Source organism: Protopterus annectens, chromosome 2.part0, assembly GCF_019279795.1.
Source record: "Protopterus annectens isolate FY-2018-M chromosome 2.part0, PAN1.0, whole genome shotgun sequence".
Lineage (NCBI taxonomy): Eukaryota > Metazoa > Chordata > Ceratodontiformes > Protopteridae > Protopterus > Protopterus annectens.
In genome coordinates, this window is record NC_056728.1 from 1616758880 (window position 1) to 1616830968 (window position 72089).

A 72089-nucleotide genomic window follows, 5' to 3' on the forward strand; every position below is an offset into this window, starting at 1 on the left:
TGTGGAGTGACTTGAGTGCATGCATTATGTGGTGGATCCTCGCACCTGACAGGCAGCTGACTGTAATTTTCTTCTTGTTCAGCCTGGTGAGTGGGACATCAGTGTGCCTGACTATAGAGTCATCTATGACTAAAGTGTTGGGCATGTTGTCTTGCCTTAGGGGTTGTTGGGTGGCACACTGGTGTTGTGAGCTATGTGACACTTTGGCTGTGATTGGTGTTTGTTTGCATTTCAGCTTCTGAGGTCCTTGTTGCTTGGGCAGGTTACTGTTAAGGGCCTCTGCATATGAGGGTTTAGTGTTGCTATGTGAGGGTGTTGGTGGTGTGGGTTTAGAAGGGCTATGTGTTGCTTGAGGTGTAGTGTGGATGTTAACCTTCTCCTCTTGACTGTCTAGCACAATCTTGGCTGGAGAGAGCTTTGCTTCCAGTTTGGTTATGCAAGTGCATCTCTCGCAGGTTGTAGTGTTGGGTGGTAGGAGGAGAGGGGTGTCTGTGTACATGAGGCAATTTCTGCATTGCCCCAGTATGCCCAGATTCACCAGCTGGACAGAAGAAATCACCGGAAGCTGACCCTTGAACATGCCTGGTTTGGTGCTTTTTATTTTTTTTTGTAAAGTACAAGAGCTGTTTTCCCTTACCTTAGCAAGGTATTTTGCAATTATAGGCTGTTTAGTGCCTATTATTAATTTCTCCTTATTAACAAGAAGAGTTGAGTGCTTGTATCAGTTTAAGGCTTCCTTGTGCTTTCAAGCAGGTTTTAGAGCAAGTGCTAGTCACAGGAATGCTTAAGGTAAGATGAAAAAAAAATTGTTTATCCTAAACACTGCAGTGTGCACTAGAGGAGTTAGATGTGAAAGTAAGTAACTTAAGTTTTATCTGTCTAAAAAGTTAAGTTTTAGTGGAGAGTCACTATTTTTAAAACAGCAAGATAGATTGAAAGGGGGTGGTCACTTTTGTATTCTGGTACTATGGAATACAGTAGGATGGCCAGTACATTTAAATAGTTGAAGGGGAGTGATTTCACAAAATGATAATTTTGTGCTTACTCACACAAGCCAGTAAAAGCAGAGAGAAAATGAGATATATGGTCAAATTAACATAAGGGGTAGGCATCTAGAAAGACAGTTGTGTTTAAAAACACAACAGTAACCGGGTTGGAGGGTGGGGAAAAATTCTGCCTGACTCACAAGAGACAGAGCTGTGGTCTCTTTTCAAGTTTTAATATGCAGTTAAGAGCAAAATACAAGTAAAACACAAGGTAAAGAAAACAAATCATAGTATTCAAAATAGAAAAAGGCAATAACGTAATACAAAATACAACAAATAAAAAGCAAACTAACCTTTCCCTCACACAAAGTGTAGCAGAGTCTGGGTGAGCCTTTCTAGTAAAGCTCTGAAATGTTTTATTTTGCCCCTTAAATAGAAGGTTTAGTTCCTAGCTCCACCCCCTCAGTTCACAGGATGATTAACCTTAACTGACCTGTTCTATCTTATGTGTGAGTCCTTAATTGATCTGTTCTGATTTTTGCCTGACTCACAAGAGACAGAGCTGTGGTATCTTTATAAGTTTTAATATGCAGTTGAAAGCAGAATACAAGTAAAACACAAGGTAAAGAAAACAAATCACAGTATTCAAAATAGAAAAAGACAATAAAGTAATACAAAATACAACAAATAAAAAGCAAACTAACCTTTCCCTGCTACAGAATTCCCAAAACAACAGCTTATAAGGGCTCTCACTTGCCCCTTATGTCGACTTTTTGAGACGGTTCCGTAGTCACAACTAAACGTCACGTAAATCTTAAGTTCGAGTTCTGGTTTTGTTTTCTAAAGTATGCATTGAAATTTTGGTGAGATTTGTAGTTTGTTCTCACCCCATTGTGCCTGTAATATAACTTTTGAAAGATCACCGTTTATTTAATTTTGTTAAATTGAGGGAGTTCAGAGTCCCATAGTTAACTGACAGCTGCTCTTAGCATCATGGATCTCGGCAATGTTGCTGAGGGCATGTTGGAAACTAATGCTTGACACAAGCAGTATGCATTTTTTCTATCTTTGTGTTTTTGTTGACTTTCTGTTGTAGTTTTTCAATATGCATGATAGTGGGTGCACACTAATATTGTATAAACTGTGAACTAGCAATTAGCAAATGCCATGGTACATTATAGTGCATGTAGTGGTTTTACTAGTCTGTTGAGGTGTGGGCTGCCCTTTGGAGAATTGGGGTTCTTTTTGATTTATTCAAGCCTAGTAGCCCACTTGATATGTACTTTTATCTTTTATTGGTTACCCTTTCCATAATGCTATATTGATTTTTTTATGTGGGTGAATTTGTGTAAAAAATTGATTTTATAATGTACCATAAGGGATCTCTTAATACTCATTGTAATGTTTACTGTTTGAGAGTAGTATTGACAAGCAGCATGTTGTAGCTGATTTAAGTTTATTAGAGTACTGTGATTATTGCAAAATGCTTGATACATAATTAGACTTCAGATATTTGTGATGTGCAGAGTATCTGAGAATTGTGAGCATGTGCTTTAGATATTTTACTTGGTTTTGCAGACCATCGTTTGGGAAGGAACTATATCCAAATCTGGGATTGTGAAACTTTGAATTGAACAAAGTTGTGGGAGGATGGCTTAATGGTTAAGGTGTTTACCTTGCAGTTAGGGTTAGGTTTATAGATTAATAATAGCCTATCTATAAACTTCACTTTTAGACAAAGTAAGTCAAAAAGTTCCGGTTGCAAGTGCAACTGCTTTTGAATAAGTGTACTACTGCAGCTGCTCTCTTCTGGTCTCACACTCACTTAAGGGCTCAACCGTGCTTTCCCATTTCAATCCTTGACACTCAGTCTCGCTGAAGTCAAGTGCTACTGTGACAGTTATTTGGTTATTTGCTTTTTGCTAGCTCTTTGGTTATTGCTCTGCACAAGTAGCATTTTACACTCAAATCTGGTTCAAGTCAATCATTTTAGAAAATGTACCCTCTTTTGAATGTGTACTGCTCTCACTTAAGGTAATGAACTTTGCATTTGACAGTTTGACACTCAATCTTGCTAGTTCTTTGGTTATTTTTGCTTTCCTTTCTTGCCCTGCAAGTAATCTTGCTCCTTGTAACTGACTACTGGTTGCATCCAGCTCCTCTCCTCATTCACCAAATCTACTGGACCTGCCTTAGCCACCCACCAAGCCTCTACCTGACTCTCTTCCAAGGCTGGTCTGGTATAGAAATTATGGACTCTGGTGCACAGTCATCCTGCTCTCAAGGAATATTTTATTGTTAAGCCCTAACTTTGTCCCCATCCCATGACGTACACTCACTGAAAGTTTGAGGACAGACATGCAATGGGAACTTATTGGCATACTGTCCTATCCAACGTGTCACCTAGCCAGTGTTCCTCACCCATTTTCCCACAACCACAATGCCACCTCCCAGTGTTCCAGCCTCCAACAGGGGTTAACTGTGAGGCATGCTCAAGTGCAGACCCCCCCACCCTCAGGATGGGCATGTCCATTTTTCTGTGCAGTTGCCTCATATGTCCAAGCTACTAATCAAGCTCAAGCCACCTGGGTCTTAAGCAGGATTTCAGCCATCTATGCCACAACACTGGCTGAGGGAGAGGATGGTTCATTGGTTAATGCTGCCACTCTTGTTCAGTATAGACTGGGGGTGGTATAGCATTCACCATAACAGACATGAGATATACCAGCCAGCAATGGACATCCATAGGAATGCATGTTTGTGTCATTGCATATGTTCTGTATGGGAGTGGGATTACAGGCATGACACAAAACAAAAAATAACTCTTTTGGCAGTATGTCACTCTCCTCTCCTGCCCAAATTGTGGATTAGGTCTTTGGAAAAAGATGGGTTTTGATAACCAAATATTAATAAGAGCACCAGGAGCAGCTACTGGTTAGCTGGAGGAAGAGGAAAATGGGGTGAAATAACCAAGTAATAGGACATTGGAATGGCTGCAGGGGGGACAGCTGTGGATGGGGACCCCATTCGACCATGATTTTGTGAGGGGGAAAGGGCGGCAAACTCAAAGACAGCCCCGGGCAGCACAAACCCTAGCTACGCCACTGATCAGTAGGCCATGGAGAATGACTTTTGGAAGTCTTAGCAAACTAATATTCTTTTGCTAAGATTAGAATAGTACCTACCATTAAAGGCCCTACTTCTACCACAAAACCCACATACTGCAAGTCACCAAAAACAAAATCCTAAGGGTCATCATTTTCTCTCTTCCCAGTTAACATCATTGCTACACATTTAAAAAAATGGTTACTATATACCATTTACTGCAGGGACTGGGCCTGGATCCATATGTCTTTTCTTCAGTTTGTGTTTGAAAGGTGGTATCCCACAATTCAATAGGAGTGGGTAGGGTTACATAATTATGTATGCAAATGCTATGTTAATTAGCGCACAGATTTGTACTAATTTTCATGGGCCTTTGTCCAGATTTTTGATGTTTCTAGGTTGAGAGGTATGGTCCGGTTCCTTCCATGCCTGGGAGGGGATAAGGTCTACCAATGGAGCCACGGGATGGGACACCCAAGAAATAGATGGGCCCATGCCAAAGGCCTCCAGAAACACTGACTCATCTGAGGTAGGCTTGGGGGCAGACCACCCCCCCATTGGTGCAGGATTTCCATGATGTCTCCAAAGGAGACATTGTCGAGGGGTGATTTGGGGGAGCCTTCCCACTCCTCCAAGTCGGTGTCCTTGGTGAGAAACTCTGAGGAGGAGTCCAGGTGCCTGCTTTTGCACATCTGTTTGCGAGGACCCTCTTTGGTGGGAGTGTCTGAAGCAGACTCACAAACCATCTGTTGTTCTGCAAGGGGAACCACCTGGGGTACATCAGGCATGGGCTGTCCCTGAGTAAACAAAATGGCCAAGGTTGCATCCAGAGCCAAAGGAGCCGAGGTGGAATCCGAGGAAATAGTCAGAGGTCTCAACCCACTTGAGAGCACCCTTTCCACCACATCAAATGCCAAAGGAGAACAAGCCTCCTGGGCCACCAGTAAGGAAGCTATCCTCCCCGGACCCGATAGGGGAATCGGAGCTGGGCCCTCAGGTGCCGAGATGCCGAAGGGGGGCCATGACCCAACACGGCCAGAGCCGATGAAAACCCTGCTTCAGATCAGACTATGCTCCGAGAGCTGCTCAGGTCCAAACATGTTGGATCCGACTTGCTCAGGGCAATGGCTGGTGTTGAGGTACAATGTACCATCGGCACCAACCCCCCAACTCTGAGACTCCTTGGATCCGAAAACTCTGATATAAGGGGTCGGATTGGAGAAGGAGTTATTGGAGTGAAAAAAAGGGAGCAAGTTCCCCCCTCCAGAGGAATAGGGGGCTGGCAACACTCTCATCTGGATCTGGGTGCGAATAAATTTTCTCATCATTTTGTCCATCTCTGCTTCACTCAAACTTCTGGTGGAGCGCAACAAAGAAGCCACTGACCTAGAAGGTCTAGCCTCCTCCAGCTCCAGTGAGAAAATTGGCAACTGTAGCTGAGGAGTACTAGGCCTGGAAGCAGCCTGGAGTTTCTGGGGAGAACCCAACAGACCTGACTGGTCTGGGGATCTCTTCCTAGCCTTGTCTTTCTCCTTTCTCAGCAAATCCCTTCAACAAGCCTCTGAACAGGAAGATGACTCCCAGCCTGGGAGGACAAAAAAGTGGAAGAAGCAGAAGCAGTCACCACCGTGACTGCAGCAGTAGTAGTGGGGACAGCCACCTCCGAAGAAGACAACAGTCCTTTCATTACCAGCTTGGTCTTGCAATCTTTTAAGGCCTGTGGGTTAAAACCCATGCAAATAGAACAGTCGGTCGACAGATGTGCGACCCCTAAACATACCATGCACAGAGTGTGGCCATCCGCTGGGGATAACGTATGGCTACACTCTGCGCACTTTCTAAAGACAGGCTTATTCTGTTCAGCCATGCCTGAAAATAAAGCAGAAGAAATCAACAGTTTTCAGACCAAGTACACACACACATGCACTACTATAGGAAAACTGTAACAAACTTTTTTTTTTTCATGATGCAACACAAGGAAGGGAAGGGAAAGGAAAGGGAAACCCTGACGTAATACAACAAGAAAGTTCACTCATCACAAAAATTCTGAGAAAAACTATTAAAGCAAACACCACACCTGGAGCTCTGAGATCATGTTGCTAGGCAAAGCCACAAGAAACAAGATCTGAGGGAAGGAAGGAGATGGAGGGGTATTATGGGTAAGGGGAGGAGCTTGGAGCTTGGATCATATGCTGGTGAAACTGCCGTCTCGGATCCAATACGAATCCATAACCCACAGGTTGAAGAACAAATGAAGTAAACTACTTCAGATCAATAAATTCACAAACTCCTGGCTTTTGAAATACATTTTATATGAAGTGATTAATTTAAATTGGGAGGAATATCTGCAGATAATTTAAGCTGCAATTTAACTTCATGAACTTTTAAGATATTGTTCACATCATCCATAATAAAATCAGTTTGATTTGTTCTAAAACAAAAAATATATATTTTTTAAATGTTTATAAGACAATTATGCTTAGCTAAGGCATTTGGTATTGTCACCCCTCAGCAATGCTAGTCTAAACTCATTAATTTTCTGCTAGATCATTCTAGAGGTTTTACCCACATTGAAGCCTTTGCACCAAGTACAGGTTGGAAGGTGTACAGTTTGAGTGGATTTGCAATTGTATTTTCCATTGTTATAAATTTCTTCCCCACTACTAAATGATAGAGCAAAATCCCAAAAAGGGAAGGCATTTCTGATCAGTATTAGCAAAAAACTACGGGCACTCATAAAATCGTCTAAGGCCAGCTTAGAGAGAAAAATTGCACAGGACACTAAGGATAATCACAAGGCTTTCTTTAGTTATGTTAGGAACCCGGGTGGGAATTCCCAGATATGCTCAGAATTAGTCCAAAACGACAAAAAATACACTGAACCCACAGACATTGCCAACATCCTAGCTGACAGGTTCAGTGCAACCCCCCCCCCACCAATAGGGCAAATATCTATCCCAGCAGAGTGCTGCCCCCCTGACATCTCAGATGCTCAGGTAAGAGCCGCCCACTCCAAAGCAAAAAACACAGCATCAATGGGACCAGATGGTATCCCAGGCTGCATCCTACATGAACTCCAAGAAGAGCTAAACCCAAACATAAAACTACTGTTCAATCTCAGCCTTACTACAGGATATGTACCCAAAGAGTGGCGTACAGCAACAGTGGTCCCTCTCCACAAAGGTGGTGCCTCAACGGATCCTGGAAACTATCGCCCCATAAGCCTGACTAGCTTGGTCTGCAAAGCTATGGAAAGGATCATCATGGACCTCATAAATAAAGATATTGGGGACCTACAGACACTGGATCCTACCCAGTTCGGCTTTGTTAAGGGCAGATCCTGCCTCTTAAACCTGGTTGATTTCTTTGAAACAGTCACCAAGGCCATTGATGAGGGGAAGGTGGTCCACACAGCCTACCTGGACCTCGCAAAAGCCTTCGATACAATACCCCACTCGGGCATTATAGATAAGCTCACCAGCTTAAATATAAACCCCTATGTCACTAGATGGGTTGCAAACTGGCTCAAGGACAGAACCCACATGGTTAGAATTGCTGGAGCCATGTCAGACTCCAAACCAGTTACAAGTGGCGTCCCACAAGGCTCAGTCCTGGGACCTCTCTTGTTCGGTATATATTTCTCTGAGGTACAGGCCAACACAGAAGGACTGTGGCTGACCAAGTTCGCAGATGACTGCAAACTGGGTGCCATAATCGACTCTCCAGCCGACACAAGCATCCTCCAAAAGGGCCTCATAGAAACAGACAACTGGTGCCAGAGCCATGGCCTCAAGCTAAACACCAAAAAGTGTATAGTCATCCCCTTTGGCAAAAACAAAGTGCCCACAAATTACCACATAGGTGGTAATCCATTAAGTACAGAAGAAGTAATTAGGGACCTGGGGACCCAAGTTGATATCAGTTTCTCATTTGACAACCGTGTGGCCAAAGTGGTTAGAAAAACATTTTATATAGCCCACCTAATCATGAAGGGATTCACATCTAGATCAGGAGAGGTCATCGTGCCTCTTTACTCATCCCTCATCAGGCCCATAATTGAGTACAATGCTCCTTTTGGGATGTACCTTACCAGACACCTACAGCAACTGGAAAGACCCCAAAAGTACCTCACCAAGAGGATCAAAGGGCTCAAACAGATGCCATATGCTGCCTGGTTAAAGAAACTCCAGCTCTACTCAGTGGCATACCGCCTGTTCAGGGGCGATCTGTGCCTGACGTATAAAGCCATGTCCAACCCGGAATTAATGGACATGCTGCACCTCAGAAAATCCAAATCCCATCGAGTTACGTGCTCAAGAGACTTGAACCTCAGCACTGAAATAAATAGGACATGCTGGAGGGACAGATTCATAACCCAGAGACTCCCTTCACTCTGGAATAAAATCCCAGTCCAGGTTAGGCAGAGTCCCTCATTGACTCTCTTCAAGAGGAATCTTGATGAGTGGATGGGAGATTGTAGGTTTAACCCGGGTATCACTTCTGTGTCACTGTTAGACAGGCACAGTATACTAACCTCGAAAAAGGGCATAGAAAAATTAATTTAAAATGGGTGGCGAAAGCCAAACACATTCTGGCTAGGCTTATAAATGCCCTAGGGCAGTTAGCCTAGTATGAACCTATGAACCTATGAACTGTGGCTCAGAAAAACACTATGCCCATTGTTCATGAAACTACAAAGTGTACAATCTTTGCAAATGTAAGTGTCTCTGGTAAGAGAGTGTTACTAAAAGCAAGGATAGAAATACACATTTTCCCTTAAGAGACAGGTTCCAAACCTGGGACTGGACTATATGCTTCACCCAAGGTCCCTAAATGAGTCTCCACTCTAACCACTGCAGAACAGTGTGTCCCAGTTCTAAGTATCTGACACACTCACTCTTAAATGTCTGATATTCACACTTACACACACTCTTGGGAAAGACTGACATAGATTTACCTGCTGTGTTTCTTTGCCAAAATTACAAGGTAATGTCTGCCACCAGTCAAATACCACAATACCCTTTAAAAGCTGTGCTCAATTATATTGGATAAAATATATATTTAAACAAATGGTAGCATGTATCCCAAGCAGTAAGGGTTTTTGGAGTGACCCTGGTGTTATCACAATAAGCATAAATATTCTCAAGTTATTAATAACTGATTCCAATAAATATGAGAATTTCACACAAAGGAAATATGAAAATAATACTGTAGGATCTATCTCACATTGATTTTAGAAAACCTCTAACTATCTAGCTGTAGTTCCCTGACTATCTGAAGATTAACTGTCCCTATCTAATCTAAATACTTTAGCAAGACAACATTATATTCTTACGTCTGCAAGGTAAGATGAGAAATTATGTCCACACTCCACGCTGTTATCTGTCCTCAGTAAATGGAACAACTGCTGTCCTGGAAACAACTGGACTTCTACTGCTGAACAGATCTGGAAAACAACTGAATGAAACACTGACTCAGAACCTGCTTTTTATAGCAGATCTTTTACAAAAGTATCAAGAAGCTGCCATGAGAATTCTACTCTCATACCAGACTTTGAAAAGTAAACAAACAGTTGCAGTGAAGAATCTATTCTCCCAGCTCTATTCTCCCGGCTCTGGCACACAATGACATCACATTTAGGTCAGCTGACTCTAGCACAAGATACCTTCAGAACTGTCCTCACAAAGAACATGTACATTTGGTCAGCCAGAAGAACACTGCCTAACATTCATACATCCCACACAAATCAGACTGACAATCAAAAAACACAAATCCATTTACAAAATTATAGCTAGTCATGCTGGTATGTGTAACACAGAGTAACCCACAATTACCTACAACTATCTACAAAACCTCAGACAGTCATGCTAGCACAGACAACAATATCCAACATCCTTACAGTTGCCTGTAATAATGTTCCAGTTATCAAAAATAATTTTTCTAATATTCTCACTGTCAGCACTAACAGGTATAGGAAAAGCATTAATTAAATCATGTTTACTGTCTTCAAATCCTACATCCTTGGGGTTGAAACCAAATCTTAGAACTGTGCTTAACATGACAGTATTTAACATGACATTACTATGAACTATGTCTCATAAATATGTGTGGAATATTTTATATAAAGATAGATGTCTAACCGTGGACAACAGTACTGATTCATAAACTACTCATTTTGATCTTGTTTCATTGCTTTTCTTTCATGTATTTTCTCAAAATAAGTTCAGAGAACCTTCTTAATAATGATCAGCATCTCTAAGATAACCACGATTATCTACAGGCTGTGTTAGTACATTCATTACTATGCTGATTTTAAAGTAGTTCTAAAAACAGGCTTGGACTTTTCTGGTAATAAATGATTTTTTTATATCACAGGGTACATTGCATTTTCCATAAACTCCATATTTTGTATCATATCTACGATGCTTCCATTTGGTAGTAGTTTCTAAAGATGAATACTGAACAGCATTTTATTTACTAAAAATATGTGTTAGTTGGAGTACACTGCATTTCTAGAGCATACTACTAAAAATAGAAATAGATTTTAATCTATAGATTTTTGAAACTTACATAATGCAAAACACAACATAACAACAAATTAAATTAAATAAGATCACAGACTGAACATAAAATCCACGGCAGCAGATACAGGAACAGCCACAAGTAAATTAAATCAAATTAAATAAAAATGCACTTTATTTACTGAAAATAATAATGGAACAACAATAAATCAAGTGCTTTCGTCTCTGCTAATTCAGAGACTTTTTCAAGATTAAACTTTCAAGCTATGTCCTGTCATTGAAAGTAATTCGTAGTTCATGCTGGTTTTACGTCCAGCTTTCACTCAACAGAGGTAACACAGACTGCACACCAGCAGCCAAGTAGCTTTTGACCCAGGGCTGCTGGCTTTATGGTGGGCACACATTGATCAATAGTAGCACATACATCCCTCCCACTGTTATCATGGGTCCCTGGTGTAGGTCAGATTAGGCCAGATCCTCAACCCACTTATCACCGACAAATACCCATGCCCATTTGATTAGTCAACATGAACAAATCACCTAGAGCCATATTTTACATCATTGAGTGACAAGATTTCATGTTAATTCCTAACAGCTATCTTTTTTTCCTACTGAGGTCATGGATATCCTTGTAACAGCAAAAAAACAAACCCTGGGATTCAGTAAATGCCATGTCGGCTTTGCACAAAGCATAAATGGAATTTACATGTGTGCACTGTGAGCAGCAGTGCTAACTGCATATTCATGCTGCACACTGCATTTAAACATAAATAAGTGCAGTTTCATGGTTGAAAACAGTGTTGTCAGCCAAGAAACCATGTAAAGCAAAACTGATAGCAAACTTGTTTACCTCAGAGCACACTAGGTTAGTGGGATTGCATGGAATGCCACAATGATTACTAGGGCTTAACATATAGTTATGCATATGGTCCAAACACAGTACAGGACAGTGTATGCAGTGCAGAGTATTGGGAAATCTAATTACAGGTATTCTTTACCGAAGTTGTATAAATGATCTGTAAGGGTACATGGACTGCCATGTAAAATAAACACTCAGGGGTAGTGTGTGTATTGAATAGGGACACGGATGAATTGTAGGAATGAACACAGGGAAAAGAGTACAGGTGAAACAAACTAATGTACAACAGATGAGGGCATGTCAATGGAAGACAGTTGTAGCAGCTACACCAATCACATATAAATATGGTACACTACAGACTGCACAGTAAAAATGCACATTATCTGACAGTCACACAAGGTGACATATCAATGGGGAAAATGTCTGTGTGAGATAAACAGCCTTACATGAACAATGCAGAGAACATCTATCAGGGATGTTATATATAATTGGGATAGGTTGCATATTATGAAGTTGTGCAAACTGAATATGAGTGCAATCTCAGCAGAGGTCTCCAGCAAGTGGAACACAGGGTAAGGCTCATGGACAACAGTAAAAGAAGCATGCAAAATCATGGACAATATCAGAATAATACCACCAAGATGGTTCTGCACAAATGCACTTGTACAACTATTATGTCATGTCTGCACTCTATGTGGGTAATTATGCACACTGTCCTGACACTATAACATCTGCTAGAGGTGTTAGGAGGGACACTGCTATACCTGTATGTGACATTACGATCAATATAGGCTAGTTCACTAATGTCCATGGCACATATATATATATATATATATATATATATATATATATATATATATATATATATACACACACACACACACACACACACACACACACACACACACGCACACACACACACACACACGCACGCACACATATAGATAGCACAATCCACACTGTTACAATGTTACCCATGCCATCAGTGCTGTCAAACAGCTATGTATGTACTGTGTGAGTCACTGGAAGAAGTATCACGCATGCATCTGATGTAACAACTTGATGGGGATTCTGTACCATAAGACAGTAATGTTTGTACCACAAAAATAATTCCTAGGTATGCCTAATAGGATATGTGACAGGTCACTGTGGCAAAGGTGCTACACTTCATTTACACATCACTGTAAGATGTGTAGGGAAGTACATGAAGATGGGTGCATTATATTCAGTTGTTGGTGTGATGAAGGCTGTGAACTATGGAGGTATTATGGCCTGTGATGTGGATCCCCTCCACATACTCAGTAGTTGTGTTACATACAAGGGAGTAGGCAGCACTGTGGCCACATGCTGGAGGATGTTCCACATACCATTTACCCAGGGGCACAGATTACATACCTATTGGTCTGATTATAGGGTGTGATCTCTACATTATCCTTGGGTTGTGTGTTCATTTTCCTGATGTAACAAATCCTCCCATGCTTTTTTTTCATTACATGTTTTGTCATGGCTGTGGCAGCAATCTTTGGTGTGTGTTTATACTGTCTGTATTATACTAATAACACAGATGGAGTCAATGATTACCCACAATCTGTAGTCCATCAGACAGTTGTTTGGACACAGGATGTATATGTCATTTGTGACATCTGTGACTTGAATAATGGACAAGAAAGGGCCTAGCAGACAGCCCTGATGTACAGACCTGATCACTGGACATGAAATATAGGTCACTTCATACATTTCAACATATTTAGATGCCACATATGTGATATAGTGGTCTCTCCACTTGGTGATATAGGTGTTTATGGCCACATTTGACAGTGCTGAGTGAAAACCTCAGTGAGAATTTTTGTCAAATGCCTTGGGCTTGTCCAGTTTAAAAGGAGAATAGTGTCAACATCATACATGCCCTCAGTGACCTCTTTGAGGACATCTAACAGATTTAACAGACATGATGTAGCATTAACAACTCACACAAGTCTGTTGCACACAGCCGGGATATTACTAGTATCCATTTAGAAAAGGTCCATGATGACATGTTGGTCTACCTCACAGATGAGGAGAGTCAGGATGTGTCTATACATGCATGCACTGGGTGTTGTCCTCCCCACAACTCAGATGGGTGCATGTTGATGTACACCTACACCCTTTTACAGGAACATAGTCTGTGTGGAGGGTGTGTTGAAGTGTGTATTCAACTGTGTCAGGACGGTGTATGCACTGAGTCACACTATAGGTGATCTGCAACATTGTCACAGCCCACTGATTCTGTGTGATAGCCCTAGATGAGGTTAAGACAGTGCATACTGCCTATCCTGATGTGACCTAGGGTTTGGACACAATCGCCATGCAAGTATCATTGAGAAAATGTCCCAGCTGGGGATTAACTTTTATGTCACTAGATGGGTAACCAATTGTCTCACTGACAAAAAACATACTGAGAAAGTTGGTGACTCAACCTGTACCAGTAATGCTGTCATCATTGGCATACCCCAGGGGCTTATCCCTATACTGTTTGGAATCTATTTCTTGACAATTCAGGCTAAAGTATATGGCCTTTGGCTTATCATGTTTGCTGATTCTAGCATATTGGGTGCAATCACTGAGTCCACCAATGATGACAACATATTATAGGAGGGGCTAACACAGAAAAATGATTGGCAACAAAGCCACATGGTGTACAAATAAATGCAAAAATGCGTCTTTTATTTTGTCTTTCTGCAAAGTGGAATTCCCTGCTAATTACAGCATTCACAACAGTCCCACTATGCTGAAACCCAGTGATGCAAGACCTGGGAACACACATAGATAGCAAACTTAAACCACCAAGTGTCCACACTGGTATTAAAAGCCTATGTTGTAGACATCATAAATCATGCCATCATATTCAAATATGAGGATTATATAACAGCACTGTACACAAACATCATCAGAACACATAGAGTACAATGCTCTCTTTTGCATGTACCTCACCATCACATGCAGCAGCTCGAGAGACCACAGAGGTTTCTCACCAAGAAAACACAGGGCCTACAAACATGCCATGATGTATGTGTAAAGACTGAAAGCCATGTCACTGTAATCTGTTTCGTATAGGATGATGTAACTTCTGCCTGACCCCCAGTCCAGTTTCTGACCATGGCCTGGAGGGAATAGTGCACATCCAGAAATCAGATATTGCTAATGACATCTGCAGTGTGTCTGGTGAGGAGAATATGGTAATAGAATTGTCCCACACGCTGCTGCAAAAGCCTCTCTGCAATGTCAAGCAAGTGTAAAAACACACACACACCTCCCCAGTCAACTACAATGAGAACAGAACCCCTGCCTATCTAAGTATACAGATTACAAAACTCTGTATTTAAGGCAAGTACCATAGCTCGTCTGATTTGGAGTGTCTCAGACAACACTTTATAGCTGATAACATCAGCAGTGTCTGGTAAAGAGAATATGGTAATAGCAGTGTCCTACATGTTTGTGCAAAAGTCTCTCTGCAATGTCAACCAAGTGCACAAACGTATACATGCGCACGCGTGCACACACACACACACACACACACACACACACACACACACACACACACACACACACACACACATTGACTGTGGTGAGAACAGAACCCCTACCTAAGTATGCAAACTACATAACTCTGTATTCAAAGCAAGCACAACAGTTCAAGTCTGACTGGGAGGGTCTCAGACAACATTTTATAGCATATGGCATCAGCAGTGTCTGGTGAGGAGAGTGTGGTAATAGTAGTGTCACACATACTGGTGCAAAAGGCTCACTGCAATATCAAACAAATGCACAAAGACACACACACACACACACACACACACACACACACACACACACACACACACACACACTCACACACACACACACACCAGAGGACTGCAGTGAGAACAGAAACCCTTCCTATCTAAGTACACAGACTGCACAACTCAGTACCTTACACATGTGCCACAGCATAAGTCTAACTTTTGTAATGCTGCAGGGCAACTCATACTTTATAGCAGATGACATCAGCAGTGTCTTCTGAGGAGAGTATGGTAATAGCAGTGTCACACATGCTGGTGCAAAAGGCTCACTGCAATATCAAACAAGTGCACAAACACTCGTGCACATGTGCGCATGCACACACACACACACACACACACACACACACACACACACACACACACACACACACACACACACACACACACACACACACACAAACACACACCCCAGTGGACTGCAGTGAGAACAGAAACCCTTCCTATCTAAGTACACAGACTACACAACTCAATACCTTACATGTACCACAGCATACATCTAATTTTTGTAATGCTGCAGGACAACTTATACTTTCTAGCAGATGACATCAGCAGTGTCTGGTGAGGAGAGTATGGTAATAGCAGTGTCACACATGCTGGTGCAAAAGGCTCACTGCAATATCAAACAAGTGCACAAACACTTGCGCGTGTACACACACACAAACACACACACACACACACACACACACACACACACACACACACACACACACACACACACACTTGACTGCAGTGAGAACAGAACCCCCCTACCTATCTAAGTATACAGGTTACATAGCTCAGTACTTTACACAAGCACCTCGGCACATGTATGATTTTTATAATGCTGCAGGACAACTTATAGTGGATGACATCAGCAGTGGATGCTGGGAGGCCTGCATGAAATGGTTGTATAGGCATGTGCAAGTGTCAAAATCCTGTCAGTCCATGGGATTGGGATGGTAACTGTAGGATACACTGTCATGCTCTTCTGGCTAGATAGACATGCACACATACCCACAGTTGACTGCAGTGAGAACAGAACCCCCTACCTGTCTAATTATACAGACTACAGAGCTCAGTACTTTACATAAGTGCCATGGCACATATCTGACTTTTACAAGACTGCAGGACAAATTATAGTGGATGACATCAGCAATGGATGCTAGAGAGAAGATGTTGGGAGTCCTGCATAGGTTCAAGGGTTCCTAGGTTCGAGGAGGTTATTAGGCTTATGGCCCTAGGACCTTTACAAGCCTAGCTGTGTAAACACCTGAGTATCCTTATTGACCATAGCTATATGGTTGTTGTTAGCACAGGGATTTTGTGATCAGCACCGACTGCCCTGTTCATGAGGGACATGAGTGCCACCTCTGGTGTGAATTTATGGTCACCCATCCAGTTGTCAAGGTTGCGCTTGAATAGAATCATTGAGCAGCTGTGCTTCACATGCAGTGGGAGCCTATTCCAGAGGAGTGGCAATTGCTGGGAGATAATTTGTCTCTCCAGCATGTTCTGTTCATGTCACAGGCTAGGTTGAGATCCCTGGAGCAAGTTGTTCTTGTCCCATTTGATTTGCGGATGTCCAACATTTCCATTAGGGCAGGGTCCGAGACTGCTCTGTCTGCTAGGCACCTCTCAGTAGCCTGTATGATACTGAGTACAGTGACAGGGCTTTCAGTCTTTCCATGCATGTCATGTTTTGGAGACCCTGAATTCTCTTGCTGTGGTCTCTCCAGTTGCTGCAGGTGACTGGTGAGGTACATACAGAAGAGAGCATTGTACTCAATTAGTGGTCTGATAAGGATAGATCACTGCAGAGATATGACCTCCCTGGTCTTGAATGCAATGCCCTTATTAATGAGGTGCACAGTGTAGAATGCTTTTCTTACCACTATGAACACATGGTGATCGAATTGTAGATTGCTGTCAACCTGTGTTCCCAAGTCTCACACCACTGAGTTTGAGCTTAGAGGTGTGCTATGTATATCATAATTAGCAGGGGCTACTTCTTTGCCAGAGGGGACAAACAGGCATTTTTTGTGTTTAGTTTCAGTCCATGAGTTTGGCAACATTCATTTGTCTGTGTCAGCCCTTTCTGTAATATGCCAACATCACTGGGGGACTCTATATGATTGTGCCCAGTTTACAGTCATTTGCAAACTTTGTAAGCCACAGGCCATCTACCTTTGCCTGAACTTCAGAGAAATGTTTCCAAACAGTAGATGGCCCAGCACAGATCCTTGTGGTACTCCACTGGTAACTATTCTACTGATGGAGGTGGAATCCCCAACTTTGACAGTGCGTGTTTTGTTGGTGAGCCAGTTTGCTAACCATCTAGTACATTGCAGTAGTCTTTAGTTTCTATGTCATGTCTTAATTTTACATTGCAGTAGCCTTGAGTTTCTACATGCTATGTAACTTAGCTAACTTCAGAAGACTTTAGGTAAATGTGTGTTACACATGTTTGCAAAACAATAAATAAGCTTACAAGAAGGTTTGTTCATCTGTGTTTCTTACTTTATAAATGACTGCATCTCTTTAGATATTCTCAGGTCTACTACAGGTGCTTCCATGTTAGTAGCTTCTGGTACACCTGCTTGTTGCCAAAAGAGCAAGTTATGTAACTCCCACTAGCCTGATCTTCTGTTTCTACTTAGCCTTTCCAACAACTGATCCTATAAACTACATAACCTTACCAGAACATAAACCCTAAACCTGGAACTCCCTCCCAGTTACCAACCCAGCTCCTTGGTCCCTTATTCTAAACATCTTTTCCCCCCAACTTTAAAGTTCTCAGTCAATTCCTAAACCTAAAACTCCAACCCCCCTCCTTAAACCTAAATTCCCAAATTGCTCCCTAACCCTAAAATTCCATTTCCACTCCCTTAAAGCTAAAACTCCAGCCCCTCCCTAAACCTAAATTCCCTGATCAATCCCAAACCCTAAAACTCCCCTCCTGCTCCTTCAACACAGTTGACTGCCTGAACTCATATTCAAATTCGAGCACAAGCAGCAGTCTGCATGAGCTACAAGATACTCAGGTCCTTGACTTTGAGACAGTGGTTTTCTCTAGTGTCTGTATTGAACCCACTATTCTCAGTATTATATTGTCTAGCAAACTGACAGAAAAAAAAATGGCTATATTTATGCTTCCCAAGTTCATTTAGTCATTCATTTTTATGAAACCTGTTTTATCCCACTGAAGTCACATGGGAGTTGTTCTCTATCTTGGCACTCAACAAACATAAACAGGAAACTAATTCTAGCTGAGATGCAAGTTCATTGTAGGACTGCTTGCACAAGTTTTAATTTTGTGTTTGTCATGTGTAATGCACATACAGGGCAAGTACATTCAATAAGTAAAGAAGCAAGCACATAGCATATAGAGGCACTAGGATGTAAGGACTAAAACTAATACTGTAAATAAATCTCCACAATTTTCCCCTAAAGTATTAGCATTTGGTAACTGACTATACTTTAATATATGCTTAGCTATTTTATTTTTTAAAGAGTTTTAGTACTTTACTATGCATCACTCTTTTTGAAGTCAGTACAAACTGTAGCTCAACTTATAGCTTTCTCTGAATCCTTACTGCTTCAGTTAAATATGTTTCCCAGAAATGCATGTTTACATCCTCTGTCATTTATTGCTGTACATCGGTATAACAGATCCTTTTCACAACAGCATATATTTTATTCATGCCTGGAATGCATGACTGAAACAGTAGGACATTTGTGCTACTTATCTACTATTTCAATGGCTCTACAAAAATAAAATTATTTGCACTCTAAGGCATATAAATAAATTGAGCAGTAACTGTATTGTACATACATTCCATTGAGATGGCATAATAAATTATCAAGGGGTATATCTTTAAATATAGTTCTGTATAATTTGAGTTCTAATCATATGTTTATTATACTGATACCCTCTTTGAGCTCTCATGTATGTTATTTTGCCTTTTTAAACATACTTAGTTTCTCCTGTGACAGAACCACATGGTAGCTTCACAAAGCTTCACTGTCCATAAATTTGGATTCTCACTGTCAGATGACAACTTTCTTTGGATGCTTCCAAATTAAGAAATGTTATTTTTAGCCCCTGGCTGAAAGCTTTTATTGCTCCATCATGAGAAATGTACTTCATTAGTTAACCCTCACTTTCTTAGACCTCGCAGCTTCAAAGCTGGTTTCAAACAAACCTTATCATTCAATCTTATCCCTTTGTCAGCTTGCAATCTAATTATCCAATGTAACTCCCTCTCTTCCATTTTACTCAGTCACCCATTCTAGCTCCAAAATATAACTTCTCGATCACCATGAAAGTAAATGTGGGTGAAGCTCCCATTCGAGCTACATGCCTAGCCAGAGCATTATTCTGATCCCTCTGTCTGATATTTCTAACATGTTCTCTTATCCTTTCTTTAAATGTTCTATTCATCTTTCCAAAAAAGAGAGCTGCACATTGTTTACATTGAGCTAAATAAACTATATTTTTCACATTGCAATTTGCGGTCAAATTAAAAACAAAACGGGTACCAAACGATGGCTGTGTAAACTGTCCTTCAGGATGTAATTTTGTAGTGTATGGACCCTTGTCATAACATAATAATCTCTTCAAATTCTTATTATTTTTATATCTGTATTGAGGTCTATTACCCACTAGTGACCATAATTTATCGTCACTGGTTAATATATGTCAGTTCCTTTCTATGACACTATGAATCATAGCGGCATCACTAGAATAGAAAAGAGAGACGGGTAACAAAGAATTCCTACTTCTATTGCTGTTTTTACCAATATTACTGTCAGCCTGATCAGAAAAGTAAGGGCGAGCTAAGTTATATCGAAACAAGGGAATTTCAGTGAGGATACTTGCTACTTCTTCTTCACCATATCTTCTACATATACATTCACTTTACAATTTACCAATATCTCTAGCAAAACTAATCTGTTCACTATTCAATCTCGATATTCTAATCCCTTGATTTTTAACTATATTCTATATATGAACTGTGGATGCATTCTATGTCTATATAAAACACTATTTTTATGGCATTCCTTCCTATATAAACTAGTAATAAAACTATTGTTGTCATTCTTAGAAACTAGAACATCTAAAAAACCTATAGTTTCAAGACAACTCTTTAGTGTAAATTTTAAAAAAGTCATGGTCATGTGTAAATAACATACAAAATTATGCAAACGTTCTACACACCCCTCCCCAACATAAATACATCATTACTAATTGTTTATAAAAACAGATAAGAGGAGTGAATTCATTCATATGTAAAATATACTGGTGTTCCCAGTGTGCTACCATGATATTGACATAGCTATTGGTGCAAGATGTCCCCATAGCTACGCCCAGTTGTTGCCAATAGTATTTTCCTGCATAAAAATATATTGCTCTCTAAAATCAGCTCAACAAATAATCTGATGACATCACTTTCTCTACTATCTGTGTGACCATCATGGTATAGAATCTCTCTCATGCACTCAATACCTGTAGAGTTCGGAGTGACTGTAAACAAAGACATATAAATAATTTAAAAACTGTTTAGTATCCTTCAGGGCAGTTGATGTCCTATTTAAAACAAACCTCAATTTAGATTCAACATATATCGAAATAGGTTCTGTCACCCATCTACAGCCAGATACTATCGGTCTGAGAGGGGGTGTGGTGTGTACTTTATGGATTTTAGGTAAACCATTAAAAGCTGGAACTAATGGATGGTCCACTATTAAATATCTATATAAGTCATATGTAATAGCCTGCTCAAGTAAACAATCATATAATGTAGACTGCACTGATTGGATAAGCTGTTCAACCTTCTCATAATGAATTATTTGTTGATACGTGTTAACATCACTTAAATGTGCAATAACGCTAGTATCATAAAACTCTATTTATTATAACTATAGCACCACCTTTTTCTGCAGGGTGGATGGAAATGGTAGTGTCATTCTGTAGAGTCCTTAATGCTTCATATTCAGACCTGGACAGATTGCAAAATTTATTAATACTATGTATATTCATAAATCTAATCAATACATCATGTTCACAAGCATTGCAGAACACATCAAGAGCTGGAGATAAACTAGGATTAAAAACACTTGGTCTCTTGAACAACTCTTGGACGCTACTAGAAGAAAATAAATTTCTCAACATGACATTACGAGCAAATAATTTACTGTCCAACACCGTTTGACTAAAATCTGCAGTAGTAGCAGGGATAAATGTCAAACTTCTTTCAAGGATGCTTCTTTCACTGTCAGCCAAAACTTGATCAGAAATGTTGCAAATCAAGCTTGTGGGATTTGTTCCCACCTGTGTTTAATGTTGTAATTGCTGTGATGTCCCAGGGAATACTTTCTCTGCTTCTTCCCCTGGCTCAACAAACGTTTCCTCTCGTTGGATTCCTTCACACGTATAGATAAAGGGAGAGATGGATAAACCTGTGTTGAAACTGATAGATTCGGAACTTTCCTATGAATATCCGGTTGATGGTTACTCTTAGTAGTCTTGGTAAAGCTAGTAGCCATAGCTGAACTCACACTTGACAAAAGGGATTAGCATCTGTAATCTCAGTGGTGTTAACAGTCACCTCAGAATTAGGTGCAGTAACCTTTCTGTTCACCTTGTCACCAGCCTTAGGCCAAGAAAAAACATGGCCATTCTTGAAATAACACAGATCCCTTTCAAGTTTTTCTCTGTTTCTGATTCTGAAGCCACAGATCATAAGCTAAGACATGCCCATTAACCTCAAAGAAAGCTGATTCAATCAAATGTGGTGGATAACTATCAAGTAACTGTTGACAATGCTGATTAACTTGATCTATTAAGTCTAAAAAACTCAATCAAAAGTTTAATATAGTCAAAACTGGCTTCCAGGTTAATTATTTGCCATTTCTTTAACAGGTCAGGCAAGATGTCTTCATAAGTGAGCATGTTATTAATTCTCAGACCTCTCGGTATAACTCTAAGGTAAAGGCATACCTCCAAATGGAGACGCTGCTACTGCATGTGGTTACACTTAAATAACTCATTCTCTAAGTCTCTGATATAATTATTAAAAGTCTCGAGGTCAATACCTGTTGTGTCTGAAGACTGTCTTCTGCCACTTCGTATTTCAAAAGCGGGTTAGCATCTATAAAGGTTAACTTTGGGAGTACTCTTGTTTCATTGATTGTAGCAGGGTTGAAATCCAATTCAATATCAACCACTTCGGCCATGCTCCACCACCAAATCCAAGAACAACAACTATATGAAAAAGGTGACAGGTGGACTGATAAAACAGTGTATAAAATCCCAAACAGATGGATAAAATGTGCTGCTACTTTATTTATTTAACTTATTTATTTATTTTAATGTTTCACCTCCACACCACCCTACTCATTTGTACTAAATGTAAAACTGTCTCTACCCATGCTTCTGCTCCTAACACTGCACATTATGTTACTAAAAACCCTTTCTCTAACAATATCAGTACAAAAAACAAAACGACATAGAACACACTCAACACAAAACATGCGCAACACTGAATATATCACATCACCTAACCATTACTCTGAACCTAATCCAAGAACACGAGCATAAGCAGCAGCTGCTATAACAGTCTTGCACATCTCCACGGCCACCACTTTTTCATTTAAACATTAATTTTCCTGCACACTCCTGCTTACCTACACCATATAAACTAAATTCAATCATAAGTGAGTCACACACATTAGCATTCACTCATTTCTGCATTTTCTCCTTTTTTACATCCACAACTTTTCAAGAAAATAAGTATTCAGCCTTTTGAGTTACAACACACACATCCTGATCCAGTTCTGATCTACTGCTTTACTATCCAAAAATCTATTCAGTGTGTTCTAATTATGACTGACATCTTTGAATAATTTGGGAATCTAAACCTGCCAGTGTGACCTGTCTTATTACCATGTGACTCTTCCTGGACTTCGCTTCATTGCGCGCCTTGTAAGCATTTATGTATTCTGTTATTTCCTAGTTGTAGGTGGTTACTGTTTCGTACTCATTAGAAAAAAAATCTTAATTCACCTTATTTAACCTCCATTTGAAATGTAGAGGTCAATCTTGTAGTTGAACAATAGTAAGTACATGTTTTCAGTGGAAAGATAAGTATGAAAGTATGCATGTGGCTTGCTTTTTGTTATGCTGTCCATCAGTATAAGAAAAGCACTTGACCTAAATGGTTTGCTGTGTACTAAGCAAGCAATAATGCCATACAGGGTATATGTTATTGGGGAAATAATGTCCACTGAGCAGCACCAGGCCTTAACACTCCTGAAAGGGCAATAGTTTTGCATTTTTTTATTTCTATATACTTTTTTTCTATTTTAGATGTAATGTTTCAAACTTGCTGTAGCATGTAATTGTAGTTTTACATCCAAAATATTAGTTATGTAAGTATTTAATCTGCACACACACACACACACACACACACACACACACACACACACACACACACACACACACACACACACACACACACACACACACACACATTCAGATTCACAGACTCACAAAAATATACATAGAAACACACATTTAGAAGCACAGACAGAGACAGGCTCATATACACATACACACACACACACACACACACACACACACACACACACACACACACACACACACACACACACACACATATAGACAAACACACATATACACACATGCATGCACACACACATATACATACACACTCTTCGTTTTCTTTCTTTACTGTTTTAAATGTTATAGTCATTAAACAGCAAAGCTCTGTTTTGTTTGTGCAAAATGGTGGCCATTTCCTTTTTTTTTTTTTTACTGTCTAAGCTTAATATGCTGCCATGAATTAGCAGACTTGTTTTTCAGCGAGCATTACCTGTACATTAACACCCTGCTGGACTACATTCATTCTTCAGTAAGGGTACAATGTACAGTTTGCCCATTCTCAATCTTATGTTATACTGGACATCAACATAAGAAATGCACTCTGTCTTTCAGGTTTGCTAAGTACTAAGCATTAATTCACAAATCTCTGTATCTGTTTATCTGTTCTTCATTTTGTATTATATACTTCACCATCATGACTTCTTACCACCTGTTAAGCTTTTACTTTGCTGTTCATTCTGGCTTACTGCACCTTCTTTACATTACTATTTTATTGTTATTTGTTGAGCAATGTACTTGTAGTTACAATGGCATGTATGTATATACTCCTGTGTCTTGTAATGCCTGATTTCTTTGTCTGTTGATCCAGACCATGGCTGAAATAGTATTCAGGTCATTCCACTTCCCCAGTTAGCAAATGTAAAACTTCGTCTGTGTACTGTACTTACTTCCCTTTTTTTATTTATTTTTTTGCTAACAAGAAGTATTTCTCTGCTGGTGTGATTTAAATGCAAGTTAATGAAGTTCTAAACTAGGGTCTTTGACCATTTTCTGCATGTAGTCTGCCATGTCCGTAACCTCAGGGTACATACATAACAATGCACGGAACTTATTGTAAATGGCATCACCCTCACTGAATTGGAGGCCATTGTCAACCTTTTGGCTAACAGGTTCAGCTCACATTTCTCCCCCACCCCTCTGATAATCCAAAGGAAATACCATATACAACAATCCACCCCCCAACTATCACTAGAGAACAGGTCATCAAAGCAATTTCCAAGGCCAGAAAAACTACATCAATGGGCCCTGATAACATCCCAGGATGTTTAATAAATAGCAGGAAACATGACCACTCTGGTCCATTTGAATCACTTTTGAACTAGACACTTCACTCAGGTTTTGTGCCCAAGAAATGGAAGATGTGTATAGTCATTCCCCCACATAAAGGAGGTCCAACCACTGATTCGGGTAACTGAAGAGGCCATGGAAAGAATCATCATGAACATGATAAATGAGGACATATGTAAGCTGCAAACACTGGATCCATCAGAGTTCATCTTTGTTAAAGGAAGGTCATGCCTATTAAATCTGGTGGACTTTTTTGAAGGGGTTAGCAAAGCATTGGATGAAAGTAAGACCATACACACAGCTTGCTTCAACCTGGCCAAGGCTTTTGATACAATACCTCACACAGGCATTATTGACGAGCTCACTAATTTAGGTGTAAGAGGCCAGTGACTAGTACAGTCCCCCAGGCTTGGTATTGGGCCTGTTCCTTTTTGGCATCTACTTCTCTAAAATGGAAGCAAATGCTGAAGGTTTATGGCTGATTAAGTTTGCAGATGATTGCAAGCTGGGGTTTATCATCGACTCAATTGCAAACACTAGCATTCTTCAAGAAGATCTATCTCTGACAAATGGTGCCAAAGCCGTGATTTTAAACTCAGTTCTAACAAATGCATAATTGTACCCTTTGGGAAGGGATACAACTAACAAACAAATATATCTAGTGCTACAAAATAAATTTAAAAAAACATATCAGACAGGGCAAAATAAATTACTATAGCAGTATCCAATCAAAAAAATCAAAGAAGCCCACAAATATTCTGGGCTGCCATCCAAAAAATCCGACAGCCAGGACAAACTAGTGCTCCCTCCCCAACACTCACTGATATTAAAGACAGCATAGCCTCACAATTTAACAAATAGTTCATTGAATCCATACTAGCTCTTCCCCTACCCAGACTCACATAGTACCCACACTTGATCCCAATAACTTCTCTTTCCAACCTGTCCCAATAAGCACCATAGTTAAATATCTCAAAAGGCTGAAACCTACTACACTTACTGCCGAGTATCTACCTGCCAATTATCTAAAAATTACTACAGAAGGAATATCCTCTCTGGTATCCATATTAATAAATTGATCCATTTCAGAACAAGTCCCTAAAATTTGGAAATCATCATATATCTTCCCTTTACATAAAGGTGAAAACTCAACAAAATTATCAAATTACTGGCCAATAGCGATACTATCACCATTATATAAAATACTTGAGAGGTGCATCCATTCACAAATCTTAAACTATTTGATAGCCAACAATCTTCTATGTAACATTCAGCATGGTTTCCATCCTAATCATTGTATCACCACTGCCCTTGTTAACTCAACTAACATTATTAACCACCATTGCAATTAAGGCAATTTAATTTCCTCCGTCTTTCTTGATCTTTCCAAAGCTTTTGATACTGTTTCTCATTCTAAACTCTTAACTATATTTTCTGAACTTAAGCTTGGCCATTCTGCACTTACTAGGTTCCAGCAATAGCTAACTGGTAGCCAGCAAGCTGTAAAATGGCACACAATCTCTCTTCACTACTGCCTGTAGCCTTGGGAGTACCACAGGGATCTATTCTTGGTCCTCTCTGTTTTCATATCTTTACTAACAATCTTCACACTGCCACCCCATTTACCTCTGTAGTTCAATATGCGGATGATTCCACCCTGATTTGTGCCACCACAACACTACAAAAACTCAAAAAAAAAATCATCCAGCAGCCATTCAGCACAGAGGAATCTTGGCTAAACAATGCACAACTTATACTTAACCCTAACAAAACAAAACTCATGCCTTTTTGTCCAAGTAGAGCTGTAGACCCCCACCCACCGTTCAATATATCATCATCGATCCATACAATTACTTCTCTGGTTTCCCAAACAAAATTACTTAGAGTGGTCATTGACCATAATATGAAATTGAACATACACATATCATAGATAATAAAAAAGGTCACAAAAAAACTAGGAATCCTGTACAGAAATTGGCACTTTCTAAACATATCTTCAAAGGCCACTATAGCAAGAACCCGTCTTATCTCTACATTACTATACACCTCAAATTCTCACAAATATTAAGAAATCAGGCCTAGCAAAACTCAAAAATTGCTATAATAGAATTGCAAAGTTTGCTACAAAATCAAATTTCAGATCCCATCATTGTTTGGCTTAAAACAACTATCTTAGCTTGCATTACCATATCTACTTACTTATAATCAACTCACCTTCACCCATCAAATACTAAATCAGCCAGAAAAAAACACCAGCACTTCAAAATCTACTAATACACTATTCCAGTATTGCATTCCACTAATAAATCCTTCTTAAATATATCCAAACCTAACAATTCAGCTGGAGTTTCACTTTATTCAAAGTGTATAGCCAAAACCTGGAATTCCCTGCCATTAAATATCAGAACAACTACTAACACTTTCAACTTTAAAAAACTTCTCAAATCACACCTATCTGAATCCTGGACCTGCTCTTGCACAAACCCTGATTAGGATATAGATGTCTTAAGGCAGCTAAAGGAACAAAACCAGTTATTTTTGTATTTGAATAGTATACCCTACTAAGCATATGTGTACTTAGCTTGCTTGTTTTTTTACCTTCAGTCTCAGTACTGCTGTTCTTTTTATTCCTACCTAGACTATACGATTGTATTAGTGAAATGTATAACATGTATTTTTCATTTTGTGCTTGTATCTGAGATTGAATCAACATTTGTATCTGTACGTTGTATATGTGTCTTACGGTTATCTATAAATGTGGAGCTTTTCTCCCTGGACCTCCACCGAAAAAGCACATTTTGTCCAGTTGGACTTTCCCGGTAAACATGCAAAATAAATACTAAAAAATAAAGTTTTAACAGTCTCATTTGGATGTCTGCAGCCTACGCCTCTTAGATAATTTATTTGAAATGCAGTGTCTTCCTTATCAACAGCAGCAGCAGTCGCACACTTAGCAATTTACAGCTGGTTCCCCAAAGCTGTTCCCTCAGTTTGTCGAATGACATTTGACTTTGTTGATCACAGAGAACATAAAGAGTGGATCTTGAACTGAGAATATTGGGGGGAGGGGCTTCTGACTCTGGCATCATGCACTGAAAGATGATGTCTGTTTAGCTGTTATGAAGGAAAAATCTGAACAGCTGTTAAAATTACCTGGTTAACATAGATGCCAAATTATCTGTTGTACTGTCTGTATCAAATCTTGTGGCACTGAGTGCCATTAGGCAGGGTAAAAACCTGCCTAACATTCACAGGCAATTAAGTAATATTTGGTACTCACAATACAGTTTGTGAGAGGTGCATGTATCTTATCAATTTGGAAGAAAGCCTCTCATTTAAAGCAAAGGTCTGTGAGTACCCCACACCACCATACAGCTGTGAGGACCACACAGTGCCATCCACATATGTTCATGAACTCACAAAACCAACATATGCTGAACTTATCAGAAATACTTCCATACTCTCCTAAACCTAGAAGGACCAAGCCTCAGCATAAATGCACTAGCATAACATCACCATCCTCTCATCTATCAAAGAGTCACCAACCTGTGGAACATAAGCCTTCTACTACCACAACATCTCCATTCTCTCAAATAGTGGCATCATTAGTCAGATGGTTATAAACCTTTAACTATCACATGCTCAGAGAATACAAGCAAAAATGTTCTAATAATTAGTGGCTCCATTGTCAAGCACGCATACACCATGCTCTTTAGGTTTGAGAAATACAGGGTCGCAGCTGCTTGTCTCTCTCTGACTCCATGATCTGCGATGTCACACAGGTTCTTCAGTTTCTCACACTGGACAAATGTGAATATAACTTAACAGTTGTACATGTGCGAGTGAATGACATGCAGTGCTCAACCCTGAAGAAATGCAGAGATGTGTTGGCTCTCATCATGTTTGTTAGATACATATTAGACCTTGAGAGTAATCCTTCCTTTGCCCAGAATGATGCCTAAACACAAACACAAGATAATTGACTTTAGTGCTGGGCAAAATAATTGTGTCACTCTATACAGGTCGAGTATATGTCAGCCTAGAAGGAGAAGGATGATAGGGCAACCTGCTTCTGTATAGCTGGCCTATACCTCTCGCTCCATGGTTTTTAATTACTAGCAAAACCTTTGTTGTCCTGTAGCATATTTTAATAGACAAAGTGCAACTACTGAACATTCCAGTATAGTAAATAGTGCGGTTGCAAATCCTAATGCTGACCACATCGAAGTTGGTCTTCTCATTGCCAGAACTCTTCATAGGTTCATAGGTTCATAGATGTGTACTAGACTAATGGCCTTGGAGCCTTTACAAGCCTAGCACCCAAAAAATTGCCTAATCTTGAGGCTCTCCTGTATCTAGAAACCCTTCACGTCTGTGTTGCAACCGATATTTTGTTTCAATGCACTGATAGCTCTCCATCCTTATGATACTTACCATGCTTTCTGTCCTGAGAGACACTGCAGAAGTATCTTAAAAGCTGCCAGAGATAATATTACCTCTAAACAAATTCTCTATGGCTCTAATATTGAAGTCCAAATTACCTTTAAGGCACCGTCCATCTCCACAGTAAACACAATACATTCCTAAAAGTATTTACTAAAACACTTTTATCAAAAATGCCTTTAAATTGGATGATTTCAAAGTGAATCTACACCTCCAAAGATGGTTACACCCAAAGATTCCTAGACTTAATAAACAAGAACCCCTAAGAACATACAGTTAACCAGCCCACTTGGAGCTGAAACATTCTGGACTTGTTCCTCATCAACATTGCTGACAAGTGTGCCATGCCCTTAGAGTGTCCATCTCTTGTTAAGATAGATCAGATATTATTAACCTTCATCTTGGAAACCACTATCCCTACAATGGTAAATTATTCTGAAATTAAGGAGTTTAAACATAAAAATCTTGTTTAAATTCTATGATGAGTTGTCCAAGTTTACTTGCAATGTCATCACTTCCCATGAAACTTCAGCTTCTACTTTTCCATATGAACTCTTATCCCAAATAAACAAGTAGACAGATACAGCACTCCCCTCTATTAGCTGCAAGTGCTGTGATGCTACTGGTGATGTGTGACTGCACTGCATTTCTTTATTCAAGGTTTGGGCAGTCTATTACTTTTTTAATTTTTGCTCTTATTATATTACAGTTTGTTTAATTTTTAAATTTTATTTTACCTTAAATTTTTTTTTTCTTGGAGGTTTAACATTTCTTTGCTTAGGTCAATTAAAAAAGTCCTTTTTCAATTACTGATTGAAATTTAATTAAATCTAGTTAGTGGGAGGAGGTGAGAAGCAAGATTCTTTAATTTAGGGTATTTAGCTACATTCCTATTTAGCTGCAAGTATTGTGAGACCACTGCTGGTGTGTGACTGCATTGGACTGGAGTTTTCTCACCCACCCACACAGTCTATGTTGTGCTTTTAAACATGGTGGCTTTTGCGCTGCCCACACCTGCTGTATATTTGACTTTGAAGCTCCTCCCAGTCTCATCACATCTGCTCATTCTACTGAGCACTGAAAGATCATAATGGGAAAGCCCTCACCCGACTCATAAAGCTTGAGTTAAACTCTGTCTTATATCATCCCATTCACTTAATGCATAATGCAATGTCTGAAGTATCAATCCTTTTTTCCATCTTCCTTTTAAAATCTGTAACACCGCCGATAAGACTACCAATTACTGAAAAGCCAATGAATAGCATTTAAAGAAACAGCTGGGGAATAGTGCTTCTGTTCTGCTCTTGGTGAGAGAAAGAGCAGAGAAACATTATTTTGTAGCCTTCCTAGAGATTACCAATCACTGTTGTTGTTTTCTTTCGGCTTTTCCCATTTAGGAGTTCACCACAGCGGAACTCCGGACTGCTAATGATTGGCAGTCGATTTTTATGGTGCCGAGGTGCCAGCCCGATGCCTAACCTTCAACGAAGGCACGCCCATTCACGCATGTCTTTCGAACGCCACTCGACTGTGGGGAGGACATGCAGACTCCACACAGAAGGCGCTCCAGCTGAGAACTGAAGGGGAGAACCTCTTGCTGTGAGGTGACAACGTTATCACTGCACCACCGCGGCTTGCACCAATCACTGCAAACCCAGAAAATTGCTTCTTAGAAGCCATCTTGGAATTAATGCTACTGCTTTACTGCTGGCGAGAGCAGGAACAGGGGACATTGATTTCTGCTGGTCTCTGACTGGGTAGTGTCTATGCGACTTCAGTGAGTGATCTGGTTGCAGTTTTGGTGAGAACCTTTTTAGTGCCTTTGTGCAGCTTTGCTTTCTTATTGTTGTGGGTTCTATTTGGGATATCTACCAAGAGAAGGATATAGTAAGTGTACTGAACCCAGCAACATCTTGGTTAATACTACTTCTCAGGAATCATATCAAAACTAACCATAGGACACCATGTATGTTCCCCTCAGCTTATCCCTCATACTCTTTTACCTCTGGTGAGAGAAGGAGCAAAGCATCATTGACTTCTAACTGCTTGCAGTTATGTTGAGCCCAGCACTATCTCCACTGCCAGATAGATAGCACTTCAAGTAATTAACTCCAGATCTCATAGACTCTACTCTTCCTTCAGCTCACAAAAGTAAGCACCTGGAACTATGGATTTTCACTTTGCAGTCATCTCTGTAGTATGGTTGATTAAAATGGGCATTCCAGGACAATTTAGTAGTTGTCTGATATTTACTGACAACCACTTATTACTTAAACAAACTGACACAGGGCATATGAAATGTTATTAGATAATGTTTTTAGTTGTAAAAGCTCTTACACGAAGCCACAACAAATAACATGCAGGTTGTCAATACCACACAGCACCACACTAAGCCAGTCTTTTACAGCTCAAAGCAAACACATAGACCTGCATATACTGAGGCTTCTGAAAGCAAACTCTGTAAACCACAAAGACCTCCTAAATGTAACCTAAGAAACAAATATCCTCAGCAGCCTTACAAACACAAACCAGAAACTTACATTTAATAGTTATATTTACTCAGATCCAAAGCCCATGAGACAAACCTCCACACATTCCAATATCCTAGTCATAGGTGACTCCATAATGATACCTACTGATGCACCACTCACTAAGCTGTGCAAGGAAAAGGTCACAGTCAGTTGCCTATTAGGGCCAGGATTTGACAATTTATGCATTTACTCTAGTTCTAATAACAGCATCATAGTATATGTAGGTGTAAAATGACTTGAGATGTGCCATCCTGCACTCAATGAAGAGACACGTAATGGAGCTCTTGAAATATGTGCCTAAGGCAGGTATGAACCTAGCAAAAGATTACTGACTCAGCAATTGGCTTAGGTTCTGGTATCATTCTAAGGGGGTACAATATATATCATCCTGGAAGGAGATGGTAGACAGTCCTGACTGCTTTGCCAGGAATGGCCTGCACCTAACCACCATGGATTTTGTAATCCTTCTCCCCCCCCCCCCCCATAGTGGCTTTGTTAGGTAAAGTCAGCCTTCTAAAACTTCCAACATAACAAAACAGAACAAGCACTCCTTAGCCAAAAAAAAATAATATATGCATTGAGGACCAATGACAGCACTCTATCAGTGCAGGGTTTCAGTGCCTACCACACATTCAAACCCATTGCATTAGATAAAGACACTAAGGGTGATGGTGTCTCCATATTCTTAAAAAAAAAACATTTCACCCCAGACTTGTTAAACAAGATAATGACCTGGAATTCCTCCACTTACAAAATTACTATTAATAAAACTTTTTAGCATATCAAAGCTAACAACAGGACACCTTCTATGTTTCCCTCAGCTAATCATTCTTACCTAACTAGTATGGAGTTCCTATGCATTAAGCCAAACACCATTTTCTTAGGAGACTTCAACTATCCCACCATTAACTGTGAAACTTATATATCCTATAAAATACAAGTCCAGAAATTTCTGGACTTCATCAATGCAAACTCTCTAGACCAGTCAGTTTGCACCACACCAATTGTAACTTCTTCCTTGGTCAAACTGGATAACAAATCAGTCACAGTCCCTTTAAGACTGAAGTCAGAAGCATCTTCCAAAACCACAAAAAATGTATTGCACTCAAAGATTATACCAAGGCTAATCTACTAAAAGTTAGCGATGACCTGGTTAAATTCAAAAGCCTCTTTTATCTTGATGACGCCACTGCTTATGTGGAATTCTTTATTGCCAAAATTTTATGTATATGCAAATAGCTGCAGAAAAGCATCTGGCCCACTCAGAAGTAAAAATAATGCCAAATTCAAAAATAAACTATTCTGGTGGAGCCCTAATATAACAGGCTGCGTAATAAAAGAAAAAATGTATTGCACTCAAAAACAAGTTTAACTCTCAAGCTGCCAGTAATGCTATTGCTAAATTTAACAAGAAACTCTGGACCCTGTTCAAATTAAACAAAGAAAGATATGAGGTAATATAGCCACCCAGGCAAAGGATAACCACAAAGCCTTCATTAGCTGTGCTAGAGATCTCAGAAACAATGACAAGCACTGAGCAGAGCTAATAGTAACGGACATTACATACTCAGACCCAGACCACATAGCCAATCTATTAGCAGACACATTTAGTTCAAATTTCACCCCCCCTCCCTCCAACATTCCCAGATCACATACCTGCATCTACACCCCCCTCAATCTCCCAAGATCAAGTTCTCAAGGAGCTATCCAAGTCCAAGAACACTACTTCTTTGGAGAAGGATAACATACTGGGCTGCCTACTTGTCAGACCCCCTATGGGGGTAATTCAGTATCAGCCTCTGAACAGGCTTTGTGCCAGATGAATGGAGTACAGCAACAGTCATCCCACTGCAAAAGATGGGAGGTCAGTGGACCTGAGTAATTACAGATCCATAAGCCTGACCAGCCTCATCTGTAAGGCTATGGAAAGAATCACGATAGAATGAATAAATAAGGACATAGGAAACCTACATACTCCTGACCCAAACCATTTTGGATTTGTCAATAGCAGAACCTACCTACTTAATCTGGTTGACTTCTTCGAGAAGGTTCAAAAGCAATGTCGAGGGCAAATCAGTATACACCACATATCTAGACCTCGCAAAGACATGCTACAATATCCTACTCTCAGATATCATAGATAAACTCTCCCAACTAAATGTCATGCCCCTTGTAACTTGAATAACACATTAGCTTACAAATAGAACACAGGAAATTATGGTGGGTGGCTGCATTTGCTCCAAAAGACCTATCACTAGCATTGTACTATAAGGTTCAGTCCTTGGGCTACTCCTCTTTGGTATTTATTTCTCAGATGTCAAAGCAAATGTTAAAGGTTTATAGTTGAACAAGTTTGCAAATGACTGTAAACTTGGCACCATCATAAATTCACCAAAGGACACCTAAATCCTCGAAGATGGCCTTTCCCAGACAGATTGCTGGTGTCAAGATCATGGACTAAAACTATATGTCAAGAAATGTATAATTGGGTCCCTTGGCAAGTATGAATTTCCTTGTAACTACCACATTAATAACACACTACTAAAAATTGATCCCATACTCAGGGATCTGGGAACCAGTGTTGACAACATGCTGCCCTTTATTCACCATGTTTCCACTATTGTAAGGAATTCCTTTTTCATCACACTGCTTATACATAAAGGTATGGCATCCAGGTCTAGGGATGTAATTATTCCACTGTATTTGGCTCTCATAAGGCTGATCCTTGAATATAATGACCCATTTGGTATGCACTTGTCCAAACACTTATCAAAATTGGAGTGACCACAATTCTTTCTCACTAAAATAATCAAAGGCCTTAATCACAAAAACCATGCAGGCCATCTCAGAACGGGTCTTTATGAAAAGACTGAAAGGTGTTTCAGTGAACACCTCTTGATCGACACGTAATGAGCGAATGCACTAAACTGCGAACACTCAAAACAGCGATTTCTTTCCCTGGGAAAGAAATCGTTTGGCCATCCCCATGTGTTTGCCCCTTTCCTTACTGTAGTGCGATCTCGGAGTTGGTATATTTAGTTAGGGGGGTGTGGGGGGCACAGCCCCCCATGTTGGGTGGTGTGGGGGGGCGAAGCCCCCCACGTTGTTATGTTTTAAAATGTGTGTGTGTGTGTGTGTGTGTGTGTGTGTGTGTGTGCGTGTGTGTGCATGTGTGTGTATGTGTGTGTGTGTTTGTGCTAGCAGTTTCTTTCCCATGGTAAGAAACCGCTGTTTTGAGCGTTTGCACTTTAGTGCATTCGCTCAGTACGTGTCGACTAAGAGGTGTTCGCTGAAACACCCCTTCGGTCTTTTAATATAGACCCTCTCAGAACTGTGGACCCCCCCCCCCCCCTGCTAAGTTGCCACCTCTGCCTCAGTTATAAAGCCTTAACAGACCTTATCCTGTCAGACCTACTACACATTGACTATCCAACGGTAGCACAAACACCTGCTCATGGGATCTCAGTCTCTTTTTGCAACATAAATAGAACATGTTGGAGTTATAGGCATGTTTCACAGAGAACACCTCTTCTATGGAACTGTCTACCAGTCCACATTAACAGAAGCACTTCTGTTACTCTATTCAAATGTAATTTGAAAGACTGGATGAGTAATCACAAATTCACCCCGGTTAAACATCCATGTCCCTCATGGTTAAGGGGAAAAAGTAAATGTCCCAAAATATCCTTGTTTTGCCTACCTCTGGGTTTTTCAAATGGAAAATATAAGAGCTAACAATTACCATGGGAATGTAAGACTGGAGTTCTTAAGATCATCACAGATCAATAGCCTAGTAAGTATCTGTAAATCTATAATGGGAAATATAAAAAGAAACCACCTTGGTAGGCCACAACTATAAATAGTCTCTATAACAAAAGAATAAAAACTTTTAAAGTCCACAAATAAATCAAACTACATAGGATCAGCCTAGAGGCTAAAAATGACCATAAGCAATACCAAATTTGAACATGATGTGAAATTGGCCACGGAAGCCAAAATCAGCTACAATTCCGTCTGTAGTTATATTAAGAACCTAAGAAATAACGCCTTGTAATGTGTGTAACACATTCGAAATGGAACTGCCCACTCTGACCCTAAAGACATTACTAACATATCTGCAGCCAGATCTAGTGTTAATTTTACTCTAGAAATGGTAACTGAAATTCTGCAATTATCCCAAGTCTCACTCACCCCCCTAATATCACTGTGGAGCATGTCTTAGCTGTACTCTCTAAAAAATAAAAACACCACTTCCATGAGCCAAAACAATTTACCCAGATGCCTAATTAATCACACCAGATATTTCCTCATGGAACCCCTCCTGCACTTGTGTAACTTAAGCCTGGACACAGGGTATGTCCCTACCACACAACTTGGGAATTACAGGGCCATTGGCATAACTAGCCTAATTTACAAAGCCATGGAAGGTATCAAGCCTGAGCTCTTAAAAACTACGATATTAAAAATTTCATACAGCTGGACCCACAACAGCTTGGTTTTGGCAAGGGCAGATACTGACTATTCAGTCTGGTGAACTTCTTTGAGAACGTTACAGAGGCAGTGGACAGCAACCATTGATTACACACAAAATCTGGGTCTGAACAAGGCCATTAACACTGTACCACATGCTGGCATGGTAAGTCAGCTAAAATAACTTAAGGTAGACCCTTATGTGAAAAGGTGGGTTGTAAAGTGTCTGAAGGATGGAATTCACTCAATTAAGGAGGCAGTCACCACTTTAGGAAATAAGAAAGTAATGAGTGGAGTACCATAGTACTCAGTACCGGGACACTCTTTTTTGGTATACACTTTTCCAGTCCTCATATTATAAACCCTGATGTATGATTACCATATTCTCTAATGACGGCAAGCTTGGAGCATCACTCATTACCCCACTGACACAGGATCGCTTCAGCAAGAACTAGTCCATACAAACCAATAGTGTCCAGTGAAAGGACTCAATGTTAATGCAGAAAACACCTATCACTATTGCCTTTGAGAAACACCTCTTATCTACACCATACAGAATAGCAATTAACCCACTCCACACCAAAATGGTAGTCACGGATCTTCGCATTTGTGTCAAAAATTCTCTCACCTTTGACCAACTGATTTTCAATGTTATCTCATCCAGATTAAAGGATGTTATTTTCTCTCTGTACTCTACCCTAATTAGATCACTTATTAAATATAATGCCCATTTCAGCATAAAACTAGCCAGACACATCATGCATCTAGATAGGTCCCAAAAGTTCTTGATAAAAAAAGATTATTGGCCAAAAAACCTTTAGCTACCAAGAAAGACTAGCAGCCCTATACCTAAACTCTACCTCTTATTGACTTCTGCATGGAGATCTATGCCTTGTATTTGATTTCATACCCTCACAGGATTAATGGTTATACAAACACCAGAACCAAGGATTTGATCCTCCACCAACACATAAATAAAACACAATGGAGGAGTGAATTCATGCCCAGCAGTTTCCCCATCTCTTAAACAAATTGCTCCACATGTTAACCAGAGTGATACCTTTGTCTCATTCAAGATTATCCTTGATGAATGTATGGGTTTCCATAAGATCTTTGCTGGCCTAACATGTTTTACTTTCCTGGAAATGGGGGTATATCTTGATGGTGGTATTTGGAAAGGCACACATGATCTTCAGATTTATTTGACTTATTGTTCCTATGATCCTATGAAAAACTAAGTTTGCAGCTGTTCTTTCTCAGAATCAGCTAGATTGTTGCATTTGACAGTCTGTTGAATGTATTGCTGATTTTTATAACAGTTTAAGCTTCTAATATAACAGAGAAGCCCTGTGTACAATTTCTCTTCTTTTATAGTTTAAGTACTTGCATTGCCTATAAATACTCTTTTGTAGACTGCTTTCCTTGCTTTTTTAGCTAACATCCCTGGTATACATTAATCGTTGTAGATGCCTGGAGCACAAAGAAGTTCTAAAGGAAAGCTGGTTCTAGGACAGAACCTGTAGTGATGACCTGACGTGCACCAAAGGAGTCATTGGAAACTCAGATCCACCTCCCAGAGTGTAGTATACCAGACTTAATGGAGCTGATGAATATATTAAAAAAATCAATGTCTTCATGAACATTGTACAATAAAGCCTGCAGATACAAGTGTGGGGGTATTTAACAGGCAGTATTTGAAGTAAATGCACTGTTGGTTTGGAAACTTCATTATCTTCTCTGTGCTTTCATCTTCGGGAATCTGAGATATAGATGGAATTTTTATTAAATTCTCTCAGCAGCTTCATTTAGTTCATAGATCCATGGGTTTAGAAGGTAAGTACTAGGCTAGCTACCCTTGTGGGTCATTTTAAGCCTAACAAATTTCCCTTTTGGTGCTTGAATTAATCTATCTCGTTTAGTGTTATATTGGCCTTACCCATCCCATGGTCAATAATTATACAATACCCCTAGTGAGAATAACTGGGAACATATCACAGATAATTTGAGGAGACCCACATGTGGGATAAAGCCTCTGCCCATAAGTAGTACATGGGGTAGCCCTGGGTTAAATCTTCTATTAGCCATCCATAGCTCCAGGTTGCACTTGAATATGGACTGTGATGAGATTTGTTTTACATGGATGGGGGTCTGTTCTAGAGCAGTGGTATCCTCTGTGAGCTATATGTGTCCCTCTTAATTGTTCTGTGAATGTTGCAGAAGAGGTTCAGATCCCTGGATAGAGTATTTCTGATGCAATTTGACTTGTTGATGTGCAGTAGGTTCATTTGCATTGGGACAGAGGATGCCTTGTATGACAGGTACAGGTCACCTCTTAGCAGTCTGTAGGATACCAAGTACAGTTTCAGAGTTTTGAGGCAATCTATCTAAGACATATTGTTTAGTCTTGTATCCTGTTTTGTAAGGTATCTTTGTGGGTATTCCAATTGTTGCATGTATCTGGACAGATACATATCAAAGTGGGTATTATACTCAATAACTGGCCTGATGAGGGCTGAGTAAAGGAGGACAATGACATCCCTATCTAGTCACAATTTCTTTGTTTATATGCTGTGATAAGTGGGTCTATATTACCTTATCAAAAGCTGATAAGAACGAACGCTCTTTGATCGACTCCTAATAACAGATATATCCTCCAGAGATTTCCACTCCTCTGAAATAAGCTCCCACTTCAGGTGAAGCAGAGCTCCTCAATGACCCTATTTAAGTGCAACCTTAATAGTGAAGACACGGAACAGCGATTTTTTCCCAGGGGAAAAAAAATCGCTGTTCTGCAAAAAAAACAAAAAAAAAAAACAAATGCAAACACCCTCCCCCCACACACTTAAATACACCAACTCTGTGATCGCACCACAGGGGAGAAAATGGCAAACTCCTGAAAATGGCCCAGCGATTTTTTTCCCTGAGGAAAAAAATCGCTGTTCTGTGTCTTCACTATTTAATGCATTTGACATTTATGGGTCGATCAAAGAGCATTCGCTCTCATCAGCTTTCGATAAGGTAATATAAACCCTGATAAGCACTTGATGTAGAGTAGAGTTGTAAACTATGTGATTTAGTTTATTGCTCCAAACCTGGTTATCATCTACCATAAATCCTGCCAACAGAACAAGTGCACTGGGCATCAGGTCCCTAACATACAACAGGATCAAAGCCTCAGCTGGTGACTGATGGTTTCCTCTTCTTCTGGGAAAAATAAATACTATTGTGTGCAGCCTGGTCTTCACTGACTGTTGCCTCCCTGGGTTGAAAGATGAGATTCAACAATAGCTTTTGCAAAGTGGTGCTGGAAAACAGGAAAGTGCAGTGGCCAGTGTTGCAACTGTTAAGTCTAAAGAAGGCCAACGTGACTATGTAGTACTTTTAAGCTAATGGTTTAAGAGAGAGAGAGGAAAAAAGCAATAGCCATGTGCATTCTATGATGGTGTCCTCATATAATCTGCAGGATCAGTGGATTAGCCATAAGAAAGATTCTGCTTTTGTGTCCTGCTCAGATCAGCCTATCTGGGGCAGTTTAAACAGAATACAGTTCAGATTTCTAAGTAATTTCTTGACATCCTGAACATTTGATTTATATATAGTCTGGTAATGTGGAATTTGGTGCCAGTTTTGGCTGGCTGAGGTGGACAAAGGGGATGTTGACCATACTAGGGCAAGTGCAAGTGTTAGCCTTAAAGACAATAGATCCTGGCTTTTTTTCAGTTTATTATTTATTTTTATTCACAGTTTTTCAAAGGTGTATTTTCAAAAATAGCATTACTTGTTTTTAAAATGGGGTGATTTATTACAAACAGTCTGTGCGCGCTCTTCTACAAGACCTTTTTGAGCATATACTTAATGCCCAAATGGAGTTTGTATCTTGGCTGTAACTAGAATTTCTCAGTCTGATAACAAGGAGCTGGTGCTATTATAGTACCTTAGATCATGAAATAACACAGCCATAAGCATGACTGACTTACTCACATACTGCAACGTTCCCTCAGAGAAAATCAATAACACTTAATACCCTATATCCAAAGTAGAGATGATGACATTCATGGCCATGGAAGGAAAAACTTTCTCTCTCCACTGTCCAGATCACAGGTAGGCAGGAGAGAAAATAAGACATTACTGAGATGAGGGAGATGCCCTACATGAATCTCCTACACTGAACCATCCTGATTAATCGTATAATAACTTCAACAGTTTGCCTCCCAATTAAATCAGTGCAGAAGTACAACAACTGCTACTATATCAGTCAGTTAAGTAATTATTTTGCTAGGGTAGTAATATTGTCCTTCCTATAATTATTCTTTAACTCAAAAAGTTCAAAATTGCAGAAAGGGATCACAGTATACGCACCCCTACAGCCATGCAAAGCTTATTAGAAATGTGCATATAGGTTCATAGGAGGATACTAATGGCCCTAGGGCCTTTACAAACCTAGACATGTAAAAAACCCATGTACACTAATTGACCATATTTAGCTGGTGATTGTTAGTAGAGTGATTCTATGATCAGCACCAGCAAGGGACATAGTTGCTACCCCCTGGATGAATTTACGGTCACCCATCCAGTTGTTAAGGTTGCACTTAAATAGGGTCATTGAGGAGCTCTGCTTCACCTGAAGTGGGAGCTTATTTCAGAGGAGTGGAAATCTCTGGAGGATATATCTGTCTCTCCAACATGTTTTATTAATGTCACAGGCTAGGTTGAAATCCCTGGGGTGAGTGACTCTTGTCCCATTTAATTTGCAAGTATGTAGCATTTCCATTAGGGTAGAGTCAGAGACTGCTCTGTAGGCCAGGCACAGGTCACCTGTCAGCAGCCTATAGGATACAGAGCACAGTGACAGGCTTTCATTCTTTTCATGTAAGTCACATTTTGGAGGCCGTGGATTCTCGGGTCTACTTCACAATGTTGAAAGCCGACAATATCGAAGCTGCTATTGTCGGCACCACAACATCGAAAGCGCAGAGCATCATGCAGGTAAACAGAAATCTCCATAGGGGGAGATTTCCATTTATCTCAATGTAGTGCGGTCTCGGAGTTGGAATATTTAAGTAGGGGGGTTGTGGGGTGCAGGGGGGCCAGCCCCCCTGCCTACGCTAGTTAGTTTTTATTTTTGTTTGTTTGGTTTTTTTTTTAAATGTTATTTGATGTTTTACTACATCGATCACTAGAGGTCGACCTTTAGTGATTCAATGTAGTAAGATTTCGATAACGTGATATAGACACGGATTCTCTTGGTTAGGAACCCCTGTGGTCTCTCCAGTTGCTGCAGGTATCTGGAGAAATACATACAGAAAGGAGCATTGTACTCAATTAGTGGTCTGACAAGAGTCGAGTACACTGGAGCTATAACCTCCTCAGTCTTGGATGCAATGCCCTTATTTATGAGATGCACAATGTAGAAGGCTTTCCTTGCTACTATGGACACATGGTGATCAACGTTTATATCACTATCAACTTGTGTTCCCAAGTCTCGCACCACTGGGTTTGAGCTTAGAAGGGTGCTATCTATATCATAATTAGTAGGGGCTACTTCTTTGCCAAAGGGGATAATGAGGCATTTTTTGGTGTTTAGTTTTGGTCCGTGACTTTGTCACTAATAATTTGTCTGCATCAACCATATGTTTACATTGTTGGGGGGAGGGGCTGCATAATTGCACCCAGTTTGCAGTCATCTGCAAATTTGGTAACCCACAGGCCATCCACTGTTACCTGCACCTCAGAGAAATAGATTCCAAACAGTGTGCTTTCTGTTGGTGAGCCAGTTCGCTACCCATCTAGTGATGTATGGGTTACTTTCCAGCTGCAATAGTTTCTCAATGATCCCTGAATGGGAGTTTGTGTCAAAAGCCTTGGCTAAATCAAGATAGGGGGTATGTACTGCTTTGCCCTCATCCAGGGCTTTGGTGACATTCTCAAAGAAGTCCACCAGGTTTCATAAGCAAACTCAGGAACCTCACATGGCCTTCCTGAAAACATTGGAGGGGATAAATGTATCTCCAAACACCATCATACTAGGTGACTTCAACTACCCTAATATAGACTGGGAACACTACTCAAGCCCGAACACTCTAACCCAAAGATTCCTGGAGTTCATAAACTCAAATGCCATGGAACAACTAGTCACCATCCCCACAAGAGGAGAAAACATACTTGATCTCATCATCACGAACATGGGATCAAAATGTTCAACACCAGAAGTATACCCCTCAATGGTGAGATCAGATCATAAACTAATCTCGCTGGAGGTCCTCATCCCGCCCCCACCTGAAACAAAAAAGACCACAGTGAAAAACTTCTCAAAAGCCGATTTCACACTTCTAAAAACTAGTGTGGTCTCCTTTAAGGCCTCTGAGCCAGTGGTAAACATTACTCAAACCGCTGAATCACTTACAAATGCCTTCTACCAGCACCTACAGGACTGCATGGATCAGGCAATCCCAAACAAAACTAAGACTCTCTGTAACAAAGGCAAGCGTCCAGTCTGGTGGACCCCAGCCATAAACAAGCTCTACAACAAAAGGAGGAAGCTACTACAAGATAGAGCAAAATCCTTGAAAGGTAAGACACCTTTGATCATTATAAGTAAAAAACTAAGAGCTCTCATAAAATCATCCAAGGCAAATTTTGAGAGAAAAATCGCCAAGGACTTTAAAGACAATCATAAGGCCTTCTTTAGCTGTGTTAGAAACCCAGGCGGAAACTCCCAGATATGCTCAGAATTAGTTCAAAATGATGTGAAAATTACTGAACCTACACACATTGCTAACATACTGGCTGACAGGTTCAGTGCAAACTTCTCCCCCCCCTCCCCCCCAAAAGGAGAGATATCTATTCCAGAGGATTGTAGCCCCCCAAACATCTCCAATGCCCAGGTGAGAACTGCCCTCACTAAGGCAAAAAACACAGCATCTATGGGACCGGATGGTGTCCCCGGCTGTGTGCTTCATGAACTCAACGAGGAATTAAACCCACAGTTAGGACAGCTGTTTAATCTTAGCCTCACCTCAGGATACGTACCCAAGGAGTGGCGCCGGCGACTGTGGTCCCACTTCATAAGGGCGGTGCCTCCACAGACCCTGGAAATTACCGCCCCATTAGCTTGACAAGCCTTATCTGCAAAGCCATGGAGAGGATCATAATGGAACTCATAAATAAAGACATAGGGAACTTGCAGACTTTGGATCCAACCCAGTTTGGCTTTGTCAAAGGCAGATCCTGCCTCTTAAACTTGGTTGACTTTTTGAGACAGTCACCAAGGCCATTGATGAGGAAAGGCAGTCCATACAGCCTACCTCGACCTGGCAAAGGCCTTCGACACAATACCCCACTCAGGTATCATCGAAAAACTCATCAGCTTGAATGTAAACCCATACATCACAAGATGGGTTGCAAACTGGCTAAGTGACAGAACCCACAGGGTCAGAGTTGCTGGAGCCATGTCAGACTCAAAGCCTGTCACAAGTGGTGTCCCACAGGGCTCAGTCCTGGGTCCACTCTTGTTCGGCATCTACTTTTCTGAAGTACAAGCAAACACAGGAGGGTTATGGCTGACAAAGTTTGCAGATGACTGCAAACTGGGCGCCATAGTCGAAAACACATCTGACACAGATATCCTCCAGAAGGGCCTCACAGAAATGGATAACTGGTGCCAGAGCCATGGCCTGAAGTTAAACGCCAAAAAATGCATAGTCATACCCTTCGGGAAAAACAAGGTTACCCCTAGCTACCATATAGGTGGCAATCCACTGAGCACAGAAAAAGTCATCAGGGATCTGGGGACCCAAGCTGACAGTAGCCTTTCGTTTGACACTCATGTTGCTAAAGTAGTTAGGAAAACCTTCTATATCACCCACCTGATCATGAAGGGATTCACATCTAGATCAAGGGAGGTCATCGTCCCCCTGTACTCATCACTCATTAGACCTATGATTGAGTACAATGCCCCGTTCGGAATGTATCTGACCAGACACCTGCTGCAGCTTGAAAGGCCCCAAAAGTTCCTCACCAAAAGGATAAAGGGTCTCAAAAATATGTCTTATGCTGCCCGACTGAAAGAACTCCAGCTCTATTCAGTCTCATACCGCTTGCTCAGAGGTGACCTGTGCCTGACATATAAGGCCATGTCAAACCCAGATTTGATGAATATGCTTCACCTCAAAAAATCTAGATCCCTCAGAACCACAAGGCGGGAGACTTAAACCTTGACACGGTTATAAATAGAACGTGCTGGAGGGACAGATTCATCACCCAGAGACTCCCTATGCTGTGGAACAAAATCCCGGTACATGTGAGGCAGAGCACCTCGCTGGCCTTGTTCAAGAGGAATCTTGACCAATGGATGGGAGATCGCAGATATACCCCAAGGATTACTTCAGTGTCACTGCTTGACAGAGGCACAGAAAAATGATAGGCATAGTTTTTATTCAAACTAAAGGGGTGGCGAAAGCCACATAACTATGGGCTAGGCTTATAAATGCCCTTGGGCAGATAGCCTAGTATGAACCTATGAACCTATGAACCTATGAACCTAAGATGTACCTTGATGAAACCAAACTGGGTCAGACAGGTCAAGAGTTTGACGGTCACCTGTGTCCTTCTTGATAAGGCCCATGATGATTCTTTCCATAGTCTTGCAGATAAGGCTGGTTAGGCTTATGGGTTGATAGTTTCCTGGGTCAGTTGATAGACTCCTTTTGTGCAAGGCGATTACTGTTGCTGCTCTCCACTCTACCGGAACAAAGCCAATGCTCAGGTTATAGTTAAAGAGAGTGCAGAGTGGTTCTGCTAGGTCTTGTTTTAGTTTGTTTAGTAAGTAACCTGGGATGTTATCTGGTCCCATAGAGGCTGTGTTGTTTGGCCATGGAGAGTGCTTGTATGACCTGTTCTTTGGAGATACTTGGTAGAGGACTGAAGCTTTGGGGTATGGCTGATGAGGACAGGGAGGTGAAGTTATTGCTAAATCTGTCAGCTAGCAGGTTGGGAATTTCCTTAGGTTCAGTGTGAATGGTACTGTCCACTATAAGTTCGGCACACAACTGAGCATTCCATTTTAGGTTTCAGACACAGCTAAAGAATGCCTTATGGTTGTTGTTAGCTAGGGATGCTAATTAGTCTTGTAAATAGCCTTAGAAGACTTTACAAGATGTCTGATTAGCTTGTTCAGGCTGTGGAGGGTATTCTTCCTCTGTTGACTAAGTTTCTCCTTTCTTTTGGAATATAACTTATTTATACTTACAGTCCACCAGGGAGGCTTGTTTTTTTGGGAGGACCTGGTTTTAGTCCTGTCAGGTACAGCTGAGTCAATACATTTTTTAAGTGGTTATACAGGGCATTTGTGTACTCTTCTGCATAGGAGTCATTGTTGGCTGTCTTAGCAGGGGCTTTGAAACTTTTTATACCATTGCTTAGTATGCTATAGTTTGCTTTGGAGAAATGTTTCAGTTTTTTGATCCTATGGGGGTGACAGGTCTGTGCTTTACTTCAAATGAGACTGATTTATGGTCTGACCTTACCAGTAAGGGCAACGCACAGGGGGTAGTGCAGTGACCCGCCTCCCACATTGGTAAGCACTAGGTCTAGGGCATTTGAGCCCCTTGTGGGGGTGCAGGCAAACTGTTCTAGGGCATTTCAATTAACAAAATCCAGGAACCACAGAGCAATCATATTTGTGCTCATGTAAGTCACCCAGTCGATGGAAGGACATTTGAAATCTCCCATAACCAAGGTGTTTGGCTGTATACTGAATGACTCTAGCAAATCCAGCTAGGTGGTGTACTTCTCCTGGTTCAGGGTGGGGGATCTGTAGCTAGTGATGATGTGGTAGGGTATTTTGCCTATAGTTATTTGGACTTGGATTAGCTCAAGAGAGTCATACTATTTTACCAGTTTCAAGGTGTATTTGAATTTAATGAAGATGGATAGACCTCCACCTTTGGTTCTTTCACACTCGTTTTGAGGTCTGAAAGTGTGAAAGGCAATGTAACCTTATATGGCTGGGATGCTCTTGGTGACCTTGAACCAAGTCTCAGTGATTGCACAGACATCAATATCTTCCAAGGTGAGGAGTGCTTCCAGAGAGTGCAGGCTCCTAGCATTAAGTAGCATGGCCTTAGGTTTGTCTCTAGTGGAATTCTTTACATTGGAAGTGTTGTTGTTTTATGACATTGCCTAAAACAGGCAGTATGAGGGAGGCAAGCATCTTTCCAGTATCCGAAAACCTTGAGGAGGCAGTTAAAACTCATCTCTGGCAATGCACCGTGGTCTGTCTACCATGTCTTCCTAGGCTGTCAGATACTGGATTCCCCTGGAGTGATAGCAGACGCTAAGCCAATTATTGAAATCAATAATTTTTTTTGCCTGCATTGTGGCATCATCCTAGGGGAAGGCAGAATGCTGCTTAAGGCTAGCAACATACCTGCCTGGGACACATAATCTGAGAGTTCAGTCATGTCTCTCTTCATATAGTCCAAAGAGGTACGTCTCAAGTCATTCACTCTAACATGTACTATGACAGAGCCATAATGGTAATTGTTGCTGAGTGGCTTGAGTGCGTGTGTGACTTGACAGATCCTGGCACCTGACATCAGGCTGACCGTGACCTTCTCCTTCTCCAGCCTGGTGAGGGGGACATCTGTGTGTCTCACTATTGAGTCACCCATGACTAAGTTTTAAGGTGTTTTGCCATAGGGGCTTATTTGTTGAGAGACAGATATGTGTATTTTGTTATGTGTAGTGGTGGATTCTATTTGTATACCAATATATGTAGGTGGTTTGCCCTTGGGAGGTCTCTGGCCTTTTGTAGGCTCTTAGTGAGTACTTCTATATATGTGGGTTTACATGCCTTGACCTTATCTTGTGTGACTGGAGAGGTGTGTGTGTGTGGTGACAACCTGTTTGATGTCTCATTTATTGTTATGTAAGAAGACAGATTCTAGTTTCATGGTATAGTTACATTTCTCACATACTTTATGTGTTTGTTTTAGGAGCAAGTGGTTGTCAGTATACATGAGGCAATTACTACATTGCCTCACAATGCCCATGTCAATCAGGCTGGCTGGAGAAATGTTGGGAAATTGACTATCCATAGTAGCAGGTAATTCTTAAGTACTAATTTGTGAGAGGGCAAATTAGATCAGCTATTGCTCTGGGATTAATAAGGGGACTTATTCTATAGAAGACCAAGGATGAAAAGTGGGGCAACACTGCTCAGTGATCTTAACTTAGAATTTGTGCCTTCTGTTCCACTGGGTGCTAGAGATCCAGTTATAAATGTTAACACAGGCTTCCTAGAGGAAAGCCTGGGCATTCAAGAACACATTTTGAAAGGGTAAATGACTCTGGCTCTTCTAAATGTTATTTGGGGTCCATGGATTTAGTAGAGTCTGGTTACATCTCTAGTGGGTTCCTTAGTGAGGTTGCTTAAAATCTATTATATACTCCAATAGTCAAGGGTGAATTAGTTAATAATACTGCAAAATTTAAAAAAACTCAAAGCTTCTGGTGAGATTATTTGCTGGAATAATTCTATTATCAGCTTCAATTCAAGGCAATCAATGACTTCTGGCAGGAATATAGAAATGTCATTGTTAACTTGAGTGTCTACACCATTTTAGAAGAGGGCCCCAGTGCTCAAATTCTGAAACTGGATAAAGGCCCTTTTTCATCCAAATAATTATGTTATAAACTTTTGTTAATCTAGATTATAAATTACTTATGGGGGTCTAGGCAATTAGGCAATGAGGTTGAAACCATAGCTTTCAACAAATATTCATGAAGATGAAACATTACTTGGCATCATATATTTATTTATTTTATTTTTCATTTGCTGACTGGGCTAGTCTAACTGGATACATGTCCATTTTCAGTAGAGGCCTGGGGAAATATATGGATAGGATGAGGAGGGAGAGTTAAACACAGGCTAAGGAATCCCAGAGAAGTTCTTACCATTGATACTGAGAAGTATTAGATTTACTGGAATGCAAGTAACTTTTTGCAAAATTTAAAAAGATTTGCAAAATTACTGCTGTTTACCCCAAATCACAAAGAAACACTATTTGCTATCATCTCTGCCAACAGCACCATGATAGAAAAAGTAACCCACATTAAATGACTGATTATCATCATAGATGACCAGTTGAAATTCAACTACCATGTATCATCCATTGTTAAGAAAACTCATCAAAATGTAGGTACATTATACAGATTAAAAACCTACCTCACTGACATAGCCAGAAGACATATAGCATCTACATTTTTGCTGCCATCTCTTCTCTGAGCTGCCCTAGTCTTCACTAACATTCAAGTCTCACAACTGTCCAAACTTGAACAATGATATAATAAATAGCTACGTTTGTAGTAAATTATAATAATATAATTCATCACTGCCTAGTACTCAGAGAATTAAATTGATTAGAACTACTAGATCATCTAGCTCCGTCTCGGCTAATTACAATGCACAGACTTTTCTATAAGCCAGAAAATTTCCCATCCCTTAACAACCTAATACAACACTACTCCCCCAGTAGAATTTTATGTTATAGGGAAAAATCACTGGTCACTATAACCAAATCATTTAATACTTTAGGTGATGCTCTATATTCAGTAGTGTAGCTGAACTATGAAACTACATCCCACTACAACTGAAATCCATTCGGAATGTAAACTCATTTTCACATATTAGATAATCAATGGATCTGCTCCTGTACATTCCTAGGATAACTGCCATGTAATCTTCAACTAGCTATATAGTCAAACCATTCTCTTCACCCAGAATCCAACGCCTCACAGCCAGCCTTCATCAGTACCCAAATAGTTTTACTAGCATCTCACAGCCTTTCTTGTAGTTGTGTTGTGACACTGCTTAACAGCACAACTCTATGCTTCTAATACAAACCTTATGACAGCCACATATAATTGTCTCTGAGTCTTCTTAATAGCCCACCACTGAACTACAATATTAACATTTTTGGCCTGCTAAGTTCCTTCCCTCACTTTTATTTCTGTGATTTTCTAATCACTAATCACAAGATCTATTATCTATCTGACTAACCCTCTAATACACCTCTTCAAATGTTCAATGTTCAGTATTGACTGAAAGCACAAGTATATTTTATACCGTAATAGTTGCCTTTATTGTTATCTAATTAGCAAATGTATTTGTAATTGTTAATGTATATATTACTTAATGTTTGTTCATGTATATTACTGAATGTCCATTTAGAAATGTTTGTAATATATTGGAGCTTTTCTTCCCAGGCTTCCACTGAAAAAAGGTTTTTTTCACTAAACCCAGCTGGACAAACCTAATAAACAAAAGCAAAATGAAACAGTGCTTTAACTTCCCAGAAATATTAATAGATATCCTACTGTCAGTTTATGAGAGGCCCACAGTTGCAGTCAAAGTGAGATTAGTTATTTCTGGTTCTCTGCACATGAGACATGGAGGTGTAGCATGAATGCCTTCTGACACTATGATTGTGTTTATTTGAGCCATATAGCCTTTAGAAGAAACTCTTTGGTGTTTTCTTCCTGCAAATAGATCAGCTGGTGTAGGGGAAGAATTCAGGAGAATAATTCTGTTTGCTGATGATCTGTTGTTGTTACTCAGAGATCTGTAGAACACCATACCGATAATTTGTGATATTTATTTACTTGTTGGTTTGATTGTTTGGGTTTTGTTGAGCAGGTCATTCCCAATAGAACTAGGGCTTATTTTCAGGGGAGTGGTAATCATACTCACAAGGGGAAATTTGGCAGGGGCACAGGAGAAATTCTTCTACTGTCTCTTGCAGAGTTGGTGCTGGAGAGTACATCCAGCTAGGAAGATACGTGGGAATTCAACATGGTGGAGGTCAGAATCATGGAATGAAAACAAGGAAATGTTTGTGACTGAAATACTGAGGAAGACAATGTAAAAATAACTGAGGCACAGCCAGGTAGGCTTGCAGATGACGTACTACTGGATATGCTAAAGCAAAATGAGCCAAGTGGGGATACTGCATTATCATGGGTGTAGGCAATAAATTGATTACTGCTAGCAGAATCCCAGTCAGAAACTGCAGTCTGAGTGATAAAAGGGTTCATGGAGTGCTCAGATGTATAATCTGCCTCCAAAATGCATAACGGGACTACAAAATCTGTTGTGATGGAGCAGGGACAGGATTATGATGCAGGAAAAAATAAAGAACAATTGAGGAAAACATATGCAAGTACAACTGCAGTGGGAAGCAGTACAGGTGCTAAAGGAAAGAAAAAAGACCCAAAACTGAATACAGTTGTTCTAGTAAAACTGGGATATGTTGGAAGGGCATATACGTTACTGTTGAGAAAATATACAAAATTGTTACAAATCATTTTTACATTTTCCTGGGATTCACATCTAAATTCAGTAAAAGGAGAGGTGATTTATAACAAAGAAGAGAAAGGTAATTTAGAATTTATAAATCCTGTAGTACATTTGATGTCTGTGTATTTCTTTAGAGTTCTGCAATGTATAAAAGGTTATTTAATGAGTAAGTATAGTTAATTTTGGAATAAGATGAGCATGTTAAACAGAATTAAAAGGAGTATTAATGAAGAGATAGATGAATATCAAAAACAGTTTATGGAAAATAATAAGCATGTTGTAAAAAGGAGAGTATAGTATGATGAACTGACAATACAGTAGAGAGTCGATTATCCAAATGTCGATTATCTGAAACGTCAATTATCTGAACTCAGTCTTCCAAAGTTTTTGGGTAGGAAAAATTATAAAGTCTGAATATGTAAACATTATACATATTAGCTTGTGCATGTTTTTTTCACTTGTAGCCTGCTTGTGTGTGAAAAGTATTCTTTATTGTCCACCGGACTTGCTGAATGGTTAAAATGTGTATTCCCCGAGTGCAGAACAAACAAGATTTTAGAAGTTTTTTTATCCATTTCAATGTACGCTTGATTATTCGAACAGTTTGATTATCCAAACTACCCTTGGTCGCAGTTAGTTCGGATAATCGACTCTCTACTGTATTAGTATACTGACCCATGGGAAAATATGAGTATTGAGATTAAGAAATCAATTGCAAATAAAAAGCAAGGTTAGAAAGGAGGAAAAGCATCAGTGTTTTTTTATATAAACTGATGTTGAATAAATTAACTGTAAAGGGGCTGTTGTTGAATAAAGTAAGGGAGGACAGACTCTGTAATAAATCTGGGTTGGAAGAGACTTTTGCTCATGGCTTGTTAGAATGTGAAAGTGTGAAGATGTCGTGGAATAAAGTTAAGCAGAAAAAATATGTATAAGGAAATAAAATAAATAAATATGAATATTATATTGTAAGTTTATTATGGGTTTCTGAGGAAAAAGTTATGAGGAAAAAAATTGATACAGATGTTTTTGGAATAGTAATGAACACAGGGAAAGCAAAAACTGAAGAGCTATTAATAAAAAAAGGTAGAAATTTATATAATTAATAAAATAGTGTGGTTATGACAAAAATAATTGGAAAAATGTTATGTGCTGATTGATGCTTTTTTGCATGTATGTATACATGTAAATATGCAAATATGTAAATAATACTGCAAATGTGATGAAAGTATGCATAGTATAAATCTCTGAATAATAAAGAACCACTACCGTTTTTGATAAGTGCTATGGGAGCCTTTATGAACACCTGACGTACTACCAACTCAGGCAATTGGGACCCGGGTTTAATGTCTCAACTGAAGGACAGATCATTCAGGAGTATAGGACCCCATGTTGCACTGCAATGTCAGTATTAGAAAAAGAATTGCATGTACCTGGTGTGGGGACAGAGCTGCCAGTCTTTTGATCTTCCAGCATCAAAAGCAAGTGTGCTATCTGTTGAGCCACTGGCACATATTCTTATGAAGTGGGAGTTCAATAAGAGGAAATAAAGTCAATGGCCATAAGTCATCATAGTATTTTGGTAATCTTGACTTTTCCTCTTCCTTCAGAGATTAATATGATTCCAAGTGGAACATGTTGCTTTTGATGTCTAGTGGTTAATCTGCCTTCCACTCTGGCAAGCACTAGAGATGTAATTGTTTGTAGGTTCATGCTGTGCTATCATTCTGCAGACTATTACAAGCCTAGCCGACATCTAGAGGTCAGAATCAAACCCTTTGCTTGGTATCTGACAGGTAAGCACCTTAGCCATTATGTCACCCCTCCTCCAAACATATATTTGCAACCCATTATGGAATTGAACCCTGATCTCCCATATAACAGATAGGGATACTCACCACTGTACTAACAATGACCTTATATATCAGATTCTGAGAAAAGAATTATCCAGATGAGGACTTTGGAACCACCCAGTGGAGTAAATTCTTTATCCAAAGATTCTTTATCTCTTGCAGAGCCTACCGGTAGCTGGCATGATGGTTAAGGTCTTTACTTCACAGATGGAAGGTATAAAGTTTGATTCTGACCTCTGGGTATTGGCTAGGCTTGTAATAGTTTGCAGACTGATAGTACAGTATTTACCAACGAACATATGAAGCACTTCACCTTCTCACATGCCTTAGTGATTTTTTACATTCCTAAAGAGAAGATGGGTCAATGAGATAAAAATAGGAAGGCTCTAGTGCAAGTAATATGAATATGCACTCAGAAGTCTTCAGCTGTCTATTACAATTTGAGTGTTGGGCTATAGTAGATCAGACATATCACACAGAACAAAATGTAACATGTAGGAGAACCTTGAATAAGTCTATGCTATGATAGCCTTCATTTGTAGGTAGATCATTGCCTGCAGTCTCAGAGTACTAGTTAAGCAGATAATACTCATGTCACCTATTTATAAAACAGGTATTTAGTTGTATTGATTTGCAGCCATCTTGATAAGAGTACTACCAGCCATGTTTAAACTGGACAAATGCCAATTTCAGATGTTCCTAATATGTTTTTCCTTCCCTTAGATAGCGGAGATTTAAAAATATTACCCCCTGTATTGTTCTTTAATTACTCAGAGTCACATTTTTCTTTTGTGGTTAGAATTATTTATAACTATAGCAAATACTGATGCAACTATAAGAATAATAATAGTTTTTTTCCTTTCTTATGCTTTGATGGTTGAAGACAGTGCTAGCTTGGTGCATGGCTCAATCTAACAGTACATTATAATGTATATGTATTGTTGTTGTTGTGTCTTTCGGCTTTTCCCGGTTAGGGGTCGCCACAGCAGAACTCCGGTCCGCTAATGATTGGCAGTAGATTTTTACGTGCCGAGTTGCCGGCCCTGATGCACAACCTTTAACAAAGGTACGCCAATTCACGCATGTCTCCACACAGAAGATGCTCTAGCTGAGAATCGAACAGGACAACGTCTTACTGTGAGGCGACAACGCTACTGCAGCACCACCACCGCAGTATAATGCATATATGTATATGTATTGTAAAAAGCTTTAAACTGTATTTGTAGTGGCAAATGAGTTATTCTGGGACATCCAGAATGTAAAATGCTAGTCATGTGTCTAAATGTTTTATTTTCTCTGTACTCACTAGTAATATTCAGGAAGTTTAATGCCGATGGGATGAAATTACCATCATAAATGCAGAAAGGCATTATTGTCAATGTGTCTGTGCTATCAAATTGCTGTTTCTGTTTAAAATTTCAGGGCAAGTCAATGTGTTAAACTTTGACTTAAATAGTTTACTGTTATCTAACAGACCTTACTGATGCCCTTCATCGATTATTTTTTTAAATAAAAGTGGAGGGATTGACATAACGGCTAAAGTGACTGGCATGATGGTCAAGGTGTTTATCTTACAAACACAAGGTACAAGGCTTAATTCTCACCTTTGAAGGTAATTGGCTAGGCTTAAAATGACTCACAAGGGCAGCTAGCCTAGTACTTACCTATGAACCTATAATAAAAACTGATGAAAAATACGAACATTGGAAGTTAGAAGAATTATGAATCCTAGGTTGAGGGCAAAGGTTCTGCACTGACAGGTGATATTATGGTTTCTCACAAGCAGGGTGCTCTGATCTTGAAACTTCTTCTCAGAACTGACTTGACTGAACATGCTGCATAATGGACTACAGAGGGTGTAAAAATGACTGAATGCTCAAAAGAGTAGGCAGTGAAGGAAAGCTATAATTGGAGCATAAACAATAGCCATACTTTTATGCAAAGAACTTACTTCTGGCAACATTTTTTTTTGTAACTATTTGCTTAACAAAAGGTATTTTTAGAGGTTGTTGATTCTGTCACTTAGAGGATATTTGAATGTGATTAGACATGCAGAAAATAGTTTATCTTGTACATTGTTATGAAGCACAGCAAACTGAAAATAAAATAGTTTCAAAAGGTTCAGTTGTGCTAATTAAGTTAAGTGAATGTGGGATGCTTCTTGAGAAGTTGGGGAGTGGTGCAACTTAAAAGTGTCAGGAATGAAACTGACCTACAGAGGAAATGCCGTCAAGAGCAAAGTAGCATTTCAAAAATAAGATATTTAACAGTTTTCCTTTTTACATTTCCATCATGTTTTCTACCAGCCTTGTGTTTGTTGCCATTCACAGACATCAGAGGAGGCAGAATAATATATTCATAAATACTGCTGAGCAAAAATAGGACAATTCTCCTTTTATGCCATCAGCAACCTTTCTATAATTTATTGATACGAGTAATTTATTTAATGTTGAAGCATCTCTGTATTGTACCTAGAATCAAGCATAAAGTGTTCCTGACAATTATTATAACACAAAAAAGTATAGTATTCAAATAGAATTTCAAGTATTGTACCAAAGCAGAAATGCATTGAAGCTGTGTTTCTATATCTCACTGAACGTTTTTAACCAAATGGCCATTTTTAGTTCTATGACAGAAAACAACAGAGACATTGTTAAAGTAACAGGTGTCAAAATTTAACAGTTCAGCATTCATATTACTTTATGAAACAGCACGTGATATGCAGATGCTCAGATAAAGAGTGTAATGATATGTGGTACATTTGAAAGAGCTGTGATGGGAAGCCAAATAAATGCATTATATGATAAATACAAGACCAAGTTAAAAGGCCAGATTAGAGGTGTCAAGATGAGAAGAGTGAAAATAAAACCACTGAGAGTAAGAATGCTACAGGCTGGAGAAAGATTTGAATGGAATCATTTGAATAATATCATACAATAGTTTCAGTCAGAGAAAGATGTGGGTCAGTCACAGGTACTTTTGAAAACATAGGAAGAGGTTTGACTTGACGCAAATCCACACCCTGTCTATTGGCTATATTTCCATAGTTATCTTAATAAACTTTCCTGGTTGGCAAGTTAGGACCTCTGTCGTATAAATGTATGCTATTATCCATCAATCGAGAAAGTTTTATTTATAAATCGGAGCTCTAAATTGTTTTTGAGTCATGTCTTTATAGAGTCTTGGTAGCTTTGTTAATTAGTAACTCTGTCATTAATCCATTACAGTCATAAAGGGTTAAGTTTTGGCAGTTAACAGAGAGGATTAAGTCTATGGGCTGCTTTCTGTGGTACAGGGTTTGAGTCCCTCAGCCTTCATTTGCCTACTTTGCAAACATGAACATGTCAGTACAGCCAATCCTTAGCTCCTACCCAGTCTAGTATATGCTGCTTCAGTGTACGCTAATCTTCATACTACTCACGAACAAATGCTAGAGCAGTGTTACAACATAATAATAAAATTTGCCTCTGATCACTCTAGCAGAATTCACCACCACATTGCTCTGCAATAAAATATCTAGATGGAATTTCCCAACTATCTTCAACTCATCTAACAGAAGGTAGCCCTGTGTTCTGCACCGACAACCCAAACATCCTTCCCAAATCTCACTGACGAAGTGGTACTATCCCACATGAGAACTTCAAGACAAACACTTTGCCTACTAGAACAAGGCCTCAAATGTACATGGTGATGCCTTGAGCTCATGCCATATGGCCAAACTCTGGAACCAGTTGCCATCTGCCCTAAGACAGCTTCAAACTCCAAACAGTTTCAAGAAATATCTTCACACTGAGCTTCTTAACTCTAAAGTCTACCCCTGCTCTTCATCTCCTGGTTAATCAATTGTTTCGCTTGCTACTGCCTTCTCTAAAATTGCAGAGTTTCTCCTCTCATCAGTAGCTCTAGAATTTTGCTCTTTTCAAAACTGTTGATGTAATCTTTAGCCCCTTCATTTCTGTAACCTTGATTATGCAGATTAATAATGCAATCCTCCCTGACCAACTTTTACACTCAATCCTCTATATTTTTTACACATTTTCGCATGGTTCTCAGTCAACATTTAAATCTTGATGTCTTTCTCTTCTAATACTCCTGTTCTGTCTCTTCTACATCTGTGTCGTTTAACTGCTATTTCTACTTCAATCCCCCTTTTATTACTTTTTCTACTTTGACTACTGCTATTTTATCATATTCACCTAGCCACCTAGTCTATGTTGAATCTGTAATCACTGCATTTCCAATATAGTTTGCACTCACAAAGGGCCTGCTATAATCTCTTTATTTGTTTTTCTCTCACTAAACATATTTTTGAGCTTTTCTCCCTGAGCCTGTGCTGAAAAGGGTCTTGTATGACCCAATCAGAACTTCCCAGTATCCAAATTCAAATAAATAAATATCTACTTAGCCAGACAGTGATTTGGGTAGATATGGCTAGACTTCTCAGTAGCGTCCTGGACCTCTTGCCTGCTAGCTCTCTATATTACAGATCATAAATTGCTTTCATTAGTAAATGCTCACTCAGAATTATTAAAAAGAATATTTATTTACATCTGTTTATTACATTTTGTTGATTGGGAAGATACTGTAGGTCAAATACCTTTCATAGAGGAGATCCGAAGTGAAAAGTTCTGGTACTATTAAATAAACATTACATGTGGGCCTATAGTATTTAAAATGCATTTTTATATACAGATAGTATGAAAATTCAAGACATTTGTTGTATGTGTCAGAAAAGTGGTTAAAATGTTTAGGTAATTAGTCAGCACAATGACACACAGGAATAAAGCCCTGGCTACTGTCCAGGTGTCCTAACTTCAAATAACAGTTCAGGCACTTGATGACAGACATTGCCATCCCAGGACAGGGTGGAACAGGACATTAATAGTCAGAATTCCTCAGAGAAGAGGTGACATTTCAGTGGACATTCTAGAGTGGGCTTAAGGCTTACCAAGCAACCCCCTAGTGGTAGTTCTCATTAATGAGCAGTGGTGCAGCAGCAGCGTTGTCACCTCACAGCAAGAGGTTCTCTGGTTTGATTCTCAGCTGTAGTACCTTCTGTGCAGAGTTTGCATGTTCTCCCTGCATTCGTGTGCATTTCCTCTAGGTGCTCTGGTTTCCTCCCATGTTACAAAGACATACGTCTGGAGCGTTTCTCCCCAGGTCTCCACTGAAAATTGGCTTCGTTCCAAGCAGGACTTTCCCAGTTAACAAATGTTAAAATAAAAAAAATAAAAAAATAAAAAATGAGTGCACAGGAGCATGCGCTCACAGGGGGGAGTGCATTGTGAGTCCAAAGAGTGATGCAGGTTGCTCATCCCTCACTCAGAGGCAGGGCTAAAGACTTACATTAAAAATAGTCTCATTACAAGTATGCAAATGAGAGTACAGACTGAATAGCAGACTCTCCAGATGGCCATTACCCTAATGGATTTGAAGACTCATCACAACTAAGAAACCATTATGTCAATCAAAGAAATACCAGACTAAACCTCCTTGTCCAGCAAACCATGATATAACATAGATACTAATATAGTGGTGGTAAGAGGAACATTTATTTTCTGACTACATAATGTTTGGAGTTCTGAGGTAATAGCTTTAGTTAAATATTACTGGAATTTTTTACTTTTATCTAGTGTATTATGCCCTTTCCTTCCTTTCCCTGGTATTTCATACAGGTGGGGCATAAATGCCTGGAACTAGCCATACCCAACAGAACCGAGATGCTCTCCTCCAAAAAAAGGAAGCCAGTCTGGTAGTCCCCTTCTGTTAATAAACTCTACAACAGAAGGAAGAAACTGTTGCAGAAAAAGGTGAAGTCCCAAGAACCTCAACAAAAAGTTGAGATCCCTCATCAAAACTTTTAAAGACAGCTATGAAAGCAGAATTGCGACAGACACTAAAAACAACCACAAAGCCTTCTATAGTTATACCAAGAATCTCCATGGCAATACCCAGGTTTGCTCTGAGTTACTGCACAATGGTACCACCTATACTGAGCCAACAGATATTGCCAACATACTGGCTGACAGATTCAGTGCCAACTTTACCCCTCTCTCCCCTCCTAAAGGACCAATCACAATACCGGAGGAATACCAGGCACCCAGCATTATTGCAACACAGGTTAAAGCTGCATTGTCCAAGGCCAAGAATATAGCTTCCATGGGACCCAACAACATCCCTGGATGTGTTCTACATGAACTACAAAGTGTACTGGCACCACACCTGTGTACCTGTTCAATCACAGCCTCACTTCAGGCTTTGTCCCTACTGAATGGTACACTGCTACAGTCATTCCTCTCCATAAAGGGGGAGCGACTACAGACCCTGTGAATTATTGCCCCATTAGCCTGATGAGTCAGACATGTAAGGCTATGGAGCGCATCATCATGGACTTAATTAACAAGGATATATGGAATTTCCAAACTTTAGATCCCATGCAATTTGGTTATGTGAAATGTAGATCATGGCTGCTCAACCTGATTGACTTCTTTGAGTCAGTCACTAGAGCTGTGGATGAGGACAAGGCAGTTCATACAGCCTACGTCAATCTGGCCAAGGCCTTTGATAACATTCCCCACTCAGGAGTTATTGATAAACTCACTAAACTAGGCATCAACCCCTATATCACTAGGTGGGTTGCAAATAGGCTCACAGATAGAACCCACAGTGTGAAAGTATCGGACTCCAAGTCAGACTGCTGACCTGTCTCAAGTAGAGTTCCACAGGGATCGGTCCTGGGTCCATTCATGTATGGCATCTACTTCTAAGAAATCCAGGCCAACATGGAGGGACTCTGGCTGACCAAGTTCACAGATGACTGCAAGCTGGGAGCCATTATTAACTCCCCAAGTGATGTAGGCATCCTACAGAAAGGCCTCACTGAGACCAATGACTGGTGTCGAAACTATGGCCTTAAGCTTAATGCCAAAAAATGCGTCATCATTCCCTTTAGTAAAAACTCAGTTCCCACTAATTATCACATCAATGGGAGACCACTGAACACTGAAGGCATTATAAAAGATCTGGGGATACAGGTTGACAGCAACCTCTCCTTCGACCACCACATTGCCACTGTGGTCAGAAAGTCCTTCTATGTGGCACAGGACATTACCAGGGGTTTTGCATCCAGGCAGAAAGTGGTCATCATCTCTCTCTACTCTTCCCTCATTAGGCCAATCATCAAGCATAATGTCCCATTTGGCATGTACCTCAATAGACACATTTTACAGCTGGAAAGGCCACAAAAGTACCTCACAAAGAGGATGCTAGGCCTTAAACACATGTTCTACATGGACAGACTCAAAAACCTCCAGCTATTCTCTGTCTTAGATTGTCTACTAAGAGGCAATCTCTGCTTGACTTACAAAGCCATGTCTGACCCAGTTCTGTTAGAAATGCTACATCTAAAGAAATCCAAATCCCTCTGCACCACACACTCCAGAGACCTCAACCTCATTACCACAATCAACAGAACATGCTGGAGGGACAGGTTCATAACCCAGAGACTGCCCATGCTCTGGAATAGACTTCCCATACATGTCAAGCAGAGCACCTCACTGGCCCTCTTCAAGAGAAATCTTGATGAGTGGATGGAAAATAGAAAATTCACCTCAGGGATCACTGCAGTGGCTGTACTTGATAGAGGCACTGGAAACTAATGTCTGGCAGCACAATGCCAGGGGACTTCTATGGGCTAGGCTTGTAAAGGCTCCAGGGCCATTAGCCTAGTACACATCTATGACCCTATTGTGGTTCATAACTATTTTTGTTTGCCCCTTGTTGCTCCATCTGTACTTACTAAACTTCTGGACACTTACCCTTGTGGACATTGTTTCACTTGTCAATATGTTGTTAGGACATTTGATTGTTTAAATGGGGTTCCTTTTCATACCTCAGATTTTTATAATTGTGATACAGATAGTGTTATATATGCTTTTACAGTGTCCGTGTGGGATAATATACATGGGGGAGAGCAGAAGAAAATTTAAACTGAGGCTTCAGGAACATGTTAGGAATACAAAACGGGTTAAGGTAGAGAGTCCGATTGCTCAACATTTTGCACAGTTTCAAAATTCTGATCCTAGTGGTCTAAAAGCCACTGTTTTGGAAAAAGTGTCTTTGAAATTTAATTCAGAAAATGTTCTTAAAAGAAAACTTTTGTATAAAGAAGCTGTTTTTATTTTAACATGTAATAATTTGTGTCCCTCAGGTCTTAATATGGATTGTAATTGGAGAATGGTTTATTTGAATAATTGATTTTGCTTTCATGTTTAATTGTATAATTAGTATGTGTATTTAAGTAGGATAGGTTGATGTGTCGTTAGTACTCCTTGAAGGCTGTGTATGAGTTGAGACGCCAGGGTATTTTATAATAAAGCCGGGTTTTTATTTATTTTGAGTGGTTCCTACAAGTGGTTTCTTTGTTTTAATCCTATTTTTTGTGGTTTAGCTATAATGTCTACTACGTTTGTGAAAATCAACTGCCAATCATTAGCGGACCAGAGTTCCACTGTGGCGACCCCTAACGGGCAAAAGCCGAAAGACAACAACAGCTATTATGTCTACTACTACTACTGTCTACTAATGGATGAATTCAAATGATTAAACAGCCTACCAGACTCAATCTAATCATCAGAAATAACTCCCTCATAGACCTTCTAATCACAAACATCCTTATCAAAACAGGTTCATAGTTATATACTGGATAATGACCACCAGAGCCTTTATAAGCCTAACTGTGCAGCCCAACCCAATTGTGTCCCCATGTAACATGGACATCTATTTGGAGGTATGTTAGGAGGTTGTTAAAGGTTTAGTGGGGGGTATGTTAGTTAGGGAATATTTACTGCCAACTTCTGTCTATCAAAGACATGGGGACCAGACTGGGGGTGAATTTCCAATTTCCCATCTAATGGTCAAGGTTACATTTGAATAGGGTTATAGATGGACTCTGCTTCACATGGATGGGGAGCCTATTCTAATCCATGGGGAGCCTCTGATATACATATCTATCTCACCAGCATGGTCTATTTATGTTGCAAGCAAATCTCAAATCTTTGGATCTAGTGTTTCTGGTGCTACTCATTTGCAGATGTGCAAAAGGTCCATCAGGGCTGGAGATGAGAATGCCTTATATGTCAGGCTTAGATTGCCTCTCAGAAACCTGCAGGAGACTGAGTATAGAGCTAGGGCTTTAAGGCTATCTATATAGGACAATGTGTTAACACACTGGATTGTCTAAGTGAGGAACCTCTTTGGGTGTTCCAGTTGTTGCATATGCCTGGTCAAGTACATGTGGAAGGGGACGTTGTACTCAAGAATGAGTCTATCTATTAAGGGCTGAGTAAAGTGGTGCTATAACTTCCTTGGACTTGGATGTCATACCCTTACTTATAAGATGGGTGACATAGAATGATTTACTTACTACCCTGGCTAGGTGTTGGTTAAAGGCCAGATTAATGTCTACATGTGTTCCCAAATACCTAACGTCTAGGTCAACTTTTAGAGGTGTCTTATTGATGGAGTAATTAACCTGGGTGGGCTTTTTTCCCAAATGGCACTATAATGCACTTCTTGACAATGAGTTTTAATCCATGGCTGGCAGCAGTTATTTGCCTGTGTTAGACCCTCTTGCAGAATGTTAGCATCATGGACGGAATTTGTGATAGCTTCCAATTTGCAGTCATCTGCAAACTTGGTGAGCCAGAAGCCCTTGACATTAGCCTTGACCGCCAAGAAGTAGATGTCAAAAATGAGGGGGCCCAACAATGAGCCCTAAATTACTCTGCTGGTGACCAGTCTGTTGATGGATGTGGTTTCACCAATCCTGACTTTTTGAATTCTATCTGTGAGCCAGCTGGCAGCCCAGTGAGTTAAGGATGAACTTATGTCTATTTCAGTGAGTTTGTCAACAATACCAGAGTGGGATAGTGTACTGAATATCTTAGCCAGGTCTAGGTAGGTGGTATACCTCATTTCCCCCTCATCCATTGCCTTGGTGAACCTCTCAAAGCAGTCTACCAGGTAAAGTAGACATGACCCTCCCTTGAGAAAACCAAATTGGGATGGGTCCAGTGTCTGTAGGTTGCCAATGTATTTGTTGATTACTTCCATGATACTTTGTTCAATGATTTTGTATGTTAGACTAGTCAAACTAATGGGTCTGTAGTTTCCAGGGTAGGCTGATGGGCCATCCTTGTAAAGAGGAATAACAGTTGCAGTCCTCCATTTTCATGGCATATAGCCTGTTTTGAGACTGTAGTTGAAAAGTGACTCAAGTGGTCCTAATAGGTCATGTTTCAAGCGGTTAAGGAGACAACCCAGGATATTGTCTGGCCACATTGAAGCTGTGTTTTTGGTCTTAGTGAGTGCTGGTATGACCTGCTCCCTGCTAATAGCTGGGGAGATTATGCTGGAAGGATTTCACAGGGGAGGCAGGGAGGCAGTGGGAGATGAAGTCAGAGCTGAATTTGTCAGACAGCAGATTCACTATGTAATTTTGCTCAGTGAAGGTGGTATAATTTACTGCCAGTTCAGCACACTGCTGTGTGTTACCTTTAATGTTTCAGACACAGCTGTAGAAGACCTTGTGGTTGTCATTAGCTGATAGGCTCCCTCAAAATTGGCCTTGGTACATTTAATTAGTCCTCTTAGTTTCCTAATATCACCAACATCAATGTACTTCCTCCCTCTTTTATCAACCAATGCCCAATTACATCCTCCATAAAAGTCACCAGTGTAAACCCTTCAGATGCTAATCACCTTCAAAATCAAAACTCAAAATAATATTGCAGCTGTACTAGATGGCCTTAACCCATTTCCTGCAATGGAGCTCTGGAAGTTTGCACTATAGCTTTTAAAGAGCAGAGCCTAAACTTTTTGATAGAATCAAATTATGTCCTCACATTTCAAACATATGTTCATATCTCTGGAACCAAGAGGTTTCTAAAAAAGTGTAAATAGCAAACCCTTTATTACAAACTATTTTAGGTTCTAGGTCTTAAATTGGATTTTGTAAGTTACAGTTAACAAAAGTTTGGAATATTTTTTAAACAACTTACAATATCTCAGACACCACCCAAGTTGCACACATAATGGCAGCTGCATTTATTCATTCGGCTGAGAGCTTTCATATATGGCTAAGGAGTTCTGCCTTTGTACTTGGTTTTCGAAAACATTTTTGAAAAATATAAAACTGATGACAATATAAGTAAATAAATAAATATTATATAAACAACAATTAAGGTATCTTTACCTGCACTAGACAGAGGTCAAATATCAATACAGTTGTGTTTGCTATTGTGTAAGCTTTAAGATGAAATATTGTAATACTTTGTATACAACATAGCTTTAGAATTATTAATGCATATATGAACAAGCAGTATTTTGACGTCTAGAGACATTAGTAGGATACGACTGCAGTAACACCTAGAGGTGTCACTCAGATGTAATGAGTTAACAGAATGTCCTGGATTAACATTCTCTCACAGAATGACCCAAACACTGTGGACATATCACTAACTAACAAGCTCAGACAGCTGCAGAAAAAAAACTTTCCCCTAAGAGTACAAGACCATACATCTCAACTGTCCAGAGTTTCACATAATATCAACATTTTTGCCTCATATTTTGGTCCATTATAACATTTGTGCTTTTTTTTTTTTTTTTGACAAATCACTGAGGACTAGTCACTAAATGATGACATACATTTGAGTTTCAGAACTGATATCCTTCAGAAAATGCATATTAACACAGATCCTGTTATTCTAGTAATTTCAATGTTTATGAGAGCAAAATTTGAAATCTGTCCCTAATTTAGGACCTTTGTCCCCCCATTATTTTAGTCTTTGTCCAGATTTCTTGTGCTAAGAGCTATGTATAAGACTCTTTAAAAATAATAGCAAAAATAACTTTTCCCCAGAACTAAAAATGCTATACAAGCACACAGACAGCGCATGGGCAACCTTGAAGTTACATTCTTCCATGAATAACAGGCAAAGATTTACAGACAGAGACCTAACAAAAAAAGGGCACTAGAAGACATAAGTCCATCTTCTTACAAAATCAACAGCACTCACTAGAAGCAATCCCAAACAACTTTGAAACCTTGCCAGTCAAATCTGGCTCCATATTCACATCTTCTGGCACCCTTTGCCCAGATGATTTTCTCAAAGAATTCTCCAATCTCCCCTCCAATCCCACCATGCCTCCATCAGCTACTAATCCTTCTCAAATCCCCTATTATCTGTTTACTTCAAGAAAATCATTTTCATAGACATTTTAAAGGCTATAGAACAACCATCTTCAGATCCTTGCACACTTGCTGATGAGCTGCTCTGGTTCCTAATGCCTTGCAAACATCACATCATTACCCACTCATTTACCTGCATAAACTATGCATTAGAAAGAACACAATGCCTAGTGTATGTAAGAAAATCACTCTTAAACTCTTAACCAAAATCTCTAGCATGAAAGATGCCAAAGACTTTAGACCTATCTCTATCCTTCGTCTTGGAAAATGCTACAAAACCTTAAGTTCTTCCAACTTCCTGATTACATTAAAGAATATAGCCTCCTTTCTCCCATCATCATGGTTTTGGTAAGGTCACAGCACCATTGCCACTCTCTACACATTGACTGAGGATATTCTTTGGTGCAGGGACAAATGCCACCTCACAAATGCTGTCTTCTTAGACCTCAGCAAAGCCTCTGATCTGTTAGAGCATTCATTGCTCCTCAATACCCCACTCAGTTCGAGCATAAGCCCTGACTGTATACCTCAGCTCAACATTTTCTTTACCAACAGACATTTTAAAGTGCAAATTGGGAACTCATCCTCTTCCTACTCCATACTCCCTGAAGGAGTACCTTAAGGTTCTGTTCTGTCACAACTCCTATTCTCACTATTCATTAACTCTCTACCAGCTTGCCTACCCTCCACCCCTATCATAAAATATGTGGAGGATATGATAATCTACAGGTCCAGCCCATTCCACTCCACAAAAAAAGAAAAAAAAATGGATGAAGACATTAGCACATTATATGTTCATAGGTATGTAATAGACAACCAGTCCACAGACCATTTCAAGCCTAGCCAAAAAAAAAAACACTATTCAAAATTTCCCTCTACCCTCAGGGAGGGCAAGGCGAGATAGACCTGGATAGAATTTAAGGCTGCCCTTCCAATTATCTAAGTTTACCTTTAAGGTGGCAAGGGTGCTTCTACGCTTGACATATAATGGAAGCTTGTTCTAGAACTAAAGACTACATCGGAATATGAATCTATCATGCCAATGTTTGTCTTATTTATCTGCTGATGAAGGTTTAGTTCTCTTAACTGACTATTCGATGTACTATTAGTTCTGTAAAGGAACAGAAGATCAAATAGGATTAGATCTTTCATGACATGGAAGGCTAGATATAGATCTCCACAGAGGAATTTGTAAGAGACTGAGTACAGAGAAAGGGTTTCAAATCTCTCCTGATAATGAACATTTCTGACCACTGGTCATTTTAGTTAGGAATGCCTGATTTCACTCAAGCTGCATGATATGTTTAGATAAATACATGCTAAAAGGTGCATTATATATAATAATGGGTCTGATAGCATATGAGTAAAGGGGAACTAGGACATCTATAGATCTAGTTGAGATGCCTTTGGAAGTTAGATGGACCAGATAAAAGGCTTTCTAAACTACTGTGGAGAAATGATGGTCAAAGGATAAATAATTATCAACAAAAATACCCAGATCCCTTACAGTAGTGTCTGATTGGAGGGGTGCATCTGCTATACAGCAAGTGAAACTGCCTTGTTTACAAAAATGAACTATGTTACATTTTTTACATTTAATTTGAGACCATTGCCCTTGCACCAATTGTTATGGTCTAAGCTGTGTTGGGGAAATTGCGAGTCAATTGAAGATCGAATAACACCAAATTTACAGTCATCTGTAAACTTAGTTAACCATAGGCCAGAAGTGCTGGCCTGAAGTTCTGATAAATATATGCCAAATAGGAGAAGGCCCAAAACTAAGCCCTGTAGTACACCACTGGTATTTTTTTTTTTTGCTTTCAGTGGCACCTGCTACTTTAACATCTTGGGTTCTTTAAAACAAGCAGTTAGCTAGCCATCACATAATATAAGGATTTATATTCAGATTTAAAATTTTATCAATAATGCCTGCATGGAGAACAGCATCAAAGGCCTTGCTCAGGTCACGATATGCTGTATGCACTGCATAACCATTATCCATTGCTTCAATTACATTTCCAAAGAAATTAATGAAGTTAAAAAAGCAGGACCTTCTTTTGATAAATTGATGATGGTCCAGGGTTAAGAGATGTTTAATGTCTAAATTAATGAAGACTGAAATAATTGTTACAATGGTTCATGCAAAACAACCGCATACCAAACAACAAAACATCAAAAGCCCTGATTTTTATCACAATGCAAAATCTCTTCAGTGTTGAACAGAACTGGAACATACTATACAGTTGCAAAGAACCTCTCAAAATTACAACACACTTTAAAGACCACAGCACCTGGCTGGCACAGTCCCTTAATATTAAGTTTTACATCAGCACTACGAAAAACAAAGATAATAGTCTCTTCTTCTGAGCTAAAAATGTTTCCTCTCAGCAGAAGTTAGGCTAGCCACTGAGAAAAGTGTTTTCCCTCCACAGCTTGAATATCGTCTTCTTATTGCCAAATCTTTGAAAAAAAATACTCTCTACTATCCACCACCAATCCGTCTTGCAGATTCATCACCCAAGCTGCCACAGACAGGCTTCCAACAAATTAAGACTGCACCTTTCCTATCTTTCATAACCAACAGACTAATATACCAAGGTATCTCCATCTTCTTTTTCAGCAGATTCTCTAAAAGAATCTCACCCTATATCCTTCAATTTCAATTTTCCGTTTCTGTTCCCACTCGCACATAAAAAAATTAATTCAACTGACATCACCTTCTCAGTAATGGTACCTCAAACATGGGAATTAATCCCAGCAAACCTGACAGACACTACCTCTTTTCTGAACTCAAGTAACACCTGAATAATTATCTATTTATAAAAGCTAACTGTAAATGCTTTACTCCACAGAGTGCACTTAAAGTGTGAATCCCTCCAGTTTGCTCAATACCCTTTGAATATGCATTTTTTGCAGGGCTTGCAACAATGGCATTAAATCTCACACTATGCACCTCCTCTCTCTGTCACCATCCTGCACTTTGTTACCCCACCTCATACTTTCCCCGTCCCCCTTCTTATGGTCCCTCCCTTCACCTATACCTGCTGTATTCCTCTGCCTATCGTTTGAACCCACCTCCACCTTTCTCCCTCTCCTTCTAAGGCAGTAACCTCCATTAACTGCAGTACAGCCTGTGTAAATACTATTGTATATACTAAATCCTATTCTTTCTTGCTCAGTAATAACCATCTCTTTATGCGGTGCAGGTATTTTTTATGTTTGGTGTTTGATATTGTAATGCACTGAGCACTACTCCTTATAGGTCATTTCTGTAAAATGGTCCACCTAGACTTATTTATTTTTATTTTATTTTACATTTGTTAACCGGGCTGGTCTGGCTGGATACATGTCCATTTTCAGCAGAGGCCCGAGGAGAAAAGCTCCACTTATGATCCAGCCTGGATCGCAAGCAGTAAATACAAATCAAAATAAATGAAAAAATAAGAATTGGTTTGAGCCCAGTAAGGAGAAGTGTGATGGTCAGCAGGCAGACAAGGAAAAAGCACCTAGAAAAAATGTTAGTTAATTGTTATAAAAGCATGTTGTATTGCTTGCAATTCATTTCCCTTTTCTCCTTCTACCTTGTGTTGCCTTTTTTAGTCACACCCCTTTTGTGATGCAAATATAAGAAAACAAATGTGTCTTTATGTGATTAAAGCATGTGCAGGATTAACTTTTATAATTCACTGAATTTTTTATGAGCTTTTCGCTACAGCAGACATTCTGATGCAGTACTTGTTTACTGGTCTGCTGTACTGCATTGTATTTCATATATTCTTCCTTATTTTGCTGCTAAAATATTTCTAAATACTTTTTTAAATAAAATAATCAACATTGGGTCAGTTCTGCTGCATTCCGATCTCAGTCCGAACTGCTTGTACTCCCATCTTACTTTATACAATTCTGCATATTCATTTATCAATCACCCCCTCCAGAACTTGCAAACTGCTCCCATCTGTGAATGTCCCCCTTTGTTCTTGTACACTGGTGCTAGTATGCTTATTCTCCAGTCATGTGGGGCATGTCCTTCTTTCGATACTGCTATGAGTACTCTCAGGATCATGTATCCTCTAACTCACCAAACATTGTGAGCATATCTGCAGTGACCTCATCTGAGCCTGCTGCTTTCCCTGACTTCATCTTCCTTAGTGTTGATCTTATATATTCTAGGGTGGGTTTCTCTTCTTCTTTCATCATAGGTTGTATTTGTGGCAGTGCAGCTTATATGGAGTTTTCTACACTCAGAAGCTGCTGGATATACTCCTTCTATCTGGCTTTATGTCCTATGGACTGGTGAGCAGGTTGTTGCTAGTGTGCCTATTGAAGCGGTATGAAGACTATCTACTTTATCTTTCTGTCTTTGCCTTGTAACCTGAGATAGTTTCTTTGTGCCATCTACTGAGTCTCTTCCCAGAAGCTGGTAGAGTGCCTTTGATGCATTGTTCTTCGCTATTGCAACTGTTCTCTTAGACTTTTTTGTTAACTAACTAGTACTTCTTCTTAGACTGATCTGTTTTTCTATTTCCTACTTTGTTCTGCACTCATTCTTTGTTTTAATGACTTCTTGCACCTCTGCATTCCACCACCAGCTTGCCTTATGTACCTTATTTCCATACCTGGCATGACTGCATACCCGTTTTACACTCCTCATGCATGCTCTTTTGTGGCACTGCCTTTCTTCTTCAACTCCACTTATTTCTCTTTTTTTCTAAGGTGCTAGGGCCTTGAGTATTTCCCTGAACTCTTGTGCTTTCTCTCCAGCCAAATCTTCAGAGTCTCTGTTGACCTTACAATCTTCTCTGACTACTGTTTGCAGCTGATTTTGACAACCAGTGGTTCATGCTGTGGACTGACTCTTTCACTGGGGATGACTTTGCAATCACTGATTCTGCCCAGTGCCCTTTCCTTACTAGGAGGAAATCTACCTGAGTTGCATGTTGGTCACTCTTTTATGTGATCTTGTGACTGTCTGCATTGCTGAACCCTGTGTTGGCCACCATCAAGCCATTTGCCAGACAGAAGTCTATAATTACTACTACTTCTTTATTCCTTTTGCCCCAGCTACATGGACTCAGGCAGTCCTCATATCCAATTCTGTCTGTCATGATATGTGCATTCAGGTTCCCCATTATCAACACCAACTTCTGCTGTCCTGCTTTATCTAGTAGATTCTGCAACTACTGCCTGAATGCACTCATTTCCTTAAGGTCACAGCCCTGTTACAGGGCATATGCTGAGATTAGGAATACTGCCTTTGGCTGTCCTACTTTGGACACAATAGAAAAGTCTTCGTGGGTTCTGTTCAAGCAGCTTTATTTTATAGAAATACATCACTTTTGAAGTTGACTGATTTTAACTTAAGTAACTTATAAACAAACTAACAACTGCGTTCATGCATGCTATCACTCTGGCTGCTCTTACAAAATGGCACTAGGGATTACATGTGTCTTGAATTTATACGTGTATGTACAGCCATGACATGCTTCGTAAAGATACAGCACACTTAACTTGCATTCTGATCTACATCCTCCTTCTTTGAGAAATAGATCATGCAATGTTATGAGTCTATTTAGCATGCAGAAATCACAAGTAATTCTTTGTCATGCATTACACAATACTGCATATATATATATATATATATATATATATGTATATATATATATATATATATATATATATATATATATATATGTGTATATATATATATATACATATATATATATATATATATATATATATATATATATATATATATATATATATATATATATATATACACACACACACACACACACACACACACACACATTTTATATATATATATATATATATATATATATATATATCTATCTATATATATACTAAGAAATGAACTTCGTGACAATAAAAGCATTAAAAAAAATAGTAAATCATACCAACAACTCTTGTAGAACATTAGCTTTGCCTTATTTATTATCAAGACTTCTTCAGAAGGACATGTTTCATAAGTATGAGCAACCATTTTCACTTCCTTTATATACATTAGTTCTAGCAGGCCATTTAAATTAACAACAGTTCCTTTCCAATAGTAAAGTGTGAACAAGCAGGGTGCTGTGTGCATTTTCATTAACATTACAATCGCAGTTAAATAAGGTAAATTAGTCAGACAGTAATAGCTTTGTCGTGCCGTGTGCATACTAAAAGGGATTGTGTGCAAAAAGGGATTGTGTGCAAAAAAGGGGATTGTGTGCAAAAAGGGACTGTGTGCAAAAAGGGACTGTGTGCAAAAAAAAAAAAAAAAAATTTATTGGGGAAACGGGAAGGATGACAATCATGCTGTGATGATTCTAATATAAACACGTAACGTATGAGTCTTTGCCTCCAAAGGTAAGTAAAGAAGGGAATGGGGGAAGGTGGAGGAGTCAGGTAGAGAGTCCTACTATGCTTTGTTATCGGTGTGTGTGTAGAGAAATGTGTGGGTATGCCACCTGATGGGGGAGTGGGAGGAATGCGGTGTGGACTTGAGGGGGGGCTGGTAATGGGCTGCCCATGACAAGAAGCATATGAATGACAGAGTGTCCCAGAAGACTGTCAGTGCGGATGGTACCAGCTGTGGGCTGGTTTGGATGGTATCACCCCTTGAATGGCTGCGTGAAATAGTGAGTCCGGGGGGTATAGTAGGTGCGGTCACTGGGGGCTAGCCTGTTGATTGGGAGTTTGTGTGTAGGGGGTATAGGGGAGTCAAAAGTCAGAGAGAGAGAGGAAACACATTATATTCACTTGCACAGTTGTAAATCCATAAACACATTAAGTCTACTTGCACAATTCTTCAAACCCTCTTGCACAGTTCTTCAAACCCTATCACATTTCAATCTCTGTACCATTTAAGTGCACATTTAATGTTCAGTGTCTCGTTGAGACCTGGATAGACATCAGCTCTCAGTTCTATCTGCCATTTTAATTCCCGGACTTGCAGGAATGTGTCCATGTCCCCTACAAATTCTGTTATTTTTTCCAGCACTGTGAATTTGAATCCTGTGAAGTTTGGGAAAATAGCACTGTGTTTAGCCAAGGCATTCAAACTGTCCTGTTTGTGTATTGCTGCTGTGTGTTCTTTAATACGGCTACTCAGCTTCCTGTTCGTTTTGCCGATATAGAAATTCCCACAGTGTTCACAGAAAGCACAGT